The 72089-nt window shown below is 34.4% G+C and overlaps 1 protein-coding gene across 1 annotated transcript; it reads left to right on the top strand.

Moving 5' to 3' along the window:
* The first annotated feature begins 42889 nt into the window (after positions 1-42889).
* Positions 42890-45535, top strand: LOC131859560 (G-type lectin S-receptor-like serine/threonine-protein kinase At2g19130). The gene has a single exon (XM_059213471.1). The coding sequence runs from the start codon at positions 42914-42916 to the stop codon at positions 45293-45295; it is 2382 nt and encodes a 793-aa protein (XP_059069454.1). The 5' UTR covers positions 42890-42913; the 3' UTR covers positions 45296-45535.
* The last annotated feature ends 26554 nt before the right edge of the window (positions 45536-72089 follow it).

Here is a 72089-nt window from a genome sequence, read left to right as displayed (position 1 = left end):
CAACTTTACAATAACAAACATCATCGACCTTATAGACAACAGATAGGTTGGTAACATAAATGCTAAACCCTAAGTATCTTCATCACAAGACAATCTGCATCGTTCATTCATCACCACTCATGGGAATCAGTAACCCATCACGCTCTCTTCACATACTGCCAAGAAGAATGATCATTCATAAGGTAGACTTAAAACATGGTTGATCTTCTCATGCCTCAATCCTTCATGCGCAAAAAGTTGATGTGGTACCTCGATCACATCTCTTAGCTAACTCATCATAAAGTATCATCAGTTCATCACACAAGCTGTATCGTCAAACCGATAACCATAGAGCTGAGACTACCAACTAGTAATCACACTTAGTGAAACCCTAACACCGGTTCATTGAATCTCCTCATACTTCTTCATACCGGTTCACCAACTTTATTGACATCAATGACAACTATAGATAGGAATTTGGAAATCATCAAAGCGAATCAAAATTAAACTAGCTCAATCACAAAAACCAGATTGCAATGATAACAATCCTACAAACATTTAATAGAGATATGGAAATGAAACATTCAATTCAAATGCAAACCATCACAAATGTGGATGTCTCCTCCATGATTCTCCATTGTCCTTCTTTCTCTTTCAAATTTCTTTGTTTTGTGGATCTCACCTTCAAGTGTATAAGCATAATGTGAGAGCAAGATTGACAAGACAGTAGCGCAAGAATACTAGAAGCGTGATTGATACAGGGATCCTTTGATTGAAGAAATTCATCCAATTTATAGACAAATTGGAGAGATGACAAGATTAGCATGAAGAGATTTGAAAGGAAATTTCAAATCAAGAATGACAAATATGACAAATTGACACTTTCTATGTGAGATTGATTGATTGACAAATTATGACAAAATTGACAAGGTTGCTATGCAAAATTGATTGATTGACAAATTATGACAAATTGAGAAGGTTGCTATGCAAAATTGATTGATTGACAAATTATGACAAATTATGACAAGATTGACATTTCATTCCCATGAAATTAGGAGAAATATTAGAAAAATAGGAGAAAATAGAAAATTAGATGAATTAGAAATTAGGAAATTAGAAAATTAGGTAAATTAATTAATAATTTTTCATTCATTAATTAATTCACAAAAAGTGGAGGAATTATTTAGCCAATTAAATAAATATTTAATTGTGACAAGAAGACTTAGGATAAATAAATAAATTATTTAACCTAGAGGGAAAATGACAAACAAGATGAATTAGAAATGCAAGGATGACAATTAGGTCTTGACAAAAGATAATTGATGTCGATTCGATTATGATCATGATTCTGATTTGATAAATGATTTGATTGATAAACAATTGAGATTGATAAAGGGATCAAATTGATAGGCACCAATTGACAAGGAACAATGACTAATTGATCCAAATTGACACGATTGAAAAGGACAACGATCGATGACAAATCAATCACAAAATGAAAAGATTGACAAGGACAAGGATCGATGACAAATCGATCGCAAAATGATGAGATTGAAAAGGATGAGGATCGATGACGAATCGATCGCAAGATGACAAGATTGACAATAGGGCAAAACCCTAATTATATCATCGCTTAGGATTGATGATGTCCAAAAATGAAATCGAATTGATGATGTCAAAATATGCGAAATGAGAACACAAATTGATGTGACAGGATAAGATCGATCAAAATCATGACTGAAGATTGTTATCGACAAGACCAAATTTGAAAGTGAGAAAAATGAAGAATGTAGAAGAAGGACTCGATGCTCACAAATGATAAAGACCAAGTGCGCAACATAGGAGAAATGTTAATGTGATGCAAAAACCCTAAAATAAGACAATGCGCTAATGTTAAAGTATGACTCCGCAAGTGTTGACCATTTTTAGACATCTACAACAACATACATTATCGTCATATCAACATATTGGTTCATCATATGCCAATGATATCCAACAGGCTATGATGTTGTTGATGACCCTTAAATAAAGAGTCTTCTTGATTTGTCTTACTTGTTATCTAAACTAGTGAAAACATCGGGGATTTGAACACACCCTCACAAAATATACACTACTTGTTTAGCATAGGAAAAATTGTTATCTCTTTTATGTGCTATGTTTTCAAGTTATTTTTTAGAAAATTATCCATCAAAAACACAAGCGTAAATTTCAAAATAGTAGAAACAAAAAAATCAAGACAGTTAGCGCATAGGAGCAACATCTTAGCGCAAAGAGAACATTCTATAGCGCATTTGAGCCAAACCATAGTTCTTTCATCCGCTAACTTAGCACATAATCTATCTCATACTGGTAAAATTTATAGTAGCACTTTTTAGCATCAATCTAATGCATTCACACTTCAGTTTAGTGCATTCAAGGTGTATCATAGCGCTTTTTGTTCAAACAATAGTGCATAATCAGGACATATTAGCGCATAACCCATCTAGAGCAGTCAGTTTCAAACATTCTAGGATAGCGTGCAATAGAGGAAGTATAGCACATAGAGAGCATTTTGTAGTGCATCCTGAACATTCATTAACGCATCTAGTATCTATCTTAGCGCATGATCAAAACTAGGAAAAATAGAGAGCAAATCAGTCACCCGGGGAAAATTTTATCAATAGTCTCAAATACCCTTTTAGGTCCTTTATAAAACTCAATAATAAAACTTCAAAACCGATCATCAGTGAGAAAATTCCCCAAATCCAACAAAGCACTCTTAGAATGAGTTTTCAAATCTTTAAACTAGCTTGAGATCAGACTTCATCCAAAAAAATCAGGAGTATCAAAAACAGTGATCAAAGTTTCACCATCCAGTGAGAAAATCTCATCCTTTTTAGTCACAAAATAGATTTTCTTTTTGTGTTTGTTCACAATTTCTTGTGACAGTTTGATTCTTTTCTTTATTTTGGCCTTAAGTTCTTGAAAATAGTCTTGGATATTTTGTTCCTTATCTTCTCCCATATCGTTGAATAGTTTTGTTAGCTGTTTACCTACTGGTATATCAAATCCAAGTTCTTTGTAGCCTATACCAGGAACCTGTTTAGTTATATGTAGCATCAAGCATACTAGCAGATTTCCAAACCTAAAAGTTCCTTTCTTATCCTTCTTAATCTTGCCTAGGTTGTCAATTAACTCATCCTTCAACCACTCACATACATCAATCTTTGCATTATCTGTGATCATGTCATAAGCACTCTTAATGCATAAAATAGAAACTGAGTTAAGTCTATTTGCATGAGTTGCCTTATACCCTAATATCATGCTGATAAACCTTACATTGGTGTTGGTTACATCATTGACTCTTAAGGACCTTTTATCAGATGTAGCACTAGTTAGTTTAATAACTAGGTCATTTGAGACCTTCTTGGTTTTGTTTGGTCTTTTACTGGTTGAGGGTAACCCTATCACTGCTTTGACAACTTCCTTGGTAATTTTATGAATTGCATCTAACCAGAAAAATTCTCCATGAACCTTGCTTAAAACTATCCTAATCACATCCTTAGGAAATTCAGGAATACTAATGATCTCTATAAATCCTAGGGTTTCAACATTTTTATGTTCATCTTTTACATTACTGGGTTCATCACATATAACAGATTTAAACATGGTTTTAATCTCTTCATCTCCTAATTCTTCTATGTTGCAATGGATGTAAATTTTGGGGTCTTCAGTAAAAACAATTCCTTTAGGAATTTGGGAAAAAGCACCTATAGTATCATCTTTCTTTGCTACTTTGGGAACTAATTGAAATATGGGCCTAGGGTGTTTTATAACCTTGACTACAATAGGGTTTGCTATATATTCAAGTATAGAGGTGGATGCCATGATGATAAATAACTTTTTCTACCTTAGGATGGATGAATTCTGAAATCCTTTGCTTCTTCAGTTTGAAATGCCTTTGCTCTGGAGATTTCTTGCTCTTCAGGTGTTTGAATTCACAGTGAAGTGAAATGGAGATAAAACCACTAATTTATAAAGTCATTTTCACCAACTACCACAATTAATGTATGTCGGTTAAGTAATCACTTAACATGTCTACCAGTATAGAAGTATCTTTCACCTTTTCATCTTAACCGAGGGAATAATAGCACATGTGTCATTAGATTGCCAAACTCTCAAAGTAACTTTCTTCAATTCGATGAAGAACTTCCTGCCGGTGGAGCACTACTCTGTCCTACCGGTGGAGTAATACTTTGTTCTATCGGTGGGGTGTTGATTGGTTCTACCAATGCAGGAGTATTCCCAACATTTAGATTTTCTTTTCTAATCCATTGTTTTGAGAGTTATTGCTTTAGCTCTTCAACTTTTTCTTTCCCTTTCAAGTTAGAACTTTTGTTGTCTACCGGTGATCCTTTACTTCTGCAGAATTTTGCAATATGCCCAATCTTGTTACATGCATAACAGGTTACATTATTCTTCTGAATAGCTTTGCCATAGCCTATACCAGTTTGAGTTCTGCATTGATTAGATAAGTGTCCATATCTTCCACAAACATAACATCTTACATTCATTCTGCAATTTTTAGAGTTATGACCAACGTTGTTGCATTTTGAACATTGATCGGTGGGTGTGTTGATGTTCTGATAATTTCTAGATCTACATTGATTTTCTCTATGACCATACTTATTACAGTTAAAGCATTTTCCATCGAATTTATAAGCATTAGGTTGCCTTACCGATTTGCTGTGATCCTGAGTGTTTGCAGTACCAGAGCTTTCACCAACTTCAAAGCCAATTCCATTAGTGTCACCATTAGGTTTCTGAATTTTCAACAAGTCACCAAGTTCTTCTGAGCTTTTCTTGAATTTATCTTTGTGCTGATTTGCAGTATCCAATTCTCTTTCCAAGAATTCTTTCTGTCTCATGAGTTCATTTGAATCATTTTGAGTATGCATCAGATCTATTTTCAATAAGTCATTTTCATAGCTAAATCTGGTATTCTCATTTGCTGCATCACTTAATCTTCTAGTCAGATCTTCTTCATTCTTCTTTCTATCTTTAATTTCTTTACAAAATCTCATTGCAATATCCTTCATTTCATTCTTTGTTGTCATGTTCTCTTGCTTCAACTTGCCTATCATGTCACTAAGAGTTTCTTTTTCATCATTCTCAAATTGCATCTTTTCACAAAGTTCTCTTCTCTGGTTTCTTACAATGGTGAGATTTTCTTGAAATGTCTGAATGATATCCTGAGCTGCCTTTAGATCATCTTCAAGTTTGATGTTTTTCAGTTTCTCTGCATCATGGTATGAGAGAGCCGCTTCAAGTTGCTTCATCAAATTTTCTCTCTACCAGTGTTAAGATCTTCCTCAAGCTGCTAGGCTTTTGAAAATAGAGTACCAAGCTCTGATACCAATTGTTAGGATTCCCACAGATACTAAGAGGGGGGGTGAATCAGTATCTAACCAGTGAATAGAATTTCTTAACTTAAAACATTTAGAGCATATTATAACAATGTACCGGTATGCAGGAAATAATGGGGTGAACTCACAAAGCTGGTTCCCACTTTTTCCAACGAAAGAAATTGGTGAAAGTGGATAATTTTGTTTAGGGGAGGTTCGAGCGAACTGGGGGTGTTTGAACGGACTACACTTTGGGATTCGAGCGAAGGCCCCACTTCGCTCGAACGCACTCTTTTGAGTGAAGCACCTTTAATGCTTGATTATGTCATTTTTCAATTATATAGGGGGGGTTCGATCGAACCCCCCCTTCATTTGAACCTTCCTAAAAATGGGGAGTTTTCTTGAACCCCCTTTCGTTCGAACCCCTTTTTTAACACTTCTCTAGAGTTCTCTACATTTTTTGTAGATTTTTGGCCTTCAAACCTCTAGTTGAAGGCTCAAATGGAATGATCTTGACAATCCAAAATGTAGTATTTTAGTCCTCAAAGCAAGCTTTCCAATGAATATAATATTATTACATATTGAGTTTATTATGAACTTGTTTTTTTAATTTTACCAAACATAGGTTTTTCACCAAACATGAACTTCTCTGTTCAATGCATTGGGAAAAATATGAAACTAATTCAAAAAATTTCTAAAAAATCTCTAAGCCCAAGGTTTTGATGTCTTCTTTCTGACAAAAAAAATAATATTGAATTTCGATATATATAGAACAAGTTATGTGTTCAAACTTAAACCTCTGTTAGAATTATGAGTAGTCGGACTTCAAAACTTAATAAAATGAAAAATATTGAACATATCACTATCAAACCAACTGCAAGCCCTGGATGTTGATGTTAAAAACAAAAATTCAAAAAAAATGAGTTTTTATCATTTATACAAAAAAAGTTATACATTTTGGGAGGTACATCACTCTTAAAAAATGTAGTTTGTTGTAAAAAACTACTTTTCGAGGGAGATGGAAAATTTTTTAAAAAATCTTTCAAAATTTTTAAAAAAATATATATATAGAATCTAGAGACAAAATGCTACAAATCACTAATTTACATCATCTTCAAATTCTTTATAGTTTAAAAGTTATAGTCGTCAGAAGTTGAAGATTATTTTCAAATTGTTCATCTCAGTGTCAAAAGTGGCAAAAAAGTGGGAACCATTATTGTGAGTTCACCCAATGCAATAAACAAAAATGAAAGCAACCACATAAGAAACACACCATAATGCAATGATTTAACAAGGAAACCCAGTGTGGGAAAAACCTCGGTGGGATTTGTGACCCAGAATATTTTCTTATTGGCCAATAAGAGAATATTACTTACAAAAAGGGGCCTGCACATGCAGGAAGGACAACTGCCTAGAGCTCACTGCTCAATGGGAAGTCTCACTAACTTACAATGTGGATTATACAAATCCAATAACTTTTACTACTTTACAATAGCATCTTCAATGCCACATTCAGTAGCGGTTTCTACTATGTTCTTTACATATACCCCTTAACCTATATTTCACATAATAGGTCTTCTTAATTTCGCCTCATTTCCTTATTACAAAATGTCCTACAATGACTTCTTATATATATAAGTCATTTTACAATGATATCAAGTCGACTTACAAAGTTTTTCAATAATAAACAAAATATAATATATCAAAAATCCTGTCGGCCTCTATGCCGGTATGCTTCCTTTCTCTGTGCTACTGCCGATGTAGAGTGTGTTCTGTTGATGTCGGTGTAGTGCCTTGCCGGTGTAATTCCTTGCCGGTGGCATAGCATTGTAAGGTTGCCATCAATGACAAAACCTTCAATCACCTTCAATGTCTCATTAGAGTGTGCATATGCCAACACCATTTTCATCATTACAGTAGGATCTTTTACCTCAAGTGGTTAAGCTTATATCACTGAGGACTTGGAGGTGCTCTGATACCAATTGATGAATAATTATGAACAACAGATACCCCAACTAGTACTGAGAGGGGGGGTGAATTAGTATAGATAAAATTTCTCGTAACAACTTATCTAGCTAAATCAAAACCAATTGGTTATCACCACTTCTGAACTTAACCATGGCAATAGCGGTTAAACATAGTAAGACACCAAACACCATAAACTAATATGTTTGAACACTTCAAATACGATCAATTATGCAACATCAACTTCACCCATAAACATATGCATGTGGTATACTAAAAATACCATTACCTATTAACCCTACATGCATAATCCTTCAACCAAATACTTCAAAAACTTCACATGAAAAATGCATAACACATAACACACATCCTTTTCATGTGGAAACCCAAATGGGAAAAACCACAGTGGGGATGAATACCCACAAGCTTGTTTTGAACACTTTTGATGCTCACCCTGTTAGGAGCCTAGTCCGGTTAAAGCTTTTACAATAAGGTTCTATTAGGAACCGATCCTGTTAGAGATCACATGATTAAGAGATGGCTATATACCCTGTTAAGGTTGAAATTCTCTTAAAGGTTACCTTGCTACAGGATTTAAAGAACTCAATGATCTTGAGTCACCTGGTTATAGGTTTTACTATAAGCCTATTAAAGCTACCCGATAAAGGGATTTTCCATCTATTGAAATGATTAGAAGCCAACAAGAAAAACTATGATATGATAACAACACTATATGCCAAGGAAGATCCTTTTCATAACCTCTACTCTGCAATCACACTCTATAGTTTACCTCTTACTCATCTGGCAAGTATCAAGTATCTCTTCACTCGGATACCCACACACACAACATGTGCCAACAACTTTACAATAACAAACATCGTCGACATTATAGACAATAGATATGTTGGTAACATAAATGCTAAACCCTAAGTATCTTAGGTTTACAACACAAGTGGTCCAATCCTGACCATCCAAACATATTGCATAGAGAATTTCAATTTCAAAGAAATCACAATACAATCTGCATCATTCATTCATCACCACTCATGGGAATCAGTAACCCATCACGCTCTCTTCACATACTGCCAAGAAAAATGATCATTCCCAAGGTAGACCTCAAACGTGGTTGATCTTCTCATGCCTCAATCCTTCACACGCAAAAATTTGATGTGGTACCTTGATCACATCTCTTAGCTAACTCATCACAAAGTATCATCAGTTCATCACACAAGCTGTATCGTCAAACCAATAACCATAGATCTGAGACTACTAACCGGTAATCACACTTAGTGAAACCTCGATAGCGGTTCATTCAATCTCCTCATACTTCTTCATACCGGTTCACAAACTTTATTGACATCAATGACAACTATAGATAGGAATTTGGAAATCATCAAAGAAAAGCAAAATTAAACTAGCTCAATCACAAAAACCAGATTGCAATGATAACAATCCTACAAACATTCAATAGAGATATGGAAATGAAACATTCAATTCAAACGCAAACCATCACAAATGCGGATGTCTCCTCCATGATTCTCCATTGTCCTTCTTTCTCTTTCAAATTGCTTTGTTTTGTGGATCTCACCTTCAAGTGTATAAGCATAATGTGAGAGCAAGATTGACAAGACAGTAGCACAAGAATACTAGAAGCGTGATTGATTCGGGGATCCTTTGATTGAAGAAATTCATCCAATTTATAGACAAATTGGAGAGATGACAAGATTAGCATGAAGAGATTTGAAAGGAAATTTCAAATCAAGAATGACAAATATGACAAATTGACACTTTCTATGTGAGATTGATTGATTGACAAATTATGACAAAATTGACAAGGTTGCTATACAAAATTGATTGATTGACAAATTATGACAAATTGACAAGGTTGCTATGCAAAATTGATTGATTGACAAATTATGACAAATTATGACAAGATTGACATGTCATTCCCATGAAATTAGGAGAAATATTAGAAAAATAGGAGAAAATAGAAAATTAGATGAATTAGATATTAGGAAATTAGAAAATTAGGTAAACTAATTAATAATTTTTCATTCATTAATTAATTCACAAAAAGAGGAGGAATTAGTTAGCCAATTAAATAAATATTTAATTGTGACAAGAAGACTTAGGATAAATAAAAAAATTATTTAAACTAGAGGGAAAATGACAAACAAGATGAATTAGAAATGCAAGGATGACAATTAGGTCTTGACAAAAGATAATTGATGTCGATTCGATTATGATCATGATTCTGATTTGATAAATGATTTGATTGATAAACAATTGAGATTGATAAAGGGATCAAATTGGTAGGCACCGATTGACGAGGAACAATGACTAATTGATCCAAATTGACACGATTGAAAAGGACAACGATCGATGACAAATCAATCGCAAAATGACAAGATTGACAAGGACAAGGATTGATGACAAATCGATCGCAAAATGACAAGATTGAAAAGGACAAGGATTGATGACGAATCGATTGCAAGATGACAAGATTAACAATAGGGCAAAACCCTAATTATATCATTGCTTAGGATTGACGATGTCCAAAAATGAAATCGAATTGACGATGTCAAAATATGCCGAATGAGAACACAAATTGATGCGATAGGATAAGATCGATCAAAATCATGACTGAAGATTGTTATCGACAAGATCAAATTTGAAAGTGAGACAAATGAAGAATGCAGAAGAAGGACTCGATGCTCACAAATGATAAAGACCAAGTGCGCAACATAGGAGAAATGTTAATGTGATGCAAAAACCCTAAAATAAGGCAATGCGCTAATGTTAAAGTATGACTCCGCAAGTGTTGACCATTTTTAGACATCTACAAAAACATACATTATCATCATATCAACATATTGGTTCATCATATGCCAAGGATATCCAACAGGCTATGATGTTGTTGATGACCCTTAAATAAAGAGTCTTCTTGATTTGTCTTACTTGTTATCTAAACTAGTGAAAACATTGGGTATTTGAACACACCCTCACAAAATATACACTACTTGTTTAGCATAGGAAAAATTGTTATCTCTTTTATGTGCTATGTTTTCAAGTTATTTTTTAGAAAATTATCCATCAAAAACACAAGTGTAAATTTCAAAATAGTAGAAACAAAAAAATCAAGATAGTTAGCACAAAGGAGCAACATCTTAGCGCAAAGAGAACATTCTATAGCGCATTTGAGCCAAACCATAGTTCTTTCATCCGCTAACTTAGCACATAATCTATCTCATACTAGTAAAATTTATAGTAGCACTTTTTAGCATCAATCTAATGCATTCACACATCAGTTTAGTGCATTCAAGGTGTATCATAGCACTTTTAGTTCAAACAATAGTGCATAATCAGGACATATTAGCGCATAACCCATCTAGAGCAGTCAGTTTCAAACATTCTAAGATAGAGTGCAATAGAGGAAGTATACCGCATAGAGAGCATTTTGTAGTGCATCCTGAACATTCATTAACGCATCTAGTATCTATCTGATCAAAACTAGGAAAAATAGAGAGCAAATCAGTCACCCGAGGAAAATTTTATCAATAGTCTCAAATACCCTTTTAGGTCCTTTATAAAACTCAATAATAAAACTTCAATACCGATCATCATTCAGCAAATTCTCCAAATCCAACAAAGCACTCTTAGAATGAGTTTTCAAATCATTAAACTAGCTTGAGATCAGACTTCATCCAAAAAAATCAGGAGTATCAAAAACAGTGATCAACGTTTCACCATCCATTGAGCAAATCTCATCCTTTTCAATCACAAAATAGATTTTCTTTTTGTATTTGATCACAATTTCTTGTGACAGTCTGATTCTTTTCTTTATTTTGGCCTTAAGTTCTTGAAAATAGTCTTGGATATTCTGTTCCTTATCTTCTCCCATATTGTTGAATAGTATTGTTAGCTGTTTACCTACTGGTATATCAAATCCAAGTTCTTTGTAACCTATACCGAGAACCTTTTTGGTTATATGTAGCATCAAGCATACTAGCAGATTTCCAAACCTAAAAGTTCCTTTCTTATCCTTCTTAATCTTGCCTAGGTTGTCAATTAACTCATCCTTTGACCACTCACATACATCAATCTTTGCATTATCTGTGATCATGTCATAAGCACTCTTAATGCATAAACTTGAAACTGAGTAAAGTCTATTTGCATGAGTTGCCTTATACCCTAATATCATGCTTATAAACCTTACATTGGTGTTGGTTAAATCATTGACTCTTAAGGACCTTTTATCAGATGTAGCACTAGTTAGTTTAGTAACTAGGTCATTTGAGACCTTGTTGGTTTTGTCTGGTCTTTTACTGGTTGAGGGTAACCCTGTCACTGCTTTGATAACTTCCTTGGTAATTTTATGAATTGCATCTAACCAGAAAAATTCTCCATGAACCTTGCTTAAAACTATCCTAATCACATCCTTAGGAAATTCAGGAATACTAAGGATCTCTGTAAATCCTAGGGTTTCAACAATTTTATGTTCATCTTTTACATTACTAGATTCATCACATGTGATAGATTTAAACATGGTTTTAATCTCTTCATCTCCTAATTATTCTATGTTGCAATGGATGGAAATTCTGGGGTCTTCAGCAAAAACAACTCCTTTAGGAATTTGGGAAAAAGCACCTATAGTATCATCTTTCTTTGCTACTTCGGGAACTAATTGAAATATGGGCCTAGGGTGTTTTATATCCTTGACTACAATAGGGTTTGCTATATATTCAAGTACAGAGGTGGATGCCATGATGATAAATACCTTTTTCTGCCTTAGGATGGATGAATGCTAAAATCCTTTTCTTCTTCGCTTTGAAATGCCTTTGCTCTGGAGATTTTGTGCTCTTCAGGTGTTTGAATTTGCCATGAAGTGAAATGGAGATAAAACCACTAATTTATAAAGTCATTTTCACCAACTACCACAATTAATGTATGCCGGTTAAGTAATCACTTAACATGTCTACCGGTATAGACGTATCTTTCAACTTCTCATCTTTAATCAAGGGAATAATAGCACATGTGTCATTAGATTGCAAAACCCTCAAAGTAACTTTCTTCAATTCGATGAAGAACTTCCTGCGTGTGGAGCACTACTCTGTCCTATCGGTGGAGTAATACTTTGTTCTATCGGTGGGGTGTTGATTGGTTCTACCAATGCAGGAGTATTCCCAACATTTAGATTTGCTTTTCTAATCCATTGTTTTGAGAATTATTGCTTTAGCTCTTCAACTTTTTGTTTCCCTTTCAAGTTATAACTTTTGTTGTCTACCGGTGATCCTTTACTTCTGCAGAATTTTGCAATATGCCCAATCTTGTTACATGCATAATAGGTTACATTATTCTTCTGAATAGCTTTGTCATAGCCTATACCGGTTTGAGTTCTGCATTGATTAGATAAGTGTCCATATCTTCCACAAACATAACATCTTACATTCATTCTGCAATTTTTAGAGTTATGACCAACGTTGTTGCATTTTGAACATTGATCGGTGGGTGTGTTGATGTTCTGATAATTTCTAGATCTACATTGATTTTCTCTATGACCATACTTATTACAGTTAAAGCATTTTCCATCGAATTTATAAGCATTAGGTTGCCTTACCGATTTGCTGTGATCCTGAGTGTTTGCAGTACCAGAGCTTTCACCAACTTCAAAGCCAATTCCATTAGTGTCACCATTAGGTTTCTAAATTTTCAACAAGTCACCAAGTTCTTCTGAGCTTTTCTTGAATTTATCTTTGTGCTGATTTGCAGTATCCAATTCTCTTTCCAATAATTCTTTCTGTCTCATGAGTTCATTTGAATCATTTTGAGTATGCATCAGATCTATTTTCAATAAGTCATTTTCATAGCTAAGTCTGGTATTCTCATTTGCTGCATCACTTAATCTTCTAGTCAGATCTTCTTCATTCTTCTTTCTATCGTTAATTTCTTTACAAAATCTCATAGCAATATCCTGCATTTCATTCTTTATTGTCATGTTCTCTTGCTTCAACTTTCCTATCATATCATTAAGAGTTTCTTTTTCATCATTCTCAAATTGCATCTTTTCACAAAGTTCTCTTCTTTGGTTTCTTACAATGGTGAGATTTTCTTGAAGTGTATGAATGATATCCTGAGCTGCCTTTAGATCATCTTCAAGTTTGATGTTTTTCAATTTCTCTGCATCATGGTATGAGAGAACCGCTTCAAGTTGCTTCATCAAATTTTCTCTCTACCGGTGTCAAGATCTTCCTCAAGCTGCTAGGCTTCTGAAAATAGAGTACCAAGCTCTGATACCAATTGTTAGGATTCCCACAGATACTGAGAGGGGGAGGTGAATCAGTATCTAACCAGTGAATAGAATTTCTTAACTTAAAACATTTAGAGCATATTATAACAATGTACCAGTATGCAGGAAATAATGGGGTGAACTCACAAAGCTGGTTCCCACTTTTGCCAATGAAGGAAATTGGTGAAAGTGGAGAATTTTGTTTAGGGGAGGTTCGAGCGAACTGGGGGTGTTTGAACGGACTACCCTTTGGGGTTTGAGCGAAGGCCCCACTTCGTTCAAACGCACTCTTTTGAGCAAAGCACATCTAATGCTTGATTATGTCATTTTTCAATTATATAGGGTGGGTTTGATCGAACCCCCCCTTCATTTGAACCCTCCTAAAAATGGGGAGTTTTCTTGAACCCCCTTTCGTTCGAACCCCTTTTTTAACACTTCTCTAGAGTTTTCTACATTTTTTGTAGATTTTTGGCCTTCAAACCTCTAGTTGAAGGCTCAAATGGAATGATCTTGACAACCCAAAATGTAGTATTTTAGTCCTCAAATCAAGCTTTCCAATGAATATAATATTATTACATATTGAGTTTATTATGAACTTGTTTTTTTAATTTTACCGAACATAGTTTTTTTACCAAACATGAACTTCTCTGTTCAATGCATTGGGAAAAATACGAACCTAATTCAAAAAATTTCTAAAAAATCTCTAAGCCCAAGATATTGATGTCTTCTTTCTAACAAAAAAAATAATATTGAATTTCGATATATATAGAGCAAGTTATGTGTTCAAACTTAAACCTATGTCAGAATTATGACTAGTCAGACTTCAAAACTTAATAAAATAAAAAATATTGAACATATCACTATCAAACCAATTGCAAGCCCTAGATATTGATGTTATAAACCAAAATTCAAAAAAATTGAGTTTTTATCATTTATAGAAAAAAAGTTATACATTTTGGGAGGTACATCACTCTTAAAAAATGTAGTTTGATGTAAAAAACTACTTTTCGAGGGAGATGGAAATTTTTTTTTAAAATCCTTCAAATTTTTAAAATATATATATATATATATAGAATCTAGAGACAAATTGCTACAAATCACTAATTTACATCATCTTCAAATTCTTTATAGTTTAAAAGTTATAGTCGTCAGAAGTTTAAGATTATTTTCAAATTGTTCATCTAAGTGTCAAAAGTGGCAAAAAAGTGGGAACCATTATTGTGAGTTCACCCAATGCAATAAACAAAAATGAAAGCAACCACATAAGAAACACACCATAACACAATGATTTAACAAGAAAACCCAGTGTGGGAAAAACCTCGGTGGGATTTGTGACCCACAATATTTTCTTATTGGCCAATAAGAGAATATTACTTACAAAAAGGGACCTGCACATGCAGGAAGGCCAAGTGCCTAGAGCTCACTGCTCAATGGGAAGTCTCACTAACTTATAATGTGGATTATACAAATCCAATAACTTGTACTACTTTACAATAGCATCTTCAATGTCACATTCAGCAGCGGTTTCTACTATGTTCTTTACATATACCCCTTAACCTATATTTCACATAATAGGTCTTCTTAATTTCGCCTCATTTCCTTATTACAAAATGTCCTACAATGACTTCTTATATATATAAGTCATTTTACAATGATATCAAGTCGACTTACAAAGTTTTTCAATAATAAACAAAATATAATATATCAAAAATCCAGTCGGCCTCTATGCCGATATGCTTCCTTTCTCTGTGCTGTTGCCGATGTAGAGTGTGTTCTGCTGATGTCGGTGTAGTGCCTTGCCGGTGTAATTCCTTGCCGGTGGCATAGCATTGTAAGGTTGCCATCAATGACAAAACCTTCAATCACCTTCAATGTCTCATTAGAGTGTGTATATGCCAACACCATTTTCATCATTATAGTAGGATCTTTTACCTCAAGTGGTTAAGCTTATATCACTGAAGACTTGGAGGTGCTCTGATACCAATTGATGAATAATTATGAACAACAGATACCCAAACTGGTACTGAGAGGGGGGGTGTATTAGTATAGATAAAATTTCTCTTAACAACTTATCTAGCTAAATCAAAACCAATTGGTTATCACCACTTCTGAACTTAACCATGGCAATAGCAGTTAAACAAAGTAAGACACCAAACACCATAAACTAATAAGTTTGAAAACTTCAAATACGATCAATTATGCAACATCAACTTCACCCATAAACATATGCATGTGGTATACTAAAAATACCATTACCTATTAACCTTACATGCATAGTCCTTCAACCAAATACTTCAAAAACTTCACATGAAAAATGCATAACACATAACACACATCTTTTTCATGTGGAAACCCAAATGGGAAGAACCACAGTGGGGATGAATACCCACAAGCTTGTTTTGAACACTTTTGAAGCTCGCCCTGTTAGGAGCCTAGTCTGGTTAAAGACATTACAATAAGGTTCTATTAGGAACCGGTCCTGTTAGAGATCACCTGATTAAGAGATGGCTATATACCCTGTTAAGGTTGAAATCCTGTTAAAGGTTACCTTGCTACAGGATTTAAAGAACTCAATGATCTTGAGTCACCTAGTTACAGGTTTTACAATAAGCCTGTTAAAACTACCCGATAAAGGGATTTTCCATCTATTGAAATGATTAGAAGCCAACAGGTAAAACTATGATATGATAACAACACTACATGCCAAGGCAGATCCTTTTCATATCCTCTACTCTGCAATCACACTCTATAGTTTACCTCTTACTCGTCTGGCAAATATCAAGTATCTCTTCACTTGGATACCCACACACACAACATTTGCCAACATCTTTACAATAACAAACATCGTCGACCTTATAGAAAATAGATAGGTTGGTAACATAAATGCTAAACCCTAAGTATCTTAGGTTTACAACATAGGCAGTCCAATCCTGACCGTCGAAACATATTGCATAGAGAATTTCAATTTCAAACAAATCACAAGACAATATGCATCGTTCATTCATCACCACTCATGGGAATCAGTAACCCATCATGCTCTCTTCACATACTGCCAAGAAGAATGATCATTCCCGAGGTAGACTTCAAACATGGTTGATCTTCTCATGCGTCAATCCTTCACGCGCAAAAAGTTGACGTGGTACCTCAATCACATCTCTTAGCTAACTCATCACAAAGTATCATCAGTTCATCACACAAGTTGTATCGTCAAAGCGATAACCATAGAGCTGAGACTACCAATTGGTAATCACACTTAGTGAAACCCTGACATGGGTTCATTGAATCTCCTCATACTTCTTCATACCGGTTCACCAACTTTATTGACATCAATGACAACTATAGATAGGAATTTGGAAATCATCAAAGCAAATCAAAATTAAACTAGCTCAATCACAAAAACCAGATTGCAATGATAACAATCCTACAAACATTTAATAGAGATATGGAAATGAAACATTCAATTCAAATGCAAACCATCACAAATGTGGATGTCTCCTCCATGATTCTCCATTGTCCTTCTTTCTCTTTCAAATTTCTTTGTTTTGTGGATCTCACCTTCAAGTGCATAAGCATAATGTGAGAGCAAGATTGACAAGACAGTAGCGCAAGAATACTAGAAGCATGATTGATTCAGGGATCCTTTGATTGAAGAAATTCATCCAATTTATAGACAAATTGGAGAGATGACAAGATTAGCATGAAGAGATTTGAAAGGAAATTTCAAATCAAGAATGACAAATATGACAAATTGACACTTTCTATGTGAGATTGATTGATTGACAAATTATGACAAAATTGACAAGGTTGCTGTGCAAAATTGATTGATTGACAAATTATGACAAATTGACAAGGTTGCTATGCAAAATTGATTGATTGACAAATTATGACAAATTATGACAAGATTGACATGTCATTCCCATGAAATTAGGAGAAATATTAGAAAAATAGGAGAAAATAGAAAATTAGATGAATTAGAAATTAGGAAATTAGAAAATTAGGTAAATTAATTAATAATTTTTCATTCATTAATTAATTCACAAAAAGAGGAGGAATTAGTTAGCCAATTAAATAAATATTTAATTGTGACAAGAAGACTTAGGATAAATAGATAAATTAGTTAACCTAGAGGGAAAATGACAAACAAGTTGAATTAGAAATGCAAGGATGACAATTAGGTCTTGACAAAAGATAATTGATGTCGATTTGATTATGATCATGATTCTGATTTGATAAATGATTTGATTGATAAACAATTGAGATTGATAAAGGGATCAAATTGATAGGCACCAATTGACGAGGAACAATGACTAATTGATCCAAATTGACACGATTGAAAAGGACAACGATCGATGACAAATCAATCGCAAAATGACAAGATTGACAAGGACAAGGATCGATGACAAATCGATCGCAAAATGACAAGATTGAAAAGGACGAGGATCGATGATGAATCGATCAGAAGATGACAAGATTGACAATAGGGAAAAACCCTAATTATATCATCGCTTAGGATTGACAATGTCCAAAAATGAAATCGAATTGATGATGTCAAAATATGCCAAATGAGAACACAAATTGATGCGACAGGATAAGATCGATCAAAATCATGACTGAAGATTGTTATCGACAAGACCAAATTTGAAAGTGAGACAAATGAAGAATGCAGAAGAAGGACTCGATGCTCACAAATGATAAAGACCAAGTGCGCAACATAGGAGAAATGTTAATGTGATGCAAAAACCCTAAAATAAGGCAATGCGCTAATGTTAAAGTATGACTCCGCAAGTGTTGACCATTTTTAGACATCTACAACAATATACATTATCATCATATCAACATATTGGTTCATCATATGCCAATGATATCCAACAGGCTATGATGTTGTTGATGACCCTTAAATAAAGAGTCTTCTTGATTTGTCTTACTTGTTATCTAAACTAGTGAAAACATCGGGGATTTGAACACACCCTCACAAAATATACACTACTTGTTTAGCATAGGAAAAATTGTTATCTCTTTTATGTGCTATGTTTTCAAGTTATTTTTTAGAAAATTATCCATCAAAAACACAAGTGTAAATTTCAAAATAGTAAAAATAAAAAAATCAAGACAGTCAGCGCATAGGAGCAACATCTTAGCTCAAAGAGAACATTCTATAGCACATTTGAGCCAAACCATAGTTCTTTCATCCGCTAACTTAGCACATAATCTATCTCATTCTAGTAAAATTTATAGTAGCACTTTTTAGCATCAATCTAATGCATTCACACATCAGTTTAGTGCATTCAAGGTGTATCATAGCGCTTTTAGTTCAAACAATAGTGCATAATCAGGACATATTAGCGCATAACCCATCTAGAGCAGTCAGTTTCAAACATTCTAAGATAGCGTGCAATAGAGGAAGTATACCGCATAGAGAGCATTTTGTAGTGCATCCTGAACATTCATTAACGCATCTAGTATCTATCTTAGTGCATGATCAAAAGTAGGAAAAATAGAGAGAAAATCAATCACCCGGGGAAAATTTTATCAATAGTCTCAAATACCCTTTTAGGTCCTTTATAAAACTCAATAATAAAACTTCAAAACTGATCATCAGTGAGAAAATTTCCCAAATCCAACAAAGCACTCTTAGAATGAGTTTTCAAATCATTAAACTAGCTTGAGATCAAACTTCATCCAACAAAATTAGGAGTATCAAAAACAGTGATCAAAGTTTCACTATCCAATGGATTCTATCAAAACAACATACTTAGTTTAATCCTTAAGTTGTAAAATCAAGTTTCCATATAGGGAAACTTTTGTGCATTTCATTTGACACACTTTGTCATGGAGGTGAATCAAACTAAGCCTCTACTTAAAAAGTAAACTTGAGTATTCAAACGAAGTATCCAAATCCAACATCAACATCAACCTTTGATCATTCATGTATGACCACTACTCATATTTTGGGAAGAACAAGTCTTCATCACAAAACTATGTTGAAGAAGAGACAACCTAGTTCTAAAGCACTTGGGAATAAATTTGTCTATATCAATCATCAACTCTTTAAATCACATCGCACCTTCTTGCGTCACATACAATTGTATATCCAAGGCAAAACAAATGAGTTTGAAAAGGAACCTTTCAGAAGTAGGGCTTACATTTAGAAAGTTCCATTCAACCAACACCTAAATCATGGAGGAAGTATCAACCCCACTTTGTTCCCACAGTTCTATATCACATATAACAAAGCTCAACCTGTCCACCAACACCACCGAGAACTCCCATAGAAGAAGAAGAGTTCATCCCAACAAAAATTTACTAAATGCCTGTTGTCACCTGATCTTAGAGAAACAAACAAAAGGAATCACAATAGAAATCAATTATGGGTAGAAGATTATCCAATCCTTTTGATGAGTATGCCAATATCGGTGAAACAAAGTTCACAGAGGAACTTCTCCAAGAGTGTCAAGAAAATGCATCTTTCCAAAAGCTCATGGAAAGACTTATTGAAGCGGACAGGGAAACATATATATGCATGCTAACTATCAAAGGAGTTAAACTTCTTGAAGATTTCAATATCGAAAACTTAAGGAATATAGACAAGAGAACTTTAAGAACAAGGTCTAGTAATTATGCCTATCAAGAACAACAAAGAGAAGAAGAAACACATTACCTAGAAAACATATGCAAACAAGACAACACCCATGAACAAGATCATACCCACAATGGGGATAATCTTAATGAAAGAGAGGAAGCTCTCCCTCGAAGTACAAGCACACCCATGGTCTCACTTACACAACAAATCCAAATGTTGTAAAGACAAATGCAGGACATGCAACAAGGAACTAGAGTGTGATACTTCTTTGATGAAATCTATCATTATCCTTTTGACTTAAAATTAAACATGGTACCTTTTCCCCCAAATTTAGATATACCAAAGTATGACAAAAAAAATAGTAAGAGTGATCCCTGTGATCACATTTGACAATTTTGTACCATGAGCCTAGAGTTTTCTCATGATTACACTTAATGAGATTATTCCCAAGAAGTTTGGGAGGGAAAAGAATGGTGTGGTTGTCTAAACATACACCTCCCATAAGATCATTTGATGAGTTGGTAAACAAATTTATCACGCAATACTCCTATAACATTCAACACTTAATCACCATGTTGGATGTGTGTAACACCAAACAAAAGAGCAATGAAACATTCATGGTGTTTCTTCAGCAGTGGAGATGCATGGTTTCGAGATATCCTCAGGACATGCCTGAAAAAGAAAAGATGTAAATCTTGATTGATAATTTGAATAGTGAGATGAGTTATCAACTCAAACTCTAATGCATACCATCATTTGCCAAGTTAAAAGAAAACAGAATCCAAGTAGAGGAAGCTTGTATCAAGAAAGGAAAATTGAATTTCTTCAAGGAAAGTGTTAGTTCATAAAACACTAATCCCTTTAACAATCAACACAACAACAACACTCTAAACAAATCTAGATTCTGGACAAGGAACAAGAACATTGTTAATGACAGGGTAGTTGATGCCAATAATGTGAAGTTTAAACAACCAGTATTGGCTTTATCAGGTAACCCGCCATCCAACAAAGATCAAAAAAGTGTTAACCAAGGCATTAACACTTATCTGCATAATACCAATCAAGGAAATTCAACATCAAACACCAACAAAAACTATCAAGGCAATAACGCTAACCAAGGCAACAACAATAACCAAGGCAACAACATTAACTAAGGGAATAATACAAACCATAGAGGAAACACCAACACCTTCCCATATCAATGCATCTACACTCCATTAGGGAAAACCTTAGAATCAACGTTTCGAGAACTATTGGCAAACAAGATCATCACATTACTAGCCATGAGAAACTATGAACCTTAGGTCAAATCACCTTGGTGGAATGACTCAAATTTTTGTATTTTCATCGAAACAAAGGACATCACACAAATGATTGCATGAGGCTGAACAACATTATCCAAGACATGATCGATAGAGGTGATTTAAAAATTTATAGTCACAAAATAAATGGTGACCATCAAGCCTTTAAAAATCCTCTTCCAAATTACAACAAGGGAGGAGCTTCATTATCAATGACACTAGAGGGGCTCGTATAAATCACCTATATGAGAACACCATCAATCACATATCGACAGATGACAACCAAGTAAATGTCATAAAAATGAATGACAAACAAGAATATGAGTCGATAAATGTGACAACCAAAGCACAAAAATACATCTTGAAAGGGAAGACATCAACATCAACAACTCTCCCCAAGACTTAATACAAATTGGTTGATCAACTGCGAAGAAATCCTGCTTAGATATCCATACTTGAGTTGCTCAAACTCTCCCCCAAAACACAAAGATATCTTGGACCAAGCACTAGTCAAAACAAATGTTCCCAAAGATCTGGACCTTAATTGATTCCAATCCATGGTGGCTCATATGACAAGACCACATAACTTATGCTTTTCCAAACATGATGATGTCTCCTTGAATCATCCACATAACACCCTGCTCCATATCGAAGTCTTAGTTTATAAACACTGAGTGAAAATAGTGTTAATAGATGGAGGAGTTGGTCTCAATATCTATACTTTAAAGCTTATCCGTGCATTGGGCTTCTCTGAGCAGTCTATTGATCCAAAAAATGAAGATCACCATCAAAGCATTTGATTATGAAGAAAGGTCATCCAAAGGAATAGTAATACTACCTATTCAAGTAGGACCCATACATAAGGAAATTATGTGCCAAGTCTTGGACATAGACTTAACATATAATATTCTATTGGGTTGTCCTTGGATACATGAAATCTAAGAAGTGCCTTCGACATATCATCAATGTATCAAGTTCCCATACAATGGGCAAGAAATTTTCATATCAGCAGATAATAACCCTTTTCAACATTGTAATGTTATGAGGGTAGCTCAAGACAACCTAGTTCCACACAATAGGAAGGCCCAAGCTTCCTCGATACCCAATCATCATCGAGAAGAACTCAAGTCTTTATCCATAGACTTTAAGAAAATTATGAAAATAAAGGACCAAGGCATGGGGGGGGGGTACTCTTTTGAACCCTTATGTCTCTCAAAATTGCTAACATCACCAAAATCTTATGGGCAACCTTCTGCATCAACACATTGAGCAACACAACCCATCACTAAGTTTGATGATAAATTTTTCCAATTGGGCACACTAGCAAAGGAATCAGAAGAGAAAGACATCCTTAGTTGGCTATACAAGGATGAAGAAGAAGTCAAAGTTGCTACCATAGACATGGCCATACCAATAGAACAATATGGAAATGTGTTTTGTATCATGGAACATATGAGATACAATGACAAACGAACTATTGGCAAGTGCCAATAAGGCATTATAGAACCCTTGCAACCTCCTTCACAATTTGCAAAAGATAAAACAAGACTGGGATATGTACAATAGGTACCACCTTACTAGAAGCAAAATAACTATCAAAAACCTCAGTGGAGAGAAAAGAAGAAATATAATGAAAACTCATGGCAAGAAGCACTACACCAAGTAGCAGGAACAATAAGGAACAAGAAAGAACATCAAGACCACGAGAGACGATAAGAAGAACTGGCCATTCAAAGGGAAGAAGCTTCTTCTAAAAAAGTGCATCATGTGCAAGAACCTGATTAAAATGAGGTAGAGCCACCACCCCAAGAAAATTACCACTCACCAAAGAGAGACAGTGTATGAACAAATGCAAAGAGTACAAATAGGCTTTGATTCCGAATAAGAAAAAGCTATACAATTGGTATCAATTGTCAGAGATCTTTTGTCACCATACAACATACCTGTTAGAAGTAGCGAGATAATCTAGGACAGTGATTCTGAAATAGATTCTAATGAATATGAGTGGGGTACCTGTTCAGATGTTACTGAAGATATTAAGGTAGATACCATCCACTCATACACATCCCTTTCTTAAGAGGGACAAGGCTCAAAATCTCAACCACTTGAATTTGGACCACGACATATCCATGAGGCTAGTGAGAACGAGTAGCACCAATACAAACAAGGCTACATCGAAGACCTTGAAAATATCATAGATCTAACCAACAACTATAATAATGACTCTATCATGACACTTATCGGAGTCGATCTCAACCCACCCAATGACTTCTTACCACTCACATATCCTGATCTCATAGACTGGGAAGAACCTAAACACCATGATCTACCAATATTCCCAGATGATGAATCCATTATCCAGTACCTCTTTTTAGTCAACTCCAAAACATGCTCTACCACTTAACAAAGTAACGATATCTGCAATCAGGGGAATGCCAAGTCTCTTAGTCACAAAAATAAAATAAACAAAGGATCTAATGGTGAAAACTAGTCAATGGCAGTATTAGATCCCAAAAAAGTAAAAATAAAGGACACATCTAAGGGTGAAAACCTTTTTGAGGCACCTAAAGATGGGAGACTTGACACTCTTCTAGACCATTATCAAGAAAGGTCACCAATATTGATTGAGCCAACTTAATCAATAAACATCAGTACTGAGGTAGCCATCAAGATCATACACCTATCAGAATCACTCCTGAAAGAGGAACAACCATATTTTATCAAAAAGAAAAGAAAATCAATTTTGCTTGGTCATATGCTGATATGCTCGGAATAGACCCAAACCTAATCATGCATCATTTATCTATCGCTCTAGGAGCTAAGCCAGCCAAACATAAATTAAGAAAAATGAATCTGCATGTAGCATTATTGGTCAAGGCATAACTAAAGATGTTATTAGATGTTGGATTCATCCAATCTATAGACTATGCAGAATGAATTTCAAACATTGTACCAGTTTCAAAACCTGACAAAAGCATTAGAATATGTATAGATTTTAGAGATATCAACAAAGCATGCCCAAGGGATGACTTTTCCTTTACTGAGCATTGACATAATCATAGATCTAACAACAGGCCATGCAATGTTATCATTAATGGATGGTTTCTCTGGCTACAATAAAATCAAGATAGCCCTAGAGGATTAAGATAAAACTACATTCACCTGTGCATGGGGAACATATTATTGGAACCTCATGCCTTTCGGCTTGAAAAATACGGGGGCAACTTATCAAAGAGCCATGACGATAATCTTCCAGGATATGATGTATACCTTCATGGAGGACTATGTGGATGATCTAATGGCTAAATCATTCACCTGAGCAGAACATCTAGGCATATTAGATAACATCTTTCAAAGATTGGAAAAGTTCAAGGTCAGACTATATCCTAAGAAGTGTGTCTTTGGGGTCACATCAGGCAAACTATTTGGCTACATTGTGTCAGAAAAGGGCATTGAAGTAGATCCAACAAATGTACAAGCCATCATGAAAATGCCACCTCCCAAGAACATTAACCAACTCAGATCTCTATAAGGATGGCTACAATCCATCAAATGATTTATAGCCCAACTAGCAGATAAATGTCTCCCATTCAATCATCTGCTCGACAAGAATATACCTTTTAGATGGGAAGACAAGTGTACAGAATCATTCTACCAACTCAAGCAATATCTAATAAATCTACCAGTCTTAGTACCACCAATAATAGGAAAGTCTCTCATCAACTGCATATTGACAACAAGTATCATTGGGGGCACTTATAGCACAAGAAGATCTAAAAGGCAAGGAATGAGCTACATATTCCATCAACATAACTTTGAATGGCTATGAGCTAAACTGTACGTTCATTAAGAAGGCTTGCCTAGCAGTGGTATTCGCCTCTCAAAAGTTCCGCCACTACATGGTAGCCCATACAATCAAGCTGGTAGCAAAAATTAATCCTTTGAAGTATTTAATTAGAAAGGCATCTCTTACAGGCTGATTGGCTAAATGGGTATTGATTCTTAGTGAGTTTGATATCCAGTACACAGAACATCGGGCTCAAAGGACAGGTAATTGCAGATCAACTAGCTCAAGCACCACTACCCGATAAATAACCATTGCAAGTGGAATTTCCAGACATGGACATCCTTCCTATCACACCCAAGAAATGGACCTTGTACTTTGATGGATCCTATACCCAACATGGTTCAGGTGTTGGCATCTTGTTTGTCACTCAAGAAGGGCACATCATTCAAAGATCTCATAGACTGATGTTTTCATGCACCAACAACATCACTGAATATGAAGCAGCGGTGATAGGAATAAAAATGGTAGTGGAATGGAAAATAACAGAATTGAGAGTCTATGGGGACTACCAACTAGTTATCAGTCAGATCAACAATGAATATCAGATAAAGGATGATAAGCTCTTGTCTTACAAGAGAATGGTGGATTATTTTGAATAGTACTTTTTACACATCACCTTTGAACAAATACCAAGATTCGACAAGAGAGAAGCCGATGCAATGGCTGCTATTGCTTCATTACTACAAGTTCTAGAGAAACTAAGTTGTTACGAGTTCCTGGTAGAGAAATTGGTTTCCCCAACATATGACATTTCTGCATCCCAAGTCATCTACACCCTAACTAGTTCAGGCTCCCCTCTATATGGGACAATATATGACTATCTTAAGAAAAATACTCTTCCACTTGAACTCTCTCACAATAAAAAATGTAGCTTCATCTGGCAAGCCGCCCGCTATACCTTAACTGCTGACACACTTCACCGTCAAGGTCTAGATGGTACTCTTCTTCGATGCCTCGATCATAATGAATCTAACTTGGCCTTACACGAGCTTCACAAGGGTATCTATGGTACGCATTCAAGTAGTCCTACTCTCACCAAGAAACTTCTGAGAATAGGATATTACTAGCCGACAATGGAGAAAGAGTCTTATCAATTTGCAAAGAAATATCCTAATTACCAAATTCATGGCAATCTTATCCATGTACCAGCACAGGAGCTACAACCATTTACAACATCTTAGCCTTTCTATCAAAGGGGACTTGATTTATTAAGGAAAATTTATCCTTCTTCTTCAAATGGACACAAGTTCATTATCACTACAATAGAATATTTCACAATATGTATTGAAGCAGTCCCGATGACCACTATAACTAGAAAATAGATTGCCTCATTTATTCTAAATTATCTCATTTGTAGAAATGGTATTCCCGGCTCCATCATCATAGACAATGAGCGTCCTTTCAAAAATCAAGATGTGCAAGAGCTATGTGAACGATTTAAAATCCAACATCGTTGTTCCACACCTTACTATCCACAGGGGAATGGTCAAACTGAAGCATCAAATAAAACAATTGAGAAAATCCTCAAGAAAATAGTAAATGATGTAGGCAAGGATTGGCATGTACAAATCAATTCGGCACTTTGGGCATACATGACTAGTATTCAGACACCTACAGGGGCTACATGATATTGATTGGTGTATGGATCGAAGCAATTTTACCTCTTGAGGTATAAATGCCATCTCTCCAATTATCTTTAAAGGGCCTCATACTAGAAGAGGAGTATCGAGTCAACAGGTTGTATGAACTAGAGCTTTTAGATGAAAAATGACAACATGCCTATCACCATATCAAGGCATACCAACAATGAATGTACAGAAGCTATAATTATAGAGTCATCCCTAGGGCTTTCAAAGTCGGTGATCTTGTACTAAAGGAACATCCAATAAATCAACAAGATCGAGAAAAGAAGGGGAAGTTTGAACCTAACTAGTTGGGTCCCTTTGTCATCATATCAGCCTACGGATCAGGTGCCTATCAGCTAACAATTTCAGAAGGGGATGTGCTCGATGAACCAACCAACAACATCCATCTAAATAAATTCTACACTTGAGTCGTAAAATACATGGAAAAAGCCAAAAAATACAAAAAGAAATTTAAAAAATTAGAAAAGAAATAAAAAAATTAGAAAAATAGAAAAAAATAAAAAAATAGAAAAAATAAAAAATAAATAAAAAAAGTGCAATAAAATAAGTAGTGAAAACTTGGCAACAAGGGCTATTTGTGAGAGAATGGCTTCGACTCATATCGTTGATCCATCTCAGTCTCAGCTAATGGCCATCACCAGAACACTTATTCACATAGGATTATCCCAGACATACTTAGCATAGTCACTTTCCTTGATTATCTCGAAATAGGTCTCCATATCATATCCTACCATGGCTTGGTGATCAATGTATATATCGACATCGATAGATACCTATGACTAGGGGTAGCATTCATCTCACTTTAAACATTTTGATAACGATTGCAACATACTAAGGAAACAACATCAACAACTACTCATCAGGCTAGAAAACAAGACCATTATCAAACTAAAAACTTTAACACACACATGATGGATGATTTTCTGAATTATGATTTGTTTACATATAGCATGAGGTTTTGACTATTTTGTATCTTAATTTTTTGAATTATTAGATCTCCTGAGCTACTCAAGGATGCATCAAGCTAGAGACACAATGAAGGAATCTGATATTTTTCTTTTATTTTGTGTCTATGAGGTGATCATTCGTACGGTGCAAATGTGTCTCGAGACATGATTGGAAACATATCATTGAATTCATTTTCCACTTTGCAAATACAAATGGTTAACTCTTGTTTATTTTATGCAAGAAATACTCAGGCCGTCTTGGTTCAATTATACCTTGATGCTTGTGTCGTCTTGTAACATCAAAATCCATGTAAGTGTTACTCAAGTCGTTATGATTCAATTATACCATGATGCTTGTATTAACTTCCATCATATCAAAATCTCAATGATGACAAACAAAATAGAGCACAAACAAGTGGCTACATAATAATGACAATGAAAAAATCAAATCATTTTAATCATGCATTTAGTTGCATATCATTTTAAACTTGCATTTAGTTGCATATCATCTTAAATCTTGCATTTAGTTGCATATCATCTTAAATCATGCATTTAATTGCATATCATTTTAAACTTGCATTTAGTTGCACATCATTTTAAAATCTTACATTAGCATCATCATCATTACCATTATCGTACATCTCATTTTCAAGATACATCTCACATCATTATCATACTTATTATTTTCAAGATACATCTCATAAATCAAAGTCATCAATGCAATACATCATCACATTTTCACTCATCTCATCATGAATCATATATTCACATCATAATCCAAATCAAGAGAATTTTTATCTAAGCATGAAATCATCGTATCAATGCATATCTAAGCATAATCAATATAACATCACATGTGGATCAGAGAAAATCAATGCCATGTATATATATATATATATATATATATATATATATATATATATATATATATATATATATATATATATATATCTCCAAAAATGGTTGAAATATACAAGGGATCTTATGTCTGTCAAAATGCAACACAAATGATCAAAATACAATAGAGACTAGTCTTTCAAGTATGACTATCTCCTGAGGCTAGCAGTCTGGGAGTAGATGTCTCAGCTCCTTGATCTCCACCAGGTGGATCATGTCAAGCAAGCCTCGTAACACCCTACTCTATGTCCTTGTATGACTGTAGCTAGATTGACTGGATGCCACTACAACATAACTAGGAGCTTTGTGATCTCTAGGGACCACCTCCTCATATAGATGCCTATAATACTCAGCCTCCATGGCCAAGTATTGTATCTCTCTCTTAGTGTGTCTCGCATCAGGGCACCAACCGTTACTCTCTACAATCTATCTGGAAGATCCTTTGCCCGACCTCGATGCTCTCACTCCATATTGTGCTCTACCATAATCTACGCAATCTGGTGTTGTTGCGCTAACACCTGTTCCTGCAACTCCTACACTATGACCTGTAGCGCTCTAATCTGTAAATCCTATTGATGGGTGGGTACCATAATATAAACAGGTACCTGTGTCATGACCCCACCTACACTCATCCCTATTTGAGGTGCTGGTGGAGGTAAAAAATCAGATCTCTTCCTCTTGGCAGGTTGCTTATCATCCTCCATCCCACGCACCGCAACTAGCAAAGCCTCTACCATTCCAACCCCACCAGTACCAAGAACAAGTCTACCTCCTCTATCTAATCCTCTCCCTCTATCTAAACCACCTCCTCTCCCCCTACCGACACCTCCTCCTCCTCCTCCTCCTCCACCATCTCCACCTCCCTCTCCTATCTGCTCTCCCTCCTCATCTCTCTGTCTAAGTCCCCCTCACCTCTGTGGATCCTCATCATCATCAAAAGTAGGCAGAATCTCTATCAGATCAAATATATGTGCCACTGCATGTGCCACAAAGTATGCTAAGAACTCCTCTGTCATACCTACATCCACAACCCCGACCCTGTAATCCCAAATCTGCCTTGTCAGCAACATGTACTCCTCCACTACTGCTGCACTATCCAAAATAGGTCCCCACTTTGGCACATCCTATTGTCAACAAGCATATATGAAAGCTCCCTGTGGCATCCCCTATTGCCTACCATACTGTCGCAGAACATGACTATGTAGGAATCACTCGATAATAAAGGGCATCGTCCTGATCAGACACCTCAACATATACACATAGGGCATCTCGAGCTCATCCTCTGCCCATACCTCACAATCCATATACGGTCTCTAAATAACCGTATCAATATCATTCAGTACCCTTTGCCAATGCTCTAGTTTTCCCAACTTACACTAGACAACTACACCTATATACCCATACACATATGCCCGACCAACTGGCCTATCCCTATCTGCAAGCGATCTCGATATAGGAATGTGCTCCCAGGCCCACACCTATAGCAATGTCACCCCAGCTGATAAACTACTATATCCTAGATATACCACTTGGTGAAGCTCTATGTATAAATTGGCTAACATAAAAGACCCCCATGCAAACTTGCACCCCTACATCACCATGTCCTCCAATACCAATCCCCATCCCATAGCTAGTCCCTTTTACCTATGGCCAAGAAACAAAAATCCACCAATAAAACCTGCTAGTACAAATGGCGGCAAAGTGTAACCAAAATCCATGAACTCCTACCATGGAATCTCGTAACCACTGATCTGATCATCCTAGAAGATGCGACAAGGAGCCTTTGTCCCACCCTCCTCTGTCTGCTCATGCGGAAACAAGGCCCCAATCATAGGAATCTCTAGAATCTGATAATAGTCCTCCGGTGTGACTATCGTCTCGCTTGTAGCCAAGTGGAATGTGTTCATATCACTATGCCATCTCTCTACTAAGGTTGTCAAAAAACCTCGGTTAATGATATACGGAGGCATGTCTAGTAGAGAGTACAACCTACATCTCTCAATCACATCTCTATCAGCTTGTGACAACAGCGGAATCAATGACCATGGTCTTGAAAATTGCTCTCAAGACTAAAGCACACTAAGCTCTGCCTGCAAAACAACAAGTGTCCATCATTAGTTCCCAAATCTATCTAATATATCCAATCAAAACAAAATCAACTTGAAACAATGAAGCATCAAATCAGGACCCATATAAAAAGTCAAACCCATATCGAAAATCAAGACCCATATCAAAAATTAAGACCCATATCAAGAAATCAATCAAAGACCCATATCGAGAAATCAATCAAAGATCCATATCAAAAATCAAGACCCATATCAAGAAATCAATCAAAGACCGATATCGAAAATTAGACCCATATCAAAAATCAATCTGACCCATATCGAGAAATCAATCAAAGACCCATATTGAAAATCAGACCCATATCGAAAATCATTCTGACCCATATTGAGAAATCAATCTAACCCATATTGAGAAATCAATCAAATCTATGCATATCAAAAATCTAACCCATATCAATATTCAAGACCCATATCAAGAAATCAATCAAAGACCCATATTGAAAATCAAGACCCATATCATGAAATCAAGCAACATCAAGACCCATATCAAAAATCAGAACCATATCAAAAATCCAAAAGCATCAACTCAAGACCCATATTGAGAAAACAATTCAAAAATCCATACCACAAGCATCACATTAGGAATCATATTGGAAATCAAGAATCAGGACTCATATCGCAAGGCAAACATCAAAGATCCACATTAAACTGAAAATCAGGATCCACATCAAAACTATCAACCAACTTGGCACTCCATATTGAAAGCAATCTATATTGACAGCAACAGACTCAGATCATCCTACACCAGCATATCAAAATCGGACATCATCACAAAGCAGGAAAAACATTCGATCGGGACCCATAATCGAACAATTAGTAGACACGTATCAACACTTAAACCATCTATCTCATCTATTCGACTCGCGATGAATCCTTCACAAATCCTTTTTCACCAACTTTAGACACTACATGCTAAACCAGGGTTCCTATGCGCTAAGCTGCTACTCATGCGCTATCCTTTTTCATCAATGCGCTAGAAGTCACACTCTACATGCTAAACCCCTACCACGTGCTACCCAACCTCCCATATGCACCTTTCTGCTAACTGGTACTCCCCATGTGCCTTTATGCTGACCCTATGTGCTAGAACTTTTGATGCGCTAACCTATCTTCCACTCGCGCTAACAAATGCTCCTCATGCGCTAACCTACCTAGGTTAACCCTATGCGCTAACATGTATATTGCATGTGCTATGCGACCTAACCTACGCGCTAACTCAATAAATTTTGACCAAAAATTTGACAAACTTGATCAAAATAATCAAAATCAATCAAAAACGTGGAGAGATTTCGACCACTTCGAGATGGGCCAAAGGCGGTGGGTTTTCGATGTCATCGGACGTGCTCAAATCGGTGCAAAGCATATTGAACTGACATCTTCGTCAAAGCTCACCTATCACAATCACAAGGAGACAAGTGCAAATGGCACAAGACCAAATTAGTTATTACCTTTTTATAGGGTAAAATCAACAAGGTTAATAGGTGGGGCATGTCTTTTCCTCACTTTTTCATTCTTAACCTTACCAACATCATTTTCAGAAGATGAATCAATAATTTGCATTCAACGTAGTCAATATTCTCATGTTGAAATCAATTCAACAACACTCATCATATCAACAAATATTTTGAAAATCCTTGATTCATCTCCTGAAAGGGCATCATCAATATTGTTCATCAAATCTGGGGAATCATATCAACATTTTGACACAAACATCATATCTAGAAAATTTTCTTTGAATCAACATGTACACACACGTCACTTCAAAGAGGGGCAAAATGTAGATGTATAAATCTAACCACTTTCCTAAATGAATATTTAATATTCATTTTAACCCCATTCCTCTATTTTCTTCGTATTCGTCTATTTAATTAAATCAATTGCTCAATTTATTTAATTAAGTTCACCTAAACCTTTTCTATTTTTAATTAAATAAATCACTTTATTTAATTAAATTCCCCCTTTCTCCCTTTTTAATTAAATTTATCCTTGCAAATAAATAGATCTAATTTATTTATTTAAATCCCCCACTTGTATTTATGCAAGTTGCATCTATTTTGTTGAAATAAAGTAATTTTATTTTAATTAAAATCTTCCTCCATCCACTTGCATTTTCCTACATCTCCCACTTGTCTTCTAAACCCCCTTCTAAATTCTTCTAAACCCTTCCAATTTAGCCTAATCTATCTCCTAATTATTGTCACATTTCTAAGAAAAGAGAAGTCACTTCTCAAAGCCTCCAAAGTCTTTCAAATGCATTAAAGGATTTGTGTCTTCAACAAGTTAACCTTCAAATTCTTCCAAACCATTAATGGTTAACTCACCCATCCCTTCATGGTTAGAGACTTTCTTTCTAACTCAACCTTCATATAACCCAATGGTCTCATCAAGCATTCATGGCTTTATACTTGGTTATCCCTTTAACCCTTCCACAAGAGTTTACCCCTTGGATAAAAGCTTAAAAGATCTATCCAATGGATGACCCTAACCTAACCTTAACCTTACCTCCTAAGGTAACCTTTATATGTTCTCAAGCATTTAATGCTTCTTGCATCTCCTCTCAAGCAACCTCTTGTTGATAATTGTCACCATTTCATTGGTGAGAATTATAAACATGGATTGATTAACTTTCAATCCTAGCCCTTGCTAAGATTACTCAATCTTAACCATCCATTGTCCTATTTTTCCTATAAATAGAGCTCTCTTTCTCTCATTTGGATATAGAAGTCTTTGTGCATCAAACTTATAGTCATTTTTCTAGTGATATAGAAGTTTTTATGCATCAATATTGTACTATTTTTACTAAGCATTTAGCCTCTCTTTGTTAAAACATAATAGCATTTAGAAGCATTTTAATACCATAGCATATCCATGTTAGACTAGTATATCTTGTTAGGATAAGTTTACTAATCCTTATCATAGCATCATCTTCATACTAGCTTAAATCATCATAGTTTCAATATCAAACATGTATTAGGAATGCATTCAGGCTTATAAATCAAACATCACTTGTTCTTGGAGTTGTCATTCCTAAGCCACTTTGCTCAATGACCTGACATCAAGAGTGTGTTAGGTCCTGAAGACAACTGAGAGGGGGGGGGGGGGGGGTGAATTAGTTGTCAAATAAATTTAAACCAAAAACAACTTAACCAAACTTAATGCTTAATACCGGTAAACCAAAACTTAATGCCGGTAGACAGTTTGTCAGTTAATTATAGTACCGGTAAAGATTAATGCATGAAACAGAAAAGCAGTGACATCCACAACACATAACACTAATATTTGTACATGGAAACCCTGTAAGGGCAAAAACCATAGCAGGAAACCTTACCCACAATCAGATGATACTACTATAGATAGTAAGTGTATACAAATGGGGTCTACACATGCAGAAAGGCCAAGCGCCTAGAGCTCATTGCTCAATCACAAATAGGAATCACACTGACTACAATTGGATGGTTAAATCCAATAATGATGTACTGCTCAAAATAGCATCTTCATATGTTGGATTCAGTACCGGTTCAGTTTTGATATGCCTTCACAAAAACCTTCCTTCAACCTTCAAATGATGTCTGCATGTATATCTCTTCTTATTCTCACATATACCAAATTATAATCCTTTCTTTACATTCGCATACTGATCTTACAAATAAGATCTTACATTTATACTGTAACCTAAGAGCAATTTTAGTAGGTCGGCTCTAAAAGATATTACAATAAAATCAATTACAAATAAAACAATATCCAATGCATGATGTTGGCTCAATGCATTTAGAATAACAATAAAATCATCTCCATAGCATGTCGTGCTAATCTAGAATAGATAAGCCTGCCAGTGCTTATCTGGACCTATTTGTTGGTAAGAACAAATATGAAAACACGAATGAAACATTGAACAAATCTCCAAGACAAAGTGTCCAAACAATGTCTTCGACATAACCAAGTGTTTTCCATGTCATTCCAAGTGCCAGTGAACAATATATCCTACTGGTGAACCAGATACCGGTGACTGTACATAAGTCACTTGCTTGCCGGTGAACATAACCAATTCTCCAAGTGTCAGTAGGCTGACCAGAGTTGATAAGTGTTAATAGGTGTTTACATCAATGACAAAACCATATCAACATATCCAAAATACCAACAATCTCCCCCTTTGGAATTGATGGCAACACAAGATGGAAAAACCATCAAAGTGACAAAACAGAAATGCCAAATACCAAAAACCAACAATCTCCCAAAAAGAGATCAAAACCAAAAATCAGAATCCAGATACAGATACAGAGAGCAATCTATCTCCCCCAAAATAACAATCTCACCTCTTAGGGGTAACATGTGTTTTCCTTGTATTTTTCCATATCAATCTCTCCCCCTTTGACATCAAATGCCAAGGCAATACAAAAACTAGATTCAAATTAAAAATACCAACTTATTCAGTATACCAACTACTCCCCTTGAGTAGTAGCTTTCCTCATCAAAGCTGGAATAAAAGATTTCTCTGTTAATTCTACCAGTTGATGACAAACATCAACTGTCTAAGTTTCTACCGGTGGGGGTATGACCTCAAGCTGATCTTTGAGATACTCAAAAGTTTCCTTAGGCAAAGGCTTAGTGAAAATACTGCAATCTACTCTTTAGTATTTACATAAACTAGTGTTACTTCTTTTGCTTCAACATTCTCTTTCAGAAAATTCAGTTTGATAGAAACATGTTTAGTTTTAGAATGTAGCACTTGATTCTTAGATATATCAATTGTTTTTGTATTATCACAATAAATAGTTATAGGTTCCTTGCATTTTACCTTTATGCCCTTCAATATTTGCTTAAGCCATAATATCTGTGTACAGTTAGTTGTTGTTGCTACATATTCTGATTCAGTTGTTGATAAAGATGTGCAACTTTGTTTCTTACTCAACCAAGAAATTAATCTACTTCCAAGGAAAAATGCTCCGCCAGTGGTGCTTTTTTTGTCATCCACATCTCCTACCCAATTTGCATCTATGTATGCACATAATTCAAAGTTTTCATCTCTAGGATACCATAAGCCTAGATTTGTAGTGCCTTGTAAGTACCGGAAAATCCTTTTTACTGCTGATTCATGATTTTCTTTAGGATTACTCTGAAATCTTGAAACAATACATACTCCATTCATGATATCAGGTTTTGTTTGTGTCAAATACAGTAAGCCTCCTATCATAGATTTGTACCTAGTCGGATTAATAGGTGTAGATTCATCCCTTAGTGATAATTTATCTTTTGTAGTCATAGGTGTGCTTATCGGTTTAGAGTTTTCCATACAAAATTTCTTCAGTAACTCCTTCAAGTATTTAGATTGACTCAAGAATATACCTTTATCAGTCTGTGAAATCTACAATCCTAAAAATAATTTAATCTCTCCAATCATAGACATTTCAAATTCTTGTTGCATTTTAATAGAAAAGTCTTTACATAATCCATCTTCTCCACCAAAGATTATATCATCAACAAAAAATTCTATAACCAAGATGTCATCATTAGTCACTTTATAGTATAAGTTAGAAAAATCAGTCTTCAAAAGATATGTGTCCAATCTAGCTTACCAAGCTCTTGGAGCTTGCTTCAAACCATACAAAGCTTTCCTTAAACTGCAAACCATGTCTTTATTATCTATCAAAGAAAATCCATCAAGTTGCTCAATGTAAACTTCTTCTTCAAGGTCTCCATTCAGAAATGCACATTTAATATCCATTTGATATACTTTATAGTTCATGTGTGCTGCAAAAGCCAAGAATAATCTAACTGCCTCAATTCTAGCTACCGGTGCAAAGGTTTTATTATAATCAATTCCTTCTTTCTAAGAATATCCCTTATACACTAGTCTTGCTTTATTTCTGATTACCTTACCATCTTCATTAAGTTTGTTTCTGAATACCCATTTTGTTCCAATTACATTTTTGTCTTTAGGCCTGGGAACTAATATCCATGTATTATTTTTCTCAATTTGTTTTAATTCTTCTTCCATAACTTTAATCCAGTGTTTATCTTCACATGCCTCATTAATTGATGATGGTTCAATTTGAAAAATAAAACATACCTCTTCATTTTCTAGTCTTCCTCTTGTCATAACTCCTTGATACTTGTTGCCAATTATCTAATTTTCAGAGTGGTTCAATCTTACATATCAGGGTGTCTTTGTTTGTTGTTGTTCTTTAGTTATAGTGGAATTTTCAGATGATACCGGTGTAACTAGATCTTCATTTTGTACCGGTGTGTTCAATGTAGGCTCATTTGTCAGTATCTCTGTTGCCGGTTCAGAGTCTATATACCTTGAAGTTCCTCTAAACTGTTCATCAATCTTCACATTTGTACTCTCAACAATTTTCTGCAATCTCTTGTTAAAACATCTATATGCCTCACTCTTAGATGAATAACCAAGAAATATTCCTTCATCACTTCTAAGATCAAATTTCCCAATATACTCATCTCTTCTGATATAGCATTTACTTCAAAATATTCTAAAATATTTAAGGGTAGGAGTAATACAAAACCATAGTTCATGAGGGGTCTTACTAGTTTCACCTTTGATGTGAACTTTGTTGAATGTGTAAATTGTTGTGCTTACTGCCTCTCTCCAATATACATGTGGTAGATTTTCTTCTGATAACATACTTCTAGCTGCATCCAAGATAGTTCTATTTTTCCTTTCTACAACTCCATTCTGTTGTGGTGTCTGGGGTGCTGATAATTGTCTTTTGATTCTATTTACTTCATAGAATGTATTAAATTCCTTAGATGTAAATTCACCTCCTTGATCTGATCTCAGACATTTGATTTTCTTACCGGTTTCATTTTCTACCATTGCCTTGAATAGTTTGAATTTCCCAAGTGCTTCTGATTTTTCTTTGAGAAAAGTAACCCAACACATTCTAGAATAGTCATCAATGATTATAATGAAATATCTATCACCTTGTAAGCTTTTAGTTCTAGCTGGACCACATAAATCAGTATGAACTAAGTCAAGAGCATTATTGGATTTTTCTGGAATACTTTAAAAGATTCTCTAACTTGCTTTCCAAATTGACATTCCTTACATACCGGATTCTGAGGTTTGACAATCTTGGGTAAGTCTCTTACTGCCTTAGTAGTACTGATTTTCATAATGCAATCAAAATTTACATGACAGAGTCTCTTGTGCCATAGCCAACTTTCATCAATGTGTGCAATCAAGCATGCCTTTTCATTGTTATTCAAATGAAAGATGTTACCTCTAGTTTGATTATCGGTTGCAATTTCCAAACCAATTCTGTTCATAATTTTGCATTTCCCATTCTTGAATTGTAACTGAAATCCTTTTTCAACTAACTGACCAACACTCAGTAGATTATTCTTTAAACCTTCAACATAGTAAACATTGTCAGTATTATGCTTACCATCAAGAGATATAGTACCTTTTCCTTTGATCAAACAAGCTTTATCATCTCCAAATCTTACTAGACCTCCATTATATTCTTGAAAAGTCAAGAATTTACTTTTTTCACTAGTCATATGATTTGAACATCCCGAATCAATGATCCATTCATCCTTAACTCCAATTTTAGCTGCCAGTGCCTATTCTATCAATTGAACAGTAGGTGTTAATTGATCTTCTGTTATAGCTACAAAAACCCATCCATTGTTTGTCAGATCATCATTAGAATCATCAGTGACTCTTTCATCAGCAAGATAACAAGATTTGTCTTTATTCTTCTTAAATCAGTATCTCTGATATTTAGGGTTAGGCTTGTATATTCTTCTAGCTTCTTCTCTCAATCTAGCATGTCTATCATGGCATCTTGAGGCCATATGAGCAATCTTATTATAGTTAAAACATTTAAAGGGTGCTTTACCTTCATACTTACTTCCAACTAGACCTTTAGGCATTTTCCTTGCAAATAGTGCTTCTAGTTCTTCAAGTTCTTCATTTTCTCTCTTGCTTTCTTCAAGTTCTCTTGCATAAAAGGCTTTCCAATTGGATTTGTCAAATGATGGTGCAGATGATGTTGATGCCTTAAAAGCTAAATCTATCTTTATAGTAGCAACAGGACCAAATTCCTCAATTTCAAAAGCTGAAAGTTTTCCAATCAATGTATCCCTAGTTACTCATCTACTAGGCATTGTTCTTAACTCATTTATAGCTGTAAATTTCATTTTGTATGCCGGTGGCAATCCCCTTAAAAATTTTGAAACAATTTCATCTTCACTTAAGGTTCCTCCACAACATTTAATACCCAGAACAATTTCATTAACTCTTTCCATAAAATCATAAATCCTTTCATCTTCTTCCATTTTCATATTTTCATACCTGACTCAGAAGCTTTCAAGTTTTGCAATTTTGACTATGGAATCTCCTTCATTCAATGTTTCCAAGTGGTCTCATATATCTTTAGTAATAGACCTGTCTGATAATCCCATGATTTGTTGATCTGATAATGCACCCAAAAGGGCTTCTCTTGCTTTGCAATCATTTTCTTCATCTTTTCCTAAGGTAGGTGGATTAGGCTTACCAGGAGTAGGTGCATTCTAGCCATTCTTGTAACTTCCCAGATGTCCTTCCCAATGTAATTTAGATGTGTCTCCATCTTGATCTTCCATATCCCATAATTGGTTCCATCAAGTTTAGGGTTGTCCTTCCTGAAATAGTTAGAAGATATTGGATCTCCTCAAGCTATTAAACTTCTCCAAAAAGAGGACTAGGCTCTGATACCAATTGTTAGCTCCTAGAGACAACTGAGAGGGGGGGGGGTGAATCAGTTGTGAAATAAATTTAAACCAAAAACAACTTAACCAAACTTAATGCTTAATACCAGTAAACCAAAACTTAATGTCGGTAGATAGTTTGTCAGTTAATTACAGTACCGGTAAAGATTAATGCATGAAACAAAGAACAAATGACATCCACAACACATAACACCAATATTTGTACGCGGAAACCCTGTAAGGGGAAAAACCATGGTGGGAAACCTTACCCACAATTAGATGATACTACTGCAGATAGTAAGTGTATACAAATGGGGTCTGCACATGCAGAAAGGCCAAGCGCCTAGAGCTCACTGCTCAATCATAAATAGTAGTCACACTGACTACAATTGGATGGTTAAGTCCAATAATAATGTACTGCTCAAAATAACATCTTCATATGCTAGATTCAGTACCGGTTCAGTTCTGATATGCCTTCACAAAAACCTTCCTTCAACCTTCAAATGATGTCTGCGTGTATAGCTCTTCTTATTCTCACATATACCAAATTATAATCCTTCTTTACATTCGCATACTGATCTTACAAAAAAGATCTTACATTTATACCATAACCTAAGACCAATTTTAGTAGGTCGGCTCTAAAAGATATTACAATAAAATGAATTACAAATAAAACAATATCTGATGCATGATGTCAGTTCAATGCATTTACAATAACAATAAAATCATCTCCATAGCATATTGTGCTGATCTAGAATAGATAAGCCTGTCGGTGCTTATACGGACCTATTTGTCGGTAACAACAAATATGCAAACACGAATGATCCAATGAACAAATCTCCAAGACAAAGTGTCCAAACAATGTCTTCGACATAGCCAAGTGTTTTCCATGTCATTCCAAGTGCTGGTGAACAATATATCCTATCAGTGAACTAGATACCGATGACTGTGCATAAGTCACTTGCTTGCTGGTGAACATGACCAAGTGTTAGTAGGCTGACTAGAGTTGATAAGTGTTAATAGGTGTTGACATCAATGACAAAACGATATCAACATATCCAAAATACCAACAGAGTGAGACCTTTGGAATCCTGAGAGATAGAGAACAATGGGACACCCCTTGGGAAGTTGAGCTATTCAATATAGTTCCTATAAATTACACCAAGAGTCTCATTGGTGTGTGGGCCCTTTGAAACTAACTTTTGTGTTTCTGTCACCTTCATTTCCCACACACAGAACTTAAAACGAATTGACTTTTCCTTTTTCTTTTTCATCTCCGATTTATTACCTATTACTACCTTGATAAAATTAATTCATTTAAATTTTTTTTTTTTGTAATACTAATAGGAGTTGAATGAGAATAGTTGCGAATAATTTAATGTCGTAGTTGCAAATAGTTGCAAATAGTTGCAAATAATTTATTTTTTTCGTAGCTATTTTTTTTAGTCTTTAACATTTTTAATAAATATTAATGAGACTATTTAATTTATCTCTCTTTTTTGTTAATTAGTGTAAAATAATTTTTATAGGGACCCGAAACCCATAAAAAAATAAACAGTCTTTAGAGACAAACCAAACCTCAAGTCACAATGGATAGTAGTAACAAAAACAAAGAAAACATGGTCTAAAAATCAAGAAATTAAACAATTTCGTTCAACATTGAACAATCTTAACATTTTTATCAATCAAAGCCCTGTTGATATGAAGACATTCCTCCATATCACTCGCATTAACCTACTTACCTTTATCCCTACTACGAGTTCAAACTAAAGGTCCTTTATTTTTTTGGGTCTAACCTTGCCCTTACCACAAACCAAAATGGAAGGGGAAGTATGAGTGGTTGAAAGGGAAACATTAAGATATTGAGCTTTTTCGTGTGGCATCCTAAGGCCCTCCATATTATTAGTCATAGTAGTTTTGCTCACTGTAACATTTAATTTCTCTTGTTAATTGTAACTTCAAGTTTAAATAATAAAAAATTAATAATCAATGACAATTTAACACTTCATTCTCATGAAGAAATTGTAATTCTCAAAGTTTATTCTTTTTTTAAAATATCAAGTTAATTAGTGTTCATTCATGTACAAGAGTTATTTGAGTCATTTTGCATATTTTACTAATTTGTTACAAGGTTTGTATTGGTTCCTACTATATATTAGAGGCACATTAATTAGAATATTAGATACATTGACAACCAAACTTAGGACCTTCATATAACTAGTGAGATTTCCTACCACAAAGTCAATTACACTTTCATGAAAGAATCTTTCAAATTCTATAAAGAAGTGTATATCAAATTAAAAACACCCTTAAAGTACATTGATATTGAAAAAAGAAAATACTAATTTAAGAGTTTCACAAATAATATAACTTAAATGTAACAAATTTTAAGAAAAATAGAATTTTAGTAATAATAAATGATTTTGAATTCTAATTATTTTTTACTACCTTACAATAATTGTTTATCTAATTTATAATAAAAATTTAATTTTTTTTTTTTTCCATCTAATTAAAATTTATTTATAAAGAATCATCTATTTAACAGCTTTGTTACTATAATTTTTTTTTATCAAATTGACCATTAAACGTGTGGGTCCAAATTCCAGTTGTTGTTAATGGAAGTCATCTTCATCAAAATATAGAAAAGATTCTGTATTCGCGTTTATCGCTACATGTCCGTCTCTCGACCGACACAGACGACTGGACTTACGCGATACATCTCCCTTAAGAAAAGACTCGACTTACTTACAGTCGTGAAGACTAATTAGAAAGAACGCGTGAGTGGTGAAAGAACGGTGTGCAGTCAGTGCGCTATCAAATCCTTTCTGTATTTGATTCCCCGTAATGCTCCGTTGAATGATATGCCTTCTAGAGATATGTTGACGTTTTTTACGTCTTACAGTTGGTGAAGGCTATTCAAATTACTTCTATTGAAAAGAAATTCATGACACTATTTCTCTTGAGAAAAGAAAAAAATAAAGAAGGAAAACAGAAAAAGGAACAAAACTAGCTGTTTGAAACGAATAATAATCTTTTGATTTGTTTGGTACGTAATGATCAAAAATGAAAATAAGTGCCATGCCATTCTAGAATTGACTGTGGCACTAACCTTGTACTGATCTTCTCCGACTTGGACGTTTGGAATTGACGGCACTACTTCAGCCATGTTCTTCATTGCGTAGCCTATTTTTTTTCTATTTAAACTCGAAAGTATACAAAGAAACATATCACCATCTACGCACTACCTCGATGGCGGTGAAGTATTTGTTCATAGCCATAACTGTTAGTATTGCAGTGCATAATTGCAGCGGTGTAAGTTTGGATGGTGGCGATACGCTTCGATTGGGGACTTCGCTCACTGGAAATCAGACCCTAATTTCCAAGAATGGCACGTTTGCATTGGGATTTTTCAGTCCCACGGGAACGAATAATTGGTATATTGGCATCTGGTATGCACCAACCTCTCAGAAAGCCATAGTTTGGGTGGCTAACAGAGATAATCCTGTCAGAAACATGCCTGGCGTTCTCAAGTTTTCGAGAGAAGGTCATCTCAGATTGCTTGATAGAGAGGGCCGGTCAGTTTGGTGGACTGATATTGGCGAGAAAGGATCACGGGCTGTAATAACGGACTCTGGTAATTTCATTATGCTGGACGCCCACAACGAGTCAGCAATTGTTTGGGAGAGTTTCGCGCACCCCACAGATACATGGTTGCCTGGCATGAATATGTGGAAAGGCATGAAGCTGACTTCCTGGAAGAGTTCTTCGGATCCTGCCAGTGGGCTCTTCTCTTTCGGAATGGACATGTCTCCAGGGAAGACGCAGATGGTGATGTTCTTTAACAACACTGTTCCATATTGGTCCAGTGGAGACTGCATTGGACACAATCATTTTTCTAAGGTTCCAGAATTGGAAGGTCAGAAGAAAATTCAAGCGTCATGTGTGACGCTTTCTGCTTCAAGAATATATATCCATTTTGGCCTAAACCCGATTGATCATATGATCACGGGGCGGTTTCTGTTAGATGAGAACGGCGAATTTGAACTTTACTTCTGGATGGATGATGGTAGATGGAGTTTCAGGTGGTCGACATACCGAGGTCAATGCAGTGACTATGAAATCTGCGGGGCAAATGGACTGTGCAATGCGAATGATGTGTGTAGTTGTGTCCAGGGCTTCACCCCCAAGCATGGCTCTCAAGGTTGGTGGTCAAGTGGGTGTGCTAGGCGAAAACCCTTGCAATGCTCTGTCACGGAGGGAACAACCGACGGCTTCTTGGAAGCCAAGAACCAATACTTGCCCGAAAAAGAAGCTGTCTTAATCAACAACGAGCCAACACAGCAAGGCTGCCGGGCTGCATGTCTCAACAATTGCTCCTGCACAGCCTTTGCTTTAGCTATTTCTGATTCCCCTGTCTGCAGATTGTGGTTTGGAGATTTATTTGGAATGAGCGTTTCGTCTGAGGGCCTATCCGTCTTCGTCAGGCTGGCTGCTTCTGAGTTCCCACACTTGATATCAGAGCAAAGCAACAAAACCCCTGCACTTACAATTTTACTTTCTGCCACCGCATCATTTTTTGTTCTTTCGGCTCTCCTGTCAGCGGTATTTATTCTGTGGAAACGTCGAAGGCTGTCGAAGAAAAACCTTGAAGAGGAAGTGCCATTGTCGCTCAGAAAGTTCAGTTACAAAGAGCTGCGAATTGCAACGGAGAATTTCAGGCATAAGCTGGGTAGCGGAGCATTCGGCTCTGTTTACAAAGGAACTCTGCCGGACAAAACGCCTGTCGCGGTTAAAAGATTAGAGGGTTCTACGCAAGCAGAAAAACAATTCCGTGCTGAAATAATCACCACTGGCAGATTACAGCACGTGAATTTGGTTAGGCTGTGGGGATTCTGTATAGAACATTCACAAAGGTTACTGGTCTATGCCTACATGCCCAACGGTTCCTTAAATTCCTTCCTCTTCTGTAAGCCGGAAGACGTAGAGAAAGTGTTGGACTGGAAGACCCGGTTTCAGATCGCATTGGGCACTGCAAGAGGATTGGTTTATCTGCATGAGGAATGCAGGGATCGCATCATTCACTGCGATATCAAGCCTGAAAACATTCTCCTCGACAGCGACTTCAGCCCAAAGGTGGCAGATTTTGGGCTAGCAAAGCTGGTAGGTAGAGATTTCAGCCGAGTACTGACAACCACAAGAGGAACTCGTGGGTACGTGGCTCCTGAGTGGATCTCCGGCCTCCCTATCACTCCCAAGGCGGACGTATACAGTTTTGGCATGACGTTGTTGGAAATTATATCAGGCCGAAGAAATCTGGATTTAACGGTGGAGGTAAGTAGATTGTACTTTCCTATCTGGGCTTCATCTCAGATTCAGAGCGGAAACATATTAGACGTTGTGGACGCAAGGATAGCAAGTGAGGCGGATATCGAAGAGGTGAGAAGAGCCGCTATGGTGGGTGGGCTGTGCATTCAAGACGATGAGAATGAGAGGCCGAGCATGAGTGAAGTGGTGAAGATATTGGAAGGCAGAATGGAGGCTCGTGTGCCAAAAATTCCGAGGTCTCTACAGGTCCTATTGGGTCAGGTTCACGACGACAACGATCACTGCGGTAAACATCCTCCCATATAAACTGGTTCTGTACACGCAAAACAGTAGCAGGTTTTAAATGAAAGGTTTATGATAGATATAGCTGTCATGTTGACTAATTTGCAGCAACTTCATCTTTATGTAGTACGAAATAAATGGGCGGTGGGAAATATTCTGAAATATTCCTTTAATCGTCCATATCCATAATTTTACCAGTTTTTTTCCTTTTACATTTGTAGAACAGAATTTAAAATTAATAAAAGTTATTAGTACTGGTCGTTAGTCATAGTATTATTGTGATGATTTTTTTTTTAAGTACAATCAATTACGATTAGTATGTTTTTAATTTTTTTTATAAATTTCATATTTTTGATAATTCAAATGTAATATTAAAACTTAGTTTTTAATCATATGAGTGGCAAAATTCATTTGGATCTTATATACAATTTTTTTAGAATTCAACACAAGAATAATTTTATTCAAAACTCTTTTTATCATTTTGCATCATTAACGCCACTTTTTGGATCTCTATCATTTTGGAGATGTGCACCACATCTATTTACACATTTATTCCATACGCCTCTATGTTTGTCACTCACTATGATTTTAAAAGATTAACCAAAATTTAACTGATATTCGTGTAATTTAGTTTGCATTCAAATATACGAGTACTATTAATATACTTTATATTACATATTGTATGACATGTTTAAAACATTAAAGGGTGGTGAAATTTAAGATTTTGTTTCAATTTAGTAAGCTTGCTTTATAAGACTGATTTTCTATGTAAATAGTGGAAATTTAAATTATACTATTTCTTCCTAAAATTTAGATATTGTTTAACTTTAAGTCAATTTATACTCTCGCAAGTTTTGGTAATTAAATGATGTAGATTTAAGTGATTTCTTAAATTTAAATGATGGAGATGAAAATGTTAATAAAAAATGGAATCACTCACATTTCATTCATGTATGCATTGTAAAAGTTTCTCACTTAAATGTTAATCTCAAATGAAAATATCTATTCATTATTATTAAATTTTTAGTTCTAGCCAAAGGCATGATACTTATGCATTCATGGCTTTCAATTTTTCTATTAGTTAAACCAATCGCATCACAAAATTAAAAAAATTGAATGAAACTTCTATTGTTTACATTTATTTTTTATTTTACACAATTATATAAATATCAATTTTCTTTCTTATTATTGGTCCACATCACAAACAATAGGTATAAAATTCGATTTTATCTTTTTTATATTATATATTACAATTCAGTTGATTTTTTGATGTTGAATCATATTAAATTCATAGAATGAAATATTTTTTATATTACCTTTTTTTGGGTAGAATTGTGCATACAATAATTAAAGTGGAGACTTTGGAAATAAATGAGGCAAGGACATATGACATTACCAACGGCTCCACTGCAGCTTCTATGAAAGGTGGGTTTATATTGATGACGAGAGCGACATAGAATTATGATTTCCTCTGTAAGTGTTTACCCTTTGTGGTTGTTTGACTGAATGGGGGTTGGAAACTAATATGAAAATTAATTTTTTTAGTAAAATATTTAATTATAAAATTATATTGTTAATTTTTTAATTATTCTTTTTTAATTATATTAAGTATATTAAGTATATATAATTATGTATTTGTAAAATTTGATTCATTTATCATCTGTCTTGTAAATATGACTAGAAATCATTTACAATTAATGATTAATATAACTAGTAAAAATTTAAGTTATCTATCATTAATGACTGACAATTATTACAATAGTAAATATTTTATACATTCAAGAGGAAAAACATAATATGAAAATTAACATCCTAAGTAAAATATTTTATTAAAAAATTATATTGTTGGTTTTTAAATTATTTCATTTTAAAAATTATTTCAAATATATTTAATTATGTATTTGAATTTTTTTTTTAACATATTGTTTATCTTTCAAATATGAGTACAAATCATCTATAACTAATGATTCATATCACTAACAATTTTTTTTTCTATCTATTATTAGTGATTGACAATCACAATAATAGTGCACTATTTTTAGAATCCTCTATAAGCACATATGAATCATAACACTTGTGTATAGGTAAAAAATATATTTTTTGTGGCAACGAAGGGAAATTTGGGTTCAGTTGGTTGCATGGGAGTGTTAAGAGATGAGTATGGTGGGGCCTTGGCAATGATGGCACTCCCTTTGGGAAACTAGAACAATCACCTTGATAAAGTTATGGAAACCTACCATGGGATTCTTTTAGCCTTCAAATCTAGTTTTAGGAAATTTTGGTTTGAAGGAGACTCAAATAACATAGTCGATTGTCTTAAAAAGGATGCCAAGGAAAGTTGGACTATAGAAACATGGGTAAAGGGATCACTTGAAATTATTGATTCATTTGATAAATTTTATATACCTAATAAGTTTTCGGAGGCCTACTAAATTGGAGGACTTGGTGGCCTATGATAGGATCCACATAGAAGAAGGCAACTCCATTCAGTATAATAATGACTAGATCTACTAGTTTAATAATGGTACTAATTTCGGCACACTTTGTGGGTGTTTTTTGGGCCCTTATATGAATTGATATATTGATAAGTGAAGGTATTATCTTTCTTGAAGCGTTTCCATTTCTAGAGCCTGCATTGTTCTTTGTCTGAATTCTTAGAGGTATATAGAGATGGGGGGCGATAGGAACATACTGGAGTCATTAATGTGTGACAACATTAGGAAGAATTTCAGCATTTGGAGGATTTTGGAGAAAGGGGGGTCACTTCCTACTTTGAAAGACTCTATGGCTACAACCATAATCTACCAAAAATATTTGCCAAGGGATGGAAGAAAGGTCATTATACTATTTATGGGCGAAATTTCAAGCTAACAAAGAAGGTGGTTGGTGAGCTAACTAGGCTGAGTATTGTGGGCAAAAAATTCTTCAAAGATAGGAAATCTGGAGAGGTCAAGGTCTAGAATTTTATAAAGGACAAAGAGACTAAGCATCTGGTCAAATACAAGGGAGGCTACAAGATGGACACCATTAAACCTTTGTGGGATGAAGTGTTGAAGGTAACCATTCAGTACTTCACTTTAGATGGGTGTTTTTTGCTCGTGTATAATTATCATATTACCCTCTTAAACCATTTTAGCAATAAGAATAGGGTTTCTTTTCCAATCTTTCTATTATCCTCTTTAGATTTGAGCCTAAAAGAACATAAGAAGGATAAGAAAATCTTCATGAGGGTTTGATTTTACTTTGAATGGAGCATTTTAAACTTAAATATATGAAGGGTAATTTGGAGAGGGGAGGATTTTAACATAGAAGGAGATGATTCCCCATTTTATGAGGGGAGTGGGTGGATACTGAAGACTTTGATGAGTCAGTACATGAAGGGGTTAAAGAGAAAGGTAAGAAGGGTTGTAAAAGAAACCTTAATATTAGAGATGCTTCCCTTGCCTCGGTGTCTCAAGAAATCCTACCTCTGAGTTATGATGAAAAATAAATTAAAAGATGAAAAGAGGTCATGACGATGTTAGAAGTCTATCACTAGAGTTTTCGTCCAAAGAAAGAGATAGGGATAGATTGAGAACTCCATTTCCTAGAGATTTGAGTGTCAATTATCCACTATTAAATTTGGACAAGGAAAACCCCTAGGATTTGCTTGCAATTGTGGATTATTTTAGGATGCAATTTTTTTTGTTTCATAAAATTAATATTTCCATTTTTTGACTAAAGATCAAAGTGGATAATACAAAGGAGACTAGTTGTGAATGACTTGAAATAGAATGAAGTAATGTAGTGACCTCTACAAAAAAGTAGTGAAATATATTGAGCATATGAAGGAGGACTTTGAAGGTAGAATTAGAGGCTTGAGATGAACTATAAAAAATATCAATGACAACTTAATTAGCTTGGTCAACTTTAGTTTCAACGTCACGAAATCCATTATAGAGAGAGTAAGAATTATGTTGGAAAAGTTTGAAAAGGGTCATGAGATCAAGTATTTTTATATAGATCTTGATTCTATGGAGAAAAGTAAACAGGTTGCTCAAGAGGTGGGAAAAAGACTATGTATTTGAGCTAGAGAAAGCAACAAGAAAATGACAAAGCAAGTGGCCCAAAATGCTAAAGACATGAAGAAGTTTGCCATGAATAATACCCAATTGGAGGTTGAAGTGGAAGAGGCCCTTAAGAACTTAAATTAGGTGTTTTCTTTTGTGATTTTTTGGTTAGTTTTGTATGCTTGTTGATTCTTAGTTGATAGCAATGATTCTTTTCTTCTTTTGATATTGTGGGTTTTGGGCTCCCTTAAAACCCATTTGATCCTTTAATTAAAAACAAAATGTTTTTTTAATCTTAGCCTTGCTTCTTTTTATAGTTTTATTTCTCAGTTATTTCTTGTAAATAATCCATTCTAATTTTACATGGTTAAACTTATGAAATTTGGTTTTGGTGTATTTTACTATTGTTAGATGAATTTAAAAAGGAATAAAATTTAATATAATAGAACAATTTTAATTTATTATTTTTTAATACTTATTTGTTTCTTTTTATTCAAATATCTACAATGTCGCACTATATTTTAAATTATTTTATTAATAATGTAATTTTAGATTTTTTCATGTAAGTGAATGAGTTTTCTATAATTAAAACATCATACCAGACTCTTTTTTTTATAATCTAAACTAATGACACTATTGGAAGGAACTTGATGCATTGTGTCTCTTGTTTAAATGACAATAAACATTATATTACTACTATCCAAAAAATAATATATTTTTATCAATGTCTATATATATTTTAAATAAAATTATATATTAATTATGATAAAGTAAAACAATATTTAATTTTAAATTTTAATAAAATTTCATTTAATATACTAAATAATATTTAAATTTAAATAATAATTATATTAAACATAAAATTCAATTAAAAAATAACAATCATTATTTAATTCAAGTTTATTTTTTCTAAAATTGCATTTAATACCTAGTGGCCTCTTTTATGGGTCTAGTTTTCACAAGTAATTGGAATAAATATAAACTTATTGGAATACAAGAAACTACTGAAATTTTTTTTTAAGATATCTTAGAATTTCATATATTACAAAATAAATAAAAAAGAACTTGAAAGAATAACATTTTAAAAAAAAAGTTATCTTCCTTCTCGCCAAGGGCTAATTATAAGGCTTTACAACTTCCACATAGTTTTATCTGCATCCAATGTGACACTCTTCATTTTTCTTGGTCCCTTGTCAAATTCAAATTTAGTGGTTGAGCTATCTAGTGCCCGTAGTTTGAAACTGAGCTGCAATGTTTCTTCTTTTTCTAAAGCCAAGCTTATTCATACCTGTTTCAACTCTATTAGGTGGGTGAAACAAAAAATTACCCAAACCCCACCTTCTAAAGTTGTGGAGCTGGTTGATTTGGATGAGCAAGAGGCTTTGAAAGAATATGAGTCCTCCTTGGCCTCCAAGTCTGACTACTCTCCTACTACCTCAGGGGAGGTTTCTCATTTCCCACCTAGACAAGATGTTTCTATCCTCAATCCCAACTCCCCTAATCTAGAAGCAAAGGTATCTAAGTTGGAAGAGGATATTGGGCAACAACACATGGCTATAAAATGACTCTTCTTGCAATTTTAAATGAAAATAACAAATAGAAATAGGCCTTAAGTACAATAGTAAAAATGTGGGCTAGGGTTAACAAATGAGCGATGGAGGAAAATGATGATAGGGTTTGGAGGGTTACTAGTGATATTGCTAGCAAATTAGTAAAATGGGACAAGGTCGAGATGATGTTATATGATGTTAATGAGAAGCTATCTTAGATGGTTGAAAGAAATATAGTGGGGAAGCTGAAGGAGAGCCAACAGGTGTATGCTAAGCCAAGAGATGGCTTCAAATAATTCAGTCTCCTTGCTATAAAGGAAGAAATTGAACGTGAAAAGGCTAAGCAGAAAATATATACAAAGTCTCCCTCTACAATGGTGGATCCCCCAATCTCTCTGGCCAAGGAAATCCTGGAGTTTAGCACTACAATCTCTACAAAAGAATCTCATGATTAAATTTATTTTTCTAATAAATTCATAAGTCTATCTAAATATTGACAAGAGGGTAATGCCTATGTCCAGTAGACCTTCCTTTCGTGTCTTTGGCAGGTTCTTTTATTTTGGGTTTTGTCTCTGGCCTTTATCGGGTTGTCTAGTAGTTTCTAGTGTGTTTTGGTAGTCTATTTTTTGGCTGAGTGTCCATTCCTCATTCATCCTAGTTGTTGGTGTTTAGTGTATATGTAAAGGTTTAGGCCTATCATTGTTTTATTAACCAAAATATTCTGAAAAATAAAAAGTTTAACTATAGTAACATACTTGGATTACAAGAACAGTTCAAATTATTTTTGATACAATAAAATTTTAATTTATATTATTTCACATCAATGTAAGACTTAACATTTGCTCCACCTAATAGCCATAGTTCTTATAATTTAATAATTATATTTTAAAAAATAAATTAATTTATTTATTATTAAATTTATACTTTTATAAATAAATCTATAATCGTAATTATATTATTTTATTTTTAAAAAATATACTTAATAAAATATTATGAATTTGATGAAATGAGATTTCCACAATCCATAGATTATCTGTATGCAAGGTTTTGGAAATGATTGTATGCGAGTTTTTTGATCAAAAAACTCGCACACAATCATTTCTAGAAGCTTGCATACAGATATAATGAATTTATTAAATTTACAAGTATATAATTATATTTGGAGATTTTATACATATTTGAAGGTTTTCTTTTTTTGGTAGAGGACTTGCCATGGTAGAATTATTACTATCAACAATCTTAAAAGTGTGTGGTTTACAATTTGTCCATAGATGTTTTTTATGTGAGAGTGAATAAGAGAATATTAATCATATTATGTTTCATTGCCAATACTTGTAGAATGCTAGACAAAAAATTTCCAACTTGTTCCTTGTTTAGTGGGTTCGGAATGGGGATTTAAAGGATTCTATATCTAGTTGGTCTCCTCCTTCTTATCCACTTATTAGGCAGGTATGGTGGTAGGACATTTTTGGAGCTTGTGGAAGGAAAGAATTAACATAATCTTTACCTAAAGAAAGATTAGTTGGGACTCTCTATCTAGTGCAAATATTGTTAATGTTAAAGAAAACATGGGCTATTTTAAAAGATTCAAACATTCTCTTTCACCCTCATTTCTAGATTGGTAGATTTCTATAAATTGGAGCTTGATTGATTCTCTTTCAATATTTATATCCTCTCCTATTGAATTTAGAAATTATATTTAATGGGACCCCTCAAATCTAGTTTGCTGAAATTGAATTATGATAGTTCTTCTAAAGGAAATCTAGGTTAGGTGAGTAGGGGTGGGTTTATTTGTGACCATAGGGGCTATCTAGTCCTAGCCTATGTGACCAACTTGAGGATGCAAACTTCGAGTGTTGTAGAGGTAGCAACGTCTTATTATGGTTTAGTAATTGTAAAAGATAAAGGGTATTGTCAAATCATCATAGATGGTAATTCAAAAAATACTATTTTAATGTTAATAAATGAAGCCAAACTTGACTAAAAATGTGATCACCTTATTGCTAGGTTTAAGGACCTCACTCGCAGGATGAGCCATCTTAGTTTTAGTTACACAAAAAGAGAAGGGAATAAAGTTGTAGATAGGTTCTCTTCATTGGGCCCATTTTTCAATCATTTGAAAATATGGTCAGATATTTATTATATTATTGATATGGTTTGTGTTGCTATCTTTTATGATATAAGGACTAAAAATGAAGTATAATCCAAAGATTTCCTTTTTCCTTATCATCGCTGCCCTTTATACCAATCATTTAATGTATAGGTGGTAGACATCTCATTAAAAATATAGTTACACTTTCCCCAACCCCTATAAGTGTCATTATTTTCATACTACTAGTTTTCGTTTCCCCCCTCTAGTTTTCACCTCTAGGTTCTTTGTGTTCGTTATGGCAGGTGACCTCATTCAGATCAAACCTAATATTTGTGATGATTTTAAAAATAGTGCAAAGTCGTGTTAAGGGTAACCTAGCTAGTTATGTTGAAGGAATGTAGGAACCTAAGAATTTATGTTGAGCCAAGAGATGGAACCTAAGAATTCTGCCTCCTTTCTTTCTATTAAGAAGGAAATTGAATGTAGAAAGGCGAAGTGGTAGAGATACATAGAGTCTTCCTCTACAATGTTGGATCCCTCTACCTCACTAGTCAAGGCCAGCCCAAAGTTTGGCACTTCGATCTTTGCAAAAGACTCAAACAAACAATTTATTTTTTGATAAAGTCATAGGTCTATGTAAAGATTGGCAAGAGTGTTATGCCTTCGTCCAGTAGACCATCCTTTCATGTCTTTAGTAGGTGATTGTTTTGTTTTTTCTTTTTGGTTTTGTCTCTGGTCTTTGTCTATTTGTTTGGTGGTCTTTAGAAATTTTTGCTTTTTTTTTTTATGGGTGTGCATTCCTCATGCACCCTAGGTGTTTTTGTTTAGTGGATATGTAAATGTTTGAGCATAACCTATTTTTATTAATCAAAATTATAATTATTTAATACTTAAATTAAAATTAATCATTAAATTATAATGACGAGTAATTTTTTAGGTTGATAAATATTTTTTAAAAATATGAGAATCTTTTTTAGTATTTTTATTATCCGATTTATATTAAAAGATGTTTTTAATGTTTTAATTTATAGTATTAAAATAATATTTTAAAAAAATATGAGAATCTTTTTTAATATTTTTAATATCCAATTTATATTAAAAGATGTTTTTAATGTTTTAATTTATAAGATTAAAATAATATTAATTGTAATAGACAAATCTTAATAAACTTATAATTTTTTAAGTAAAATTAGAAAACAAAAGCATAAAATTTGGTTTTCATAAGATGATAAAATTTTCATGGATAAAACATTAAATTCAAATAATTGTGAAATTCTAACAACTCTTATTTTAACATCCAAAATTTAAGAAGGACTAGAAGGTTTTTTTAATCATGTAAATATAACATATGTTCTCTTTCTTATTTATCATTCCTTTACAATTAAACGTATAGTCAAGAGATATTTTAATTGTAGAATCAAATACATAAAAACTAATAATTTTTTTTATTTGTATATTAATATATTATGTGAATATTTAATTGATTGCAATATTCACTAACATTTATAAAAGGCCTTTTCCTTTTAAATTATACAACCACCTTTCTTTTGAGAACCTAAGTTCTATAATGATCCAACGTATTTAGTAGAAAAATGCACAAGGAAAAATAAATATATGAATTGGTTGCTAATTAGAATATACTGATTACTCTCTCATTAAATTTATCTTATCTAAAAAATACATTTTGAATTTATAGTCAACAAGCATAAAAGTTATTTCCCGTATTTATTATGGATGGTAAGATGATAGAAAGTAGGTGGCAATAGGTGGTTTTGTCACTATTGGGCTCTATTGATAATTCAAAAATTAATTTCTTTTAACATCCATAAATAAATTTAACTAATTACTTTCAAATATAACCCTATAATCTTAAAAAATATGGCTTCTAGCAAAAATTCTTCTTAGTTACCCATTTAAAATAATTTATTCACTAATATAGTTATATAGATTCATAATAATCCTCACTAGTTGGCAATCATGAAATATTCGATTGACTTCTCATATTCCTAAAATACATAAAGATATACAAACCTAGTCTCACATAATGCCTCAGTGAAAAGATCAACTATCCAGTCCTATGCCCTACAATATTAAAGATGAATCACCCATTTTTGGATGAAATCTCTAATATAAAGGTGATAAACCTCTATATGCTTTTTTCCAACATGAATCATTTTCTTCTTAGACAACAATTCGATTGTCACGATGATGTAAAGAAGACCATGTTTGATATTATTTGAATATTAAAGAATAGCTCATAACAGGTTATTTATTTATCTATCTCATTTACTACTATATATATTTAGCCTATACAATTGATAAAGAAATATTAGGTTACCTCTTACTACACCATTAATCTGGGCTACAACCAAGAAGAGGAACATAACTTATGGTATATTTTTAGTCATTTGCACAACATACCCAATCTAAAGAAAAATACTACAAGTATTAGGTCTCTAAGACAAGAATAATAACATCCATAGTCTATGTGTTTTGTTTATATATTAATATTAATTTTTCTACCATATAATATGGAATATTAGGAGAAACCAAAAACCTCAAAACCACACCTACTATAAGAGTAATATCTAGTCTAGTGTGAATAAAGTATAAAAGGCAACCAATAGCTTGACTGTGTAAAGTAGAATCAACATGCTCGTGTCCCATGTCCTTAGCTAACTTCAATCATAGGGTAACTAATCAATAATTACTCTTACAATTTTTTATCCTAAACTTGGTTAAAATAATTATAAAGAATACTTGCTTTGAGAGAGATAAATTCTACTATCTTTGTACTATATATGTAGATACTAATAAAATAGTATGGAGAGAAATGATTTCATCTCGAATGTATTTCAAATTTAACTTTATTCACTAATTTTGTTCATTTTGTGTTCTATGATGATAATATGATCAACATAAAACACAATTATATGCATACCACCTTTACCAAATTATTTCACATACAACTCTAAATAACGAGGATTATAATGGAACCCTTGAAATTTTAACTAAATAATCTTATCATACTAAGCTATTGTATATTTCTTGAAACCATATAGCGGCTTCCTTGACCTACAAACAAAGTATTCCTAACCTAAAATTTCAAATCCAGGTGGTTAAGTAGTATAGATCTACCCATCAATTTTTCATTCAAAAGATACATTTTTAACAACGATTTTGTGAGGAGTCCACTTGAAATGAGCTACAAATGTTATAACAATCCTAATAGTGATATTTTTTGTGAGGTCAATTACCTTTTTTGTGAGTACCCTTTGGCCACTATTCTTGCCCCTTTTTTAGTGCTAAAACTAGACTTTAATTTAGTCTTATGCACTGACTTATTTTTTATCATATTCTTGCCCTTGGGAAAGTCCACTAGTTCCCATGTTTGATACTTTATCATAGAATAATATTCAGTCTTCACAGCTTATAACAACTCATTCTTTCCCCTAGCCTCATCATAGGTTTGAGGATAATTTATCTTCATGATAATGTTGATAAGAACATAATTTATTTATTGAATCCTTTTATAAATTCCTTAAATATTCTTAATCTTTCAATGAGGGCTTGATTATTCAATTATATTGGACGTTGTATTACACGATTTATTGATTTCAAAGGCACTATAGGATTCATCATTATCTATTTAAACTTGTGAAATAGGAGGTGATTTTATCATATCATCAAAATACTAATTAAACTTGACATCCATACTTATGAACACATAAGCTAGAACCATAAAACCTATATCATTTCTTTTGACCATCATAGTAAAAAAGGATGCACATATAACTCTTCTTATCATTTTTTTTTTAATAATATCACCAAGAATGTGAGAAAATACTTTAGATCTAAAGACTCTGAAATAATTAACATTTGGTTTCTAACTACCCCATGTTTCCTCTATATTGATTTCTGAAAACAAGTTGTAGTGGATCTATTCAAAGAATGAGGTGTGTTATTGATACCTTAACACAAGGAAATAAAGGAAGATCCTTTGATTATAGAATAGACAATATCTTTCTCACTAAGTCCCTGTTTTCCTTTTCATAGACATTTTTTTTTCAACAATATATATATTATATATTTCTCTCTTAATCCTGTGATATTCACATAAAATATATGAACTTTTTATTGACATATTCTCCACCATTGTCTAATTTTATTCAATTGATCTTATTCCATTTTTTTTTTCTAGAAATGATCTGAGTATTTAAATTTACCTAAGACTTCATCTTATTTCTTAATTAAACCCATACTTCCCCTTAAAGTTCATCAAGGAAGATTCAGATGTACCTAACTCCTTCCCTTGGTCCAGAAGATTATTAGGTCAACATTAATCTATATGGAAAAGTTTAAGAGATATACTTCAACCCTCTATGTAAACCATGCAAACCTTTCAAAGCTATGTTGTTTTCTAGTCATGCATCATGTACAGACATTTTTGCCTACCCTTATCCAAGGTAGTCTATCAGCCATATACATACTTATATTAGGATAATGTATTCATTGTAGTTTTAATATGAGACACCTAGGGAAGTGTGCATCTAGGGAAGATGTTTGTAGGAGAAATTCCATCTCTTGTGATGATATCTTGTTGTCACATTCCACCTTTGGTGTGTGATCCACCTTTAGTAGAATATTCTATTATTTCTCCTACCTATCCCTACATACCCTTGTATCTCATTGGGCCATATGTCATGATTGTGTGCTCTCATTTCCCTATGGCCTTTCTTTTATAAGAAGGCTCATGTCCTTTGTATGGTTTATCTAGTTAATTGATTTTTGAATCTTGATGAGAATACAATTTGTTCTTGTCTATCTTTATCTCTCTTGTGTTGTGCTATTCATTGGGCTCTTGAGCTTGGTTATTATTGGAAAATTATTACATGGTATCCAAGCCATTGGAGTGCCATTACATAGTCATTTGGAGAGATCTGGGTGCATTTAAATTTTGGATATAAGGAAAAAAGTCAATTTGGGAGCATCCTATGCCAAATTTGACAATGCCATCAAGTCGAAGAGCCCATTTGCATAAATTTTAACTATAAATTTTCTTATATTGGACAACATTTATTTTCGACATAAATTTTATTTTTAGCTAGTTAAGACATATAGCCATACCTATGATGGTACAATTTTATTTTTCAAAAAAAAAAACTGCAAAATTAGTTTTTTTTTTAAATATATTATTTTCGTAGTTGTATTGTAAAAGTTTTTTACAAAATAAAAAAATTTAATTTTTTTAGGGGGGTTTGATCTTGCTCCATACCATTCGAGCCTATTTTGCAAGCTCCATACCGATCAGTCGTGCACTTAATGCCACCCATGTGGTCTTCTTTGTACTCCACTGCAGTGCCTTCACCCACTGGCCATCCTCTGCCACACACTTCTCCCCTGAGACCCAAGCTTTCATTGCTGGCTCTATTTCCCGGTGCCTTTGGCATGCCCTACCTAGGCCTACCCAGGATCTACCATGCCCAAGCTCCACCAAGGCTTCCTCGTCGTGGGGTCTCCCCTAAGGCTGCCACGTGGTTTCTTTTCATTAGACCACACAACAGCCACTCAGTGCACACCTAGACACCCACACAAACATGTGGCACTATTTGGCTACCCAGATCTACCTTGACAATGAACACACAAGCCCCAGCCATTGCATGACAACCAATCAGTGACAGACACATGTATCTCTCTTTTTCATCCATACATCACCCAGTCGACACGAGATCAACAAACTGTACTTGCAAAGTCAGCATTCATACTGCCACATCAATGACCACATCATATTTTCATACACTTCAATAAGAAAATTTGTACAAGGCCATGTCAACATTCATACAATTTAGTTAGTAGCACAGTTAGTAATTCCATACAGCCACATAAGCAATCCGTACAGTATAGACTGCCACACAAACAAGGAGGATTTTGGCACAATGGCCTTATGACTGTTAAATTTAATTCCATCACTTGTTAACATCAGCACTACATTAGCACTTTTTGAAAAAAGTTTGACCCCTCACCATTTGATTTTTCAATTTTGCAGTCCAACTTTGAAGGCTTATAACTTGGTCATTTTGAGGCCTTTTTCAATGCAATTTTTTTTTATATGGGCTAATTTTTCGTACTCTCCACAATGGTGTAGTTAGATTCTAATTTTGGTTAGTATATTTTTTTATAATTTTTAGTGTTTTACATCTATTCCTATCTAATCTTGAATTCTACAAATTCTCAAGCTTTCATTCAAGCTCATATGACTTCATTTTTAGGTGTCATTTTTTTTGAAGTGCATAGTTTTTCATCTACTTTAACATGGTACTATCAATTTTTCACCATTTGAGTAAAAAATTTACTTTTAGATTTTCATCTTCTTTTGACTTCTTTTGTACTTGTAATTTGCTTTTATGTCAACTTAGATCTTGTGCATTATTGGTTTGAGTCTTCTATAGCCTATTTGAGGCAGTTGTAATCTTTAAATGAAAAGCCTAAATTGTCTTTGTTTGCAAGTGGCTCATTATACATGCACTAAGTACAAAGTGTCAAGTCATCATTTTCTTTTTTCTTTTTTTTTTGGGGGGGGGGGGGTTCTTTGATTGAGTGAATTTGGGGGGTATCTTGTATGATTGTCTCTATCGCTATCTTGTGCTCTTTCATCTTTTTGCTATGGGTTCTTCTAAATATCTACTTCTAACTCCACATAATTATGCATCGAGGAAAATTAAAACATGGAGTAAGTTAATGAGAAAAGGACTCATTCATTACATAAATAGAACAATGATAGGATGAGCAGATCCTAAAGATTATCCTTATGCTCAATTGGAATTGCTCACTAAAAATTCTATGGCTCTTGGAACTTTGAGAAAGTATGTATTAGATGACCTCATTTTTCACATTGACGAATGCACTATAGTTAAAGAGGCTTGGGATTTATTTGGAAAATTGTATGGCCAAGTTGATGAGATTAGGGGCTACAAGGTAGTTAATGAAATCACAATGTTGGATCCAAAGAATTTTGATACAATCCAAGATTATGTCATGAAACCAATTGAGCTAAGATCAAAGCTTAAGGATTGTGGCATTAACAAGAAGGATGCTTAATTTTCTTATAATATTTTGGAGAAGCTTCCATCATAGTATGAAACCTTTGTCCCTAGCTTCCAAACCCATCAGTTGACTTCAGGTGCCTCATTCAATACACCATGATTTGATGCATTCATAGAGATGTTAATACTTGAGCAAGAAAAGTTGATCAAGATGGGGATTCTCAAGTCTTCAAAGTCCAAAGCTTCAGTGGCAAATCAAGGAAACCAAGGAAACGACAAGAACAAAAATAAATCTAAGCTAAAGTAACAACAAGATAGAGAAAATCATCCTCTCCACAAGAATTATACATCCTCTTCCATGAAGGGATATACACCTAAGAAGAAGAGACCAACTTGTTCATATTGCAAGAAATTTGTTAATGATGAGAATCATTGCCACTCAAAGAAAATTGATGAGTTGACAAATATCATTAAGAAGAACATCAATTTTCCATCTTTCTACAATAAGGACTCATCTCCTTTCCCTTACTTAGAGTCAAAGGGAAAATGGCAAGCATTTGTGGCTAAAAAAGGTTCTTTATACCAATGGATACTTGACTTGAGTGCCTCATATCAAAAAAATTATACGAATTAGAATTTTTTCGCATTATAGCTATCTAAGGCACCTAACATTTTCATTGGTGATGATACAAAAGTGGAAGTTTAAGGGAAGGGTTTAGTTGCCATGGATGATGGAACTTGTAAGAATGTTCTCTATGTTCCTAACTTGACCACCAACCTCCTTTCTATCTACCAAATCACCCACTATGGAAATGGGAAGAAAGTTGAGTTTACACTTGATTCCATTATGGTAAAATAACTTGAGAATGATACGTTGGTAACAAAGGGACAAGTCATTCGTAGCTTATGAATTTATTCATTCTCCCACTTTGTGCCTCGATCTACTTCTATGGTCGTGCCCACTCATTCAAATTCATAAAGTAACCTATGACATGAGTGGTTTGGACACCTCAACTATTATTATTTTCAATAGCTTATCTCTAAGGACATGGTCACAAGTTTGCCTCAAATTATCTTTCTTGATGGTGTATGTTTAGGGTGTTCCATGGGCTAGCATCCTGAAGAGAAGTTTGATAAGGGGAATTATTGGAGAGCTTTGGATGTTCTTCAATTGGTTCATAGTGATGCAGCATGGCCATTTCCAGTGACTTCATTTAGCAAGGCTTGCTATGTCCTCACCTTCATTGATGACTACTCCTGCTTCACTTGTGTCTACTTTCTTGTTCACAAGAGTGAAGTGTTTGACATATTTCAAGCCTTCAAGGCTCATGTTGAGAATAAATTCAGGAAGCTAGTCAAGTTCCTTTGTATAGACAATGGAAGGGAATATGTGAACAATAGACTTGAGGAATGTTTTACTCTTGAGGGGATTTATCTTCAACATTTAGTTGCCTACACTCCATAATAGAATGGTATTATAGAAAAGAAGAATAGAATCCTTAAGGATATGGCTAGTTGTATGATTCATGTTTTTTCTCTTGGTTTATCATTTTTGGGTAGTTTAGATATCAGTTTTACCACACACATCCAAAATTGGGCTCCCCAAGGGAATTTGAAGGGTATCACTAATTTTGAGGCTTTGTGTGGTATAAAACTTATTGTGTGAAATTTTAGGGTCTTTTGGTGTCCAACATGGGCTCGCATTACTCTAGAGAAATACAAGGTATTAGAACCTCAGAATAGGCTTTTCATATTTGTTTCATATCCTGAGGATGGTAAGGCATATTGACTTATGGATCCAGAGACATGAGGTATTCATTGAGTGAAGTGTCCACTTTGAAGAAATCTCTCCTAGCTTGGCCTTTCATCCTCCTCCTCCTTCCTCCATTGTGGATAGTGAAGATAGTGACTGAAATGATGATTCTCCCTCAACTTTGACTTGTAAGCTCACATCTCTATAGGGTCCACTTGTAGTTGAGGTAGCTCATCCTTCATCTCCTCCAATACCTCATTGGGATCAATAGTCTCTTGAGTCAACGAGTTCTCTTATTGGGGATCCCTTAGACTCTCGAAGGACTTAGTCACAACATCAAGAGCTTCAACATGCTTTCATTACTACAGCTTCCCACAAACCTTTTTGGAAGTATTAGGAGTTCTTAAGTGGGGCTTATCCATGGAGGAAGAGTATAGTTCCTTGATGATGAACAACACTTGGGAGTTAGTCCCTCTCCATAAGGGGAGAAATATGGTTCGATGTAAGTGGATCTATCATACTAATTTTGCAATGGATGGTAGTCTGGATATGTACAAAGCTCAACTTGTTGCAAAACATTTCTCACAGGTTATTGACTTGACTATACTGAGACCTTTGCACCCATAGATAAGATGAATTACATTCACTTGAAACTTGCTATTGTTCTAGCTCATGTTTGGGTTGTACATCAGATAGATGGGAAGAGTTCCTTTCTTCATGGGGATCTTGAAGACGAGATTTACATGGAGCAGCCTTAGGGACTCATTCAGGAATCTTCTTTAATTTGCAGATTGAGAAAGTCTATTTATGGCCTCAAGCAGGCCCCTACGCTTGGTATGCCAAGATGGATTCCTTTCTTCTCCCTGTGGGTTTTACTAGAAATCATACTAATTCAAATATCTACATTTTTTATGCGATGACTCTTATTTGATACTTATTCTCTAGATTGATGATGATCATTACAGGGAGCACCTCATCCATCAATGGCAGTGTCAAATCTAATTTGCATGAGAGATTTTTTATGACTAACTTGAGCCTTTTACACTACTTTCTCAGTATTGAGGTATCACAGTCACCTTCCAAGATTACTTTTGATCTTCTAGCATGTTCCCACATGGTTGATTGTAAGCGTATTTCCACTCCATTTCTTTTATGAGTCAAGATTGAGGCTAAGTGTTCCACTCCACTTATTGATTCCATATTTTATTGTTATCTTGTTGGAAGTCTCATCTACTTGATTGACACATACCCTAATATTTCCATTCTGGTTGGCATGGTTTAATGCTTAATGCAAGAACCACATGGACTTCATTGGAAAGCTACCAAATGCATCTTGTACTACATAGAAGGTACACATCACTATGGGATTCTCTATGTACTAGGCACATGACTTACTTTGGTTGGTTACACAGACTCAGATTAGGCTGGTGATCTTGATGATCATAAGTCTACTTCAGGTTACAAATTTCATCTTGGTTTGGACCCTATTAACTGGGAGAGCAAGAAGCAGCATGGTATTGATCTCTCTTCGAGTGAGGCTAAGTATTGAGGGGTCGTTAATGCAGCTACTAAGGTTATCTGGCTTTAGAATATTCTCATAGAGTTTTGCTTCACCACTCCATGACCTATAGTCCCTCGTTACATTAATTAGAGTGTCATTCAGATCTCAAAGAACCCAGTTTACCATCAATGGTCCAATCACATCGAGATCCACATGCAATACATCAAGGAGCTAATTCTGGTGTAGATCATTGATTTGTAGTATTGTCCTACAATAGAGCAAGTTGCAGACATCTTCACCAAACCATTCACTGAGAGTAAGTATCATCAGTTGCAAGCTCTCTTGGGGGTGCATGATATTTCAGCCAGGGGGGTCAGTTGACTTCTTTGTCCTCTCTTATGGGGGGACTTTTTCCTCTCTTGAGTTTTTGTTCTCCTTCTTTGAGAGTTCTTTTTTTTCATCTCTTTTTTGGGGGAGTCTTTTCCCATTGGTTTTTTCTCTCTTTCTTCATTTGTGAGAGATTGCATTGCATTTGTACATGGGTACCTAACATGACCTAGTAGTTGGGACCCATCTTTCATTGTTAGCTTGATTCTACATTTCTCTAAGTTGCATTTAAGGGGGGTGTTGGTGTAAATTATGTCTCATAATTACACTTTACTTAAGTTTAATTAGGACAATGCATTCATTCTAGTTTGTATATGAGACACTTAGGGAAGTGTTCATCTAGGGAAGATGGTTGTAGGAGAAATTCCAACTTTTGTGGTGATATCTTGTTGTCACATTCCACCTTCAGTGGGTGATCCACCTTTAGAGGAATATTCTATTATTTCTCCTACCTACCCCTACCTACCCTTGTATCTCATTGGGCCACATGTCACAATTGTGTGCTCTCATTTTCCTATAGCCTTGCCTTTATAAGAAAGCTCATCTCCATTGTATGGTTTATCCAATTGATCGATTTTTGCATCTTGATGAGAATACAACTTGTTCTTGTCTATCTTTGTCTCTCTTGTGTTATGCTATTCATTGGGCTCTAGATCTTTCTTATTATTCGAAAATAATTTCAATATGTTTAGCAATACTTTGATAGTTTGAGTGGCTAAATATTTGATGCCAGAACTCACTTATGAAGATTCTTTTAGTAATATAAGTTTTCTTGTTATCATATTAAAAAAAAACATGGATGCCATCATTCTGATATGTTGTAGCCATATTTTTAAATCCATCATTAATGTTTTTAATAGTATATATATCCAAATAGAACCCCACCTTATAACCATTTTTATTTCTTTGACTTACAAAGACAATATTTCTTGACTATCTCATAAGTCATGAAATCATGTGTTATTTAAATTTCCTTGAGTAGATGAAGAGGCTATTAATATATTATGATCACTTTCTTGTTGGGAAAATTTTGATTGTCTCTTTGATACTTAGCATCATCCTATTACTAGTGATTTCCTATAATATTTGATCACTTTTATGCCCTTCTACCTTGTTCTTATTTCATGTGATATATTTTTCTCTTTTAAAAGTGTCTTTATGATTTGTCCATTCATTTTCACATTTAAAAAAAAGATGTTTTTTAATCCCTTGGGTGGTTTCATGGCCTTTGATTATTTTTTCTTTTTGATTAAGGTAAGAAGGGAGAAGGCCCGGACCTGAAAACATATTAAAGAAGGAAGAAATCCAGCCAAAACAAATAGAATAACTCTCAGACGTGGGTTTTCAAAAGACCCAAAACCTTCACGGATTACTTTTTTGTTGATTCCCTTGACTTTATATGTTTTTCTTTAATTATAAATCTTATATTTACCTCTAGTTATAAAGTCTTGAGAGCTCTCGTTAGACTCATGTATGAAACTTTTAAGCCTATCCTCTTCATTCAACAAACCCTATATAATTTTTTTAATTTGATATTATTAAATTTTCTAGCTATCTCTTACATACATATGGAATTATAATACTAATCTATGAGATTCAACAAAAAATTGTTAAATTTTAGGCTTCATATTCCACATTCATCATTGTAAGCTAATTTATAAAATTCCTCAATTTTACAATGTGATCATTCATGCTATCCATTCCCTTTATTTTCAAATGATTTAATTTACTTTTAATATTGACAACCTTTGATTTTGTTGTTCTTTAATACATCGTTTGTAAGATTCCCATTTTTTTTTCTTTTTTATTTCAAATAAAAAACATGAGGCTTGATCCCTAGATTGATTTTTCATGGAATAATAGTATATGCATTCATATATATTTTATGTAATTTTTAATGATTTCTTTCATCTATAAGATTGTCATATATTATTGGATTTGTTTAGTATGGTGGCTTGATATTGACCCTATGAACCTTTAATAGAGGAAAAATGATCCTAGACTAACATCTGCATTAACCTAGGATCAATTCCTTATCCCATACAACATTAGAGGTGTGAGTGAGCTTGGCTTGCTATCTACATTAGAGGTGTGAGTGACCCTGTTTTGGGCATTGATCTTCTGTTGTTTTTATGCATACCATTGCTACATATTTTTTTCAACAATCTGAAGATTGTGCTAAGAACCGTATGTGATTGGTCTCTTATGTCTGCTTTTCTACGTTGCTTTGTTTCTGACCGCAACATTAGACTGCTACAATAGATAGAAGGTAAGAACGGAAGTTCTGGAGGTGCCTAGAATAGAACAAAGAAGATGCATTGAAATTTTAGTCTTAGCCATAAAAAAAGCAAGTATGAGAGGATAGAAGTTTGTCCACGTGATGAAATCTGGAGGCATGAACAGAACAGCATAAGATTTGGTGAAGGCATTTTAAAATTTTAATTTGATTTCATTTATTTATTTCATCAAAATTTAGGTATGTTCTAGTAGCCTTTCTGTTGTTAGGAAATTTAATATTAGATTCTATTAAATAAAATGGAGTGATAAGCGATTAGATTGATTTTATTTAATATGGAGAAATCATATGTTATTCTAAAGTTTGAAGTTCATGAATTTTATATATGGCAAGTTAAAGTGCAATTGGTTTTGATAGAAAAAGATATTTGTGATATTCTTAATGGAACCACAAGATGTAGATTAAGCTTTAAAATCGGTAGCAAAAGGTCATAGATCTACAACAGTGATTGGTCTTGGTTTATCTAATGCATATGTAAATCCTAAAGATTTGACAAAATACTCCAACCAAACATTGCAAGGCCTTAATTCTTTATTTGGCTCATAGGTTGCAAGTGCTAAAATGGGAATGAAGCAAAAACTTTATGGTTTGAAAACGAGATAAGGCGATATTATTGTTCAACATATTAGTACATTTCATTCTCTTCCTAATCCACTTGCTCAAATAAAATGTAAAGTTAATGATGATGATGCCAAAGCCATTTTATTAAATATTATTCCTTGAAGTTTTGACAATATTGTGTCTACTTTAAACAAATTGAATCGAAGTTCCAAGCTTAGTAAATGTGATATCTTACTTAATGGATGAAGAGAAAAGGATAAATAAAACTCACTTAATTACTGAGGCAACTGCTTTGTTTGTCAAAAGGAAGACTAATGTTTGAATAGGGAAGAATAATTTCAAATTCTTTTGTTATAATCAAAGAGAGAACATTGTAATTAATTGCATTCAATGCACTAGAGATCTTATCATAGGCATTTTAAAAATAGATAATACTTTAATTGCTCGTGAAACTAGGGGAGAAAGATATAATTTTGTAATACGTAATCGAGAATCTCCTCACAATAACTATGAAGATGTATAACTTCTCTAATACTTAAAATAGGTCTTATTGATGGTTGGAGGAAATTGAGGTAGGAGGATATCTATCATCTCGAGCTAGCTTCTTTCTGTATGATGATTCATTGCATGAGAAGAAACAATAAATTTATTTTTTTAATTCCTTCATGTAGAAAGAGGGGGATTATAGTTGTTTTAAATTGTAGATAATTGAGTTTGTCTTGATTTGTAGGCTATTAGATATTGCTGATACTAGAATATGTTGTTGTCATTGATGTCAACATATTCCTGTGCTTTGGTATTGCAGAGAGTTGTTTGGTGTTCCACTGATTACATTGAGTTGATATAGCTAGTTTATCTATTTGGGATGTTGGAATACTTCATTCCTTATTGCATTCAGTGATCCAGAATTTTACTTCATCATATTATTTGATCTGGTTTGTAGTTCAGTCTTTTTGTTTTGTGGTTGGTAGAGTTTGGTGCTTGATCTGGTGAGCTTCAATATGATCATATCTTTGGTTGTGGATTTGAGAGAATGTTTTGTATGTTCATGTGCATCTTCAGTTCAGATGGTTCATCATTTGGTGCTTGACAAGTTATCTTTTTAGTCTGAATCGTTGCTATTGAGTGTTCTTGTGAGTTAGCATGTTGATCAATGAAGATTTGAATAAGTGGTGTTAATGCAGCTATTGTGGATGGTTCTAATATTATTTTTGGTATTTTCTGACTGTGTCCTATTTTTTTTGGTGTTCTGCATTGATCCTTGCACGCATTCTTGGTGATTTTACTGATCCAATGATATTCTTCGTGTTATGCAATATTCTTGGTGATGTAGCATGGAAGGTAAAAAGTTCTACAGACAAAGAAAAAACTTGGAGGAAGCCCTATCTATTTATTATGATAAGCAGAGTGAGAGAAGCAGAGTAAGAAAAATGTCGGATAGGGGTTACAATAGAAGGGGTCTCTTGAAACTTTGGGAAAACATGGAGGAATTTATATTGAGGTACATTACTCTGATGGCCACTATGCTAGGATTTTTTCTTATCACTTCGCTATCTTAAATCACTTTAGGCATGATAAAAACCATTTCATTTCCTTTATATTTAGTCTCTGCTCTTAAGAAAAGCATTCAAAATCATGTATTGCATGAGGGATTGAACCTTCTCATTATGGAGTATGCTAAAGAACATGAGGTTAAACCCTCCCCTATTTTGAGAAACCCCAAACCCTTGGCTAGCCACGATGTGCATGTGGTTTTAGATACTAAATTTGATGTGGAGGAGGGTAAAATGGCCATGGATTGGAATGATATCCATGTGCTGAGTGATTCAAAATATCCACCCTCAGAGGATGATGGTCCCCCTCAGAAGCCCATTCACGACACTACTAGTAGCAAGAAAAGCAAAAATCCACCTAGATGGGCAACAAAAATGTTGAAAACCCCCATTCCTCAACCCCAAAACTTGGGCCCTCAATGTTTGAAAAGGCAAAAAGTTGGGAAAAGGGTGGAGACACAATGTAAAAGGGATGTCAAAATCAATCAGGATATCTCTTTCAATGTGGATGCAAAGGATTTTAAATAGGATGAGATGGATGTTGACATGCTCCTAGTGAAATCGACCTCCAACTAGGAGAAATGTTTCCGTTGGGTGATTAGTGAGATTGACCTCTTTAAACAAGGTATCAAGGATATCATCAACACTTTTACTAAGAATCTGATGCTAGACAAAACTGATAAGCTCCTGAAGATAACTCAGAAAATAGCAGAGAATATTAGGGTTATGAAAACCAAGAACAAGTCAAGGATTTCCCATCTATAAAAAAGCATTGAGGAATCAAAGGGCAACTTCAGGGGACTGGTGGATATTAGCAAAGAGGTGATGTACAATAATGTGGAAGGCCTTAAAAGGGTAAACGAAAAAATTGCCATACAAAAAGTCCATCTTGCCAGTTCTGATCTGACTCCAGTTGTCAAATGGAATAAGAAAAACCTGGAGATTAATTCTTAGGAAATTCAGACTTCTACGAGTCCCTCTACCTAGACTTGAATAAAAACATAGGAAAGATACAACTTGAGACTCATTATAGAGGAGCTCAAAAATATTAACAATAAAATGATTCAGAAGAATACTAAGCTCATGAAGGCTCTTAGTTAGTTTTTGTTTTTTGGCATATTCTTTTTAGCTCTGGTTTAGCTTCTTTTGGTTAGGTGTATCCCCTATTTCTATTGTCATTTGGTAGTTGTTTATACTCTAGTTTGCTACTGACTTTTTTTTCTTTTATTTGGGTTTTGGGTCCCTATAAAACCCATTTATCTTAATAAAAAATATATTTTTATCAACATAAATGACTTACTTAGAATGTGTAAAACTTTGGCATTGCTCCTCATGAAGTTCATCACCTTGGATGGGAGGTTCAAATGCTTACATTCAAAACTCTTCCCCATGATCAAAATTTTAAGGTATGGGTTCAAAATAGATTTCTCATGTACTTTATTTTATCATCTAGTTTCCAATTTGTAGCTATGGCCAAAACCAAACATGTCCTTTCCCTACACCAAGGGCTTTGGTACAGGAACACCTAGCTTTTAACTAGTTTGTTGATGCATTTTCAAATTTGGGTGCATTTGTCCTTATTTTAGATCAATGTTTGAATAATGGACTATTTAGAGGTCCACATGTGTGTTTGGTAGTCATTTCAAGGGTGATTGTCACCAAGGTTTGTTGGTTTTCTTAGATTTGGCCAATAAGCTCTTGTAAGCCTAAAATGGCATTATTTTGCATTATGATGTAAAACGTCTTATAAAGCATCATTAGGAATTTATTCATGTCATTTTGATGTTAGGGAATCATCCTAGAAAGTTTAGTATGAATATAAATGCATAAAAGGCAAAAATGCAAAATTGAGCAAAAGTTGACAACTTTTTGCAACTTTTTGAGCAACTTTGCATTTTTGAGATAATTGGTGGTTAGGCAACAAATCAGGAGCTGGTTATGACAAATAAGCCATATAAAATAATCCTTGAATAATTTTACATGGGTTGCAATATCCTAGCGCAAGTTTGAATACAATTTGAAGACAATTTCCAAATTTTTGCCTTATATTTTGTCATTTTGGTAGCAACAGTCCGTACAAAATAGATTGATCTTGTTACTGTTATTTGATAACTCAATGATGAACGAATAGCACCAAACTGATACTAAGAGGGGGGGTGAATTAGTATAGACAAAATACAGACCTAAACTGGTTCAGCAACAATCACTCCAAATGACTAGCAAACAGTGACACCGGTTTGAAATAGAGTGCAACTGGTAAAACTCAAAACAACTAAAACAATCATAAACTGGTTACTCACTAAGTTTTCCACTCAACTCAAAACTACACTACCATTTCACCCTTATGCATGAACGGGTAATGTTTCTTCATATCTTCACAATAGCTAGTTGAACATGTTTTATTGACAGACATAAAACATAGAACCATCATATGCTTAACAGGCAATAACAAAGCATCACAAGATAAAAGCATCACATATGACACACATATTTTTCACGTGGAAACCCAACTGGGAAAAACCATGGTGGGGATGAATACTCACAAGCTTTTTGTTGAACTCTTTGGAAGTCTGCTTTGTTAGAAGCCTTGTCTAGTTAAAGACATTACAAAAGGTTCTGCTAGGAACCGATCCTATTAGAGATGACCTGATTAAGGGATGGCTACAATACCCGGTGAAGGGTTAAACCCTATTAAGGGTACCTTGCTAGAGGATATCAAGAACTCAATAGCTAAAGGATTTCCAGAGCTCTCTAGCTTTCTAGATCTCAATAACTTTGAGTTACCCTATTAAGGGATTTACAGCAAGCCGGTTAAGGCTACCCTGTTAGGGGATTTTCCAACTATTGAGGTGGTTAGAGATCAACAGGTATTACAATGATTTGGTAATAACACTCAATGCCAATGCAGATCTGCTTAAGCTCCTCTTCCCCTTCTGCACTTACACTCTGCAGGTATCACTTCTCTCCTCTGGTCTGGAAAGGATCTCGTATCCCTTCTCTTGGATACTCACACACAACTTTTGCCAACAACCTCTAAAAGAATCACAACATCGACCTTATAGGACAACAGACAAGTCGGTAGCATAAACCCTAAACCCTAGACCTATTAGGTTAAGGAATTCAAACAGTTCAATCCTGATCGTTGATCATACTATATTAAATGCATCAGATCTTGAATAAATCTCAAGACATTCTCCATCATTCATTATCCACCAATTTCATGGTGGCTGATAATCCATCACGCGTTTTCATCGTTTACAAACTTCGCACATTCTCGAGGTAGATAGGGATCATCTTCTTCATGCGAGATCTTTCACACGCACAAGGTTGATGTGGCAACATGATCTGTTCTTTGTTATACTGCTTACTCATTACACAAAGATCACCGGTTGAGCCATATAGGCTTGAAGCACTTCAATTGAAAACCCTGAAGTTGAGACAACCAACCGGTAGTCATACAACGCTTCCATGTACCGGTTCCCATAACCATATGCCAGTTCACCTTGAACAAGCACACCACTTCACTTTGGCACAAATGTTGGTTCACAGTGTTATACTGGTTCTCACATATGCCAGTTCATACCTCTTCAACATATTGACATCAATGACAACATACAATGTCATTATGTCCACATACCAGTTCACATAATGCCAACATTATTTCATGAATGTTTAGTGGATGACATTGTGTTTCTCAAGAAGTGTTTGTATCTTCTCTTAGTGCAAATTTGAAGTGTGTTTACAAATTGTCTCTTATTGTACTACTCTTAGTCTGAGCAAGGGTTCAAGAGCCCAATCATGGTTCCAACTTGAAATCCCTTTGAGTTTGCTAAATGACCCTTGGGATTCAAGTAATGGAGTCTTTGTATAGTGTATATATTCTTTGAAATGTTATAGAGGTTTCTTGGAAGTCACTTGCTATCATTTCCTAGGCGAGCTCTGCCAAAGCCCAACTAGGAATATGATTGACAATTTTGTTTTTACTTGCAAGGTTGAGTAGATTTGATTGTGCCAATTTATTGGCATGGAAATA

This window comes from Cryptomeria japonica, chromosome 10, assembly GCF_030272615.1.
Source record: "Cryptomeria japonica chromosome 10, Sugi_1.0, whole genome shotgun sequence".
Classification (NCBI taxonomy): Eukaryota; Viridiplantae; Streptophyta; class Pinopsida; order Cupressales; family Cupressaceae; genus Cryptomeria; species Cryptomeria japonica.
The sequence above is the reverse complement of the archived record's forward strand: the minus strand, read 5'-3'. Positions and strand labels throughout refer to the sequence as shown.

Bases quoted from the DNA above. Each gene is read 5' to 3' on its own strand.
- LOC131859560 (XM_059213471.1), top strand. From the start codon at position 42,914: ATGGCGGTGAAGTATTTGTTCATAGCCATAACTGTTAGTATTGCAGTG.